Genomic DNA, 54,611 nt, shown 5'->3' with positions numbered 1-54,611 from the left:
ACCCTTTTTATTTTGGGGGAGGGCAAGTACTGGGCATTGAACTCGGGGACAGTCAGCCACTGAGCGCCAACCCCAGCCCTATTTTGTATTTTATTTGGAGACAGGGTCTCACTGAGTTGCTTAGTGCCTCGCTGTTACTGAGGCTGGCTTTAAACTTGTGATCTTCCTGTCTCAGTCTCCCAAGCTGCTGGGATTACAGGCATGCACCACTGTGCCTGGCTATTTTTTATTTTTTCAGATAAGGTCTCAGTAAGTTGCTTATGGCCTAAGTAGCTGAGGCTGGCCTTGAACTTGTGGTCCTCCTGCCTTAGCCTTCAGAGTTGCTGGGATTACAGGCATGCACCACCATACCCAGCCTTCCATTTCCCACCTTTAATAAGTAATGGTTTCTCTGAGATTATGTATATAATTGAATGGATGGTTATTCCCTTCAGATACTTCCAAGAATTAGAATTACTGAGTAAACCATTTACTTTTCAATTAACAGTTTAAGGCTCTTGATTTACGGTTCAAAACTGCTCTCCAGAATATGAACCCACCCATCAGAATGCTGGCTGCTCACATCCTACATGCCACTGACCCACCACCAAAGAAAACACCACCACCACCTTCCACACTGCACAAACACTCTGCCTTTGTGTTTGCGTGAGAAGAACAGCCGCCCAGAAACATTTGAGTAGGAATTTTGTGGCTTCCCCACCTTGTGAGGAAAAGGGCTGGGACAATTGGCTCAAGGTTTTGGGGGTGGAGTTAGCTCCTGGTGAGATATGGTGCTAGAGTCACTCTGACAGCCCTTTTGCACACGCCATCCAACTCTCCCGGTAGATAATCTCGTCTTCTGAGAATAGAGGCAGTTGTGCCTCTTCTTTTCCACTCTGGCTTCCAGTGATTGATTTCCCTCCCCAACGTGGGTTGCATTTCCCCATGTCTTTGTATCCCAGGTAGTGTTTTCTTTCTCTCTTTGTGGTCCTGGAGATGGAACCAGGTGTGTGCACATGGTAGGCCAGCACCCTGCCACTGAGCCACACCCCCAGCCCTTTGCGCCTTACTGTGGCCGAGTCGTCTTTGGCTAGCTCTGGTTGACTGAGGTACCACTTATGTATGTGCTATAAAATTCACCCATTTCCCACACACTGTCCTGTGCTGACAGTTACCACTGTTAGGTGCAGGGCAGGCTGAGCTAAGTTGTCTGCAGGGCAGGTTGAACAAACGTTAGCTGCAGGGTAGCCCGGGCACTCAAACCCCGCTCTGTCTGGTCCTTTATCACCTGTTTGCGTCAAGTCTGAACATTCAACCCCACTCAAGGCTGAACACTCAACCCCACCCGTCTGGTGCAGTGGAAACCCACATCTGACCCCTGCCCCATGTGCCTGAAGGCAGAAGATGACGCTACTGTACGATCCAATCACTGTACGCCAACAAGGCAGCTTGCAGACCCAAAGACCCCGTTAGATTCTGGCTATAAAAACTCCCTCCTGCCGGGCCTCCCCCCGATCTTGCTCTCTTTCTTCTCTTGCACCTCTCTCTCTCTCTCCTTTTTTCTCTTTTGCACTGCTGCAATAAAGATCTCTTGGTCGCTCCGAGTGTCGTGGTCGCTTTCAACCACCACCACAATGTGGTTGGCACTATGGACGGACTACCTGCGTCACTCTGTGGCTTGTATTCCTAAGTCAGGACCCAATGTTCCTCTGTTCCAAACCCTCCAGTGGGCTTCCCTCTCACACTCTGAGTCAAAGGCAAATCCTCGGGCTGGAGGTGTAGCCCAGTGGTAGAACACTTGCCCAGCATGCACGAGGCCCTGGGCTTGACCCCTAGCACCTGCATCAAAGGAGGGAAAACAGCACAGGTCCCTTACAGTGGCCTGCAAGTCCAATATGATCTGGCCTGTGTCTTCTCTGGCCTCCTCCACTCCCACTCTCCTTCTGGCTCGCTCGCGTGCAGCCACCTGGGCCTCTCCGCCTCCACAAAGCACACCAGACAGACCCACTCCTGCCTGGGGGGCCTTTGCCTGTTTGTAGCTGGCTTCCCCAGCATTCTACCTGGCTCACCAAAATGTCATCCTCAATGAGGCTTTCCTGGCCACCCCATTTAACACTGCATCCTCCCTTCTCCCCACCTGCATCACTCTTAACAGGTGTGGGGGCTAAGACATGAAGGCAGGTGCACCTGGATGGGAGTCACAGCTCCAACAGTAAGGAGCTGCCAGGCCTCAAGGAGTCTGGGTGCGGCTGAATCCACTGGAAGGTTTTAAACACGGTGGGAACTTGCCTTACATCTTAACAGCATCCCTCTGCCTCCCACACTAAGGATGAGCCGAAGGGGGGCAGGGATGGAAGCAGGGAGACTGGCATCTGGGCACCTTCCATCTGGGTGGGGACCGTGGAGGCGAGGAAAAAAGAGCAGACTCTGAAGATATCTTGACGCTGGAACCACGGAAATTAGCCAGCGGACGGGCTGTGGCCTTGGACCCCCTCAAATCCTCAGAAACTCTGTGAAGAGTTGCCCTTTCCTCCCATCACGGGAGTCCAGCTCACCCAGACCCCAACGGGTCTACCCGCCCCGCCCAAAGACAAACCCGCACGCTGACCCCATTTCCCCAACATTTAATTAGGAAAGATCACGACTTGAACAAAGAGACTCATGCAACACCAGAGGAGAGATTTGGGGCTCTGGGACCCGAGATGGGGCCAGATTCCTCAGAGGAGGCAGAAGACACCAAGCAGTAAGGCACTGCCACCTCGGCCCCTCGGGGCGAGCGAGCGCACCAGGGGGTTGTGGGCAGGGGGCAGCTGAGGCTGAGGGGCTCTGGGGCAACACTGAGGAAGTCTGGCAGTAGGGCCGGAAGAAGGAGCGTTGTGGAGTCCCCAGGCCCAGCTCAGGCCCAGCTCAGGCCCAGCTCAGGCCCCGGCACAAGCGTTCTCCGGGTGCTCAGGCGGGACAGGGTCCTTTGAGAATGTAGTCTGATTCTACAGGGGGACATTGTGGCCTGGCTTGGCACAGATAGTCTGAAGCAGCTTCAGGTGCACTGGCCCACCCCAAGTCCTGCTGGTACCCTGGCCCTCTTCTTGGGTCAGGTGGGGCAGCCATACCTAAGATGAGGTGCAGAGGCTAGGTCAAGGCTGGCAATGTCACAAAGGAGCCTGGATGGGTGACAGAGCCCAGAACAACTCAAGGAGAGGAAGGTCAGGGAGGTTGGCAACACTCCATGGGGACACATACTTACAGATGGAAATCGATGTGGAATCAAATTTAATAAATAGGTGGTTGGGGTATAAATAGCACAGAGGGCGGGGCTATCCCAACACATGGGCAGGAGGGAGGGGGTATTGCTGCTGGGGGGGATGGTCCCATCATCCCCTCCCCGTGCAGGGCCCAAAGCAAGGCACTAATGAAGGGGGCCCAGGTGTGCTGGGGGCATCTTGGCTCAATGATCTTCCCCACAACACCTGATCTGGGGCTCTGCCCCAGATACTCAGGCTGGAGCCAGCCACACCCCTTGATGGGGGCTGTGGACAGCTTGGCTCAGGACTGAGAAGCCCCCTCCCACCAATTCCACCACCCTCAGCCGTTGCTGGACATGAGGCTGATGATCTGCTCCAGCTTCTGGCGCAACTTGTGCTTCCGACAAGACGCATCCCTGTCCAGGGCAGCGAGAATCTGGAGGAGAAGGGTCCCCTGGATCTGGACTCAAGGGGAAGGCCCAGCTCTCCCTATCAAAGCCCCCCACTTCCCAGCTGGGCTCTTCTGTCCTGCATGACTCAGCCCATCCACTCCCTGCAGCCCCTGTGGGAAGCTCATGGTTCAAATCTCTCACCTCTGAACAAACCCACCAATTCACCTTGACTCCCAGCACCTTCCAATTATGGAGCTTTCTACTCTACGGCCAGCATGCAGCCCCTTCCCAAGTGTAGTCTAGACTCACTGTACGGACTGCCCCCTTCCCATGGCCTTCTAGCCCCAAACCTCCTCCACCCGGACCTCTCTTGTTTAGGTCTCCGTGATCTCATAGCCAGACCCGGGGAGTGTGCTATAGTTCCATCCTCCTTGACCAGCTGTAGCACCCTGCAGAGAAGGCCGCTCTCCTCTGCTTGACCCTGAGGGGGTCCTTCCTCAGGCTGTAGGACTCCTTGAGACACTCTTGGGTTCCCTCCCACCCTGCTGCCAGAGCCTCTTCTCCTCTCCGATCTCTGAGTAGCCCAGGGCTGCACGCTTGGGCCACACACCCCTCTGAACCCACTCTGACTTCCCTCGGTAAGCCCACCCATGGTCAGGGCTTTAAATGCCTTGTACTGGCTCACAAAGGTGCATTTCCAGCCCACACTTTCCCCCAAATTCCAGACCCAATATCCAGATGCCTACTTGGCATGTCAAGTCTCTTAGCCCTCTTGGCTATAGAACAGTACTTGGTTCAGCCTCCCCAGACAATCCAGTCTACCTGGGCACTCTTCCTCCTACCCAACCTGAGAGTGCTCTGAGGTTTCCCCAGGGCTTTCCCACTTTCCACGGAAGGCCGGAGTGGGGCTGAAGAACTCCCGGTCTCTGTCCCTAACCCTATCATAGGACTGTTCCACCCACAGTCTTTCCATCCTGCGTTTATGGCAGTGGAGCCTGTCCTGCCAATTGCTTAGGCAAAACACCCTGCAGTCACCCTTGGCTCCTCTGTTTCTCTCCTGGCCCACATCCAATCCTTCAACCAAGAATAAATCTTGAAGTCCACAGGTTTATGCCCCACCCCTACTAACATCTCCAATTACAAAGCCCACAAGTCCTATAAATGGCTGGCCCCACCCACTTCTATCCCCATCCCACACCCCTAAGACCATCCATTCCAGTGCTCAAACTGCACACCCTCTTTTTGCTGTACTGGGGATTGAATCCAGGCTGTCACACATGTTAGGCAAATGCTGCACCACTGCCCAGCCCTTTTAATTTTGAGACAAGGCCTCATTACATTAGAGGATGGTCTTGAACTCGTGATCCACTTGCCTCAGCCTCCAAATAGCTGGGATTACAGACATGCATCATAGCATCTGGCTCAGCCCCTTAACTTTTGCCTAGTGGGAACCCTGAGCTCTAGCCAATGGCTTCTCTTCTGTGTCCCTCAAATCTCAGCCTCCATGCAGAGTATCATCTGTGCTGACCCCTGGGCCTGGCCAAATGAGGAGGAAACCATAAACAATCTAAAGATGTACTCTGTATCCCCTCTGTCCCATCTACCTCCTTGTAGTACTCCCCAGCCCCCATCAGCCCCCTGCCTTGAGCCTGGCTGAACCTTCAGGGTCAAGTCACTAGGGGTCTAAAGGGTGCACAACACACCTCCTGGCGGTACTTGGTGACATAGAAGTAGAGTTCGCTGAGTGCACTTAGGACATTAAAGTCACTGGCATGGAGGCGGGACTGCTCCACCAGGTAGGCATCCATGTCTTGGTCACTGATGGAAGCCATCTTTGCAATGTCTCGGTAGTACCTGTTGGGACCCTGAGTAGGTTAATCAAGCAGATATCACAAATTCCAAAACCCCTGCCCTTGCTGCCCAGCCAGCCTCAGGGGCTTTTTTCCTCAGCTGGCTCGTCTTATACAGGCTGCCTAGGGTGGGGTAACTCAGTCACCCACAGCAGTCTCCTCTTGGGGCCCACCTCTCCACCCAGCTCTTGTAGTTGGGAATGTCCTTGGCATAGAGTAGCTTGTTGGAAGGTGAGTCCTTGCCCAAGCGGTGCTCTGATGTGGAACAGGAGTCCATGAAGGTCTGGGCCACCACTGACAGGCAAGCATCTGTGATGCTGTTCTTGTGGATGTCAAACACGAATTGAGGGTTCTTGATCACATTCACCCAGAAGCGCAGGGGCAGGCTGAACAGAGGGACACATATCCAAGGCTCCTAGTAGCCCCCATGGACCCACTACCACCACTGCCTCCCTTCACACTTATTCCTGTCTGGCCAGTTCACATCTTGTCCTGAGGTGGCAAGAGACACATATGACATTTGAAGTTTCAGTTGGACTTCAGGCAGTGAGAAATAAGAGGAAATGGCCCCTCTGTCCTCAATAGGTCTCAAGTCCCTCTGCAGCTTTCACTTTTACCACTACCACCACCTATGACAAGCAATCAGCACCTCTACCCTGCACAAGACCCTGGAGGGCAAAGGGCCACATCTCAGAACTGGCCTCACTGCCCACATCCCACTCACCCAAAGCACCTAGCAACATCTACCTACAGACTCACTTGCCTCCAGGCCAAGCCACCATCTTTTCCTGTCCCTGCTGGTCACCTATCCTCCATGGGGCCTAGGTGTTGGCAAAGCCACCAGCCTCTTCCATCCACCCATCCCCAGGAAGCCATCAGCAGCCAGGAATAGGGCAGTACCAGTTGCTCTTCCAGGTGTGGCGCACATCAGGATCACTGATCTGGCGCTGATCAGCCTGCTCATCCAAGAAGTCAAACATGTACTTGATGGCCAGGGGCAGGGCTGAGCCCCGATGGGCAATGCTGAATACTGTTTCAAATAAGTCATCCACAAACTTCTGCAGTGTGCCCTATGGGGAACAGTGAGGACACAAGCTATGAGGGACCTAGGTCAGATTGTTCCTGAAGCCTAGCAAATAGGCAGAAAGTCTTGGCAAACAGACGGGCTTTCCACCTGGCGTGGTGGTGTACAACTGTTATCCCAACAGCTTGGGAAGCTGAGGCAGGAGGATTGCAAGGATCATGAGTTCAAAGCCAGCCTCAGCAATGGCGAGGCACTAAGCAACTCAGTGAGACCCTGTCTCTAAATAAAATACAAAGTAGGGCTGGGGATGTGGCTCAGTGGTTGAATGCCCCCCCATACACAAAAAAGAGAGGCTTTCCTATAAGACCCAACTGAACATTGGGTTTAGAGTTCTTATTCCAAAGCCCTGAGAAAGTGGCTGGGGCTAGAGGGTATTTGTGCAGAGACTGAGATGACATAGGGCAGATGCACACCTTAGTGGCCAAAAGCCGTGTTAGATAGATCTCTGAGACCATCTTGCTGCCACGGTCCCCCTCTCGGTGGTCGGCGTGGTCATGATTCTTTACCAGGTGCCACAGTTTGGTGCCCGTCTCCTGGTCAGGTGTGATCATGGGTGCCCGTGAGCGGAGGCTATCAGGGCTGCTAGCAGTGCGGAGCAAGCTCTCTGGGGCAGAGAACAAGTGTGACCCTTAGATCACTGGAGCCAGTGGCCATTGCCCAACTTCTTGCCCCACTCTTTCCCAGGAGCCCAGCAGATTGTCTGCTCTTGCTGACCCATCCAACTTTGAGGCTGTACAGAATGGGAAGCCTCCCAAGGGCATTTACCTCCCTGGTAAAGCCTCCAGGGCCAACCAAGCTACTTGGGGGCTCCCCAGGATGGCTTATGCAGCCTCAAAGGATAAAGGGCCAGCAGAAGTCACCATGCTAAGGACACTTACCATAGCGGCTGAGGGAGCGGGTGAAGGTGAAGGAGTTGGCCATGTTATAGGCAGATACTTGTTTGGGCACGAGTGCTACTAAGGAACCATCTGTCACCTGAAGGTCCCAGAGACAGAGAAGGGGCAGTATAGGAAGCCAAAGGCCATCACCCTCTGCACCCAGACCCTTTAGTGTACATATGGGTGGTACTCAAGGCAAAAGGGCTGGGAGAAGCCAGGACCACTCCTCCTGTGTCCTGCTGTGATTCAGGGCAATACCCTAGCTCCCATGTGGCCCTGGGGGTGGTCAGGTTCCCAGCCTCTCACCTGGTAGTGGGCCAGGGAGTTGACCCTCTTCCAGTCACACTCAATCTTGGTAGTAACGTCCTCATCCTGGAGGATGATGCGGGCCATGCGGCCCTGGCGCCATTCTGTGGGCCACAGTTAGCCCTTAAAAGCATTCCCCCAAGACTCTGGGTCTATTTCTTTCAGGGAACCAAACTCAAATGGGGAGCATAACAGCCCCCTTGGCATGTATAGGTGGGGGCCAGGAGGAGGGAGAGGGGGCCTCACCCAGATCCATATCCTCAGCTTTGGGGCGCTGGGAGTAGGGGATGCCCTTGTACACAGTGTCCAGCAGCTTGTCTTTGGCCTGAGTTATGCTGTCACAGTTGAGAACCTTCACTGGGACCTGGGTGCTGCCCTCACTCTCTGGGCACACACAGTGCAGTGTCTAAGGGTAAAGGGCACCAGAGGAGCATCAGTCTGGGGCAAGGCCTCTCCCCATCCCCACATCTCGTGCCCACCTGTCCCTGTGCTCCTCACCAGTGTCTTGTAGTCAATCTGTTGTCGGATGAGCTTGTCCTCACTCAGAGAATAGCGTGCCTCGCCCGTTATGGCATCAATGGGACCCTTCTCCATCTGCTGCTTGATGGCACAGTAGAGCAGGAAGAGTGGCTCCCCAGCGCACTCCTGCAGTTGGAGTCAGGTGCACAGCTTGCTGCCTGCCTAACAGCCAGGTGTCCCCCAACAGTCCTTCCCCTGCTGCCCAGCCCACCAAGCACACCTTCAGAAACTTATGCAGCAGAAATGTGAACCAGTTGGTAAGCATCTTCTCAGCCACTGACTCTGTCCTAGGGTAGGAGAAGAGTGCTCAGGCCCTGGCCTCGTAAGGCCAGGGCCCTGACAAAGAGCAGGGCCAAGTGTGTAACCTAGACACGAATGGGGCTAGCCAGGGGTGAGCTGGGGGAAGGGCCAGGCAGGATAGTACAGACCTGCGCAGCAGCAGCTTTGGGTGGTTCTTGCTCTCGAGGTTTTTCTCTATGAGGTCTGCCAGCAGTTGCTTCAGCAGCCCAGTGGCATAGTCCAGCCGGCTCTGCAGGGCCACCATGGTGAGTGAGGCCACAGTGCCACGGTCACGCATGGAAAAGCTGCTCTGGGCCTCCAGCGTGTGGATGAAGGTGAGTACGAAGGCACGGTTGTGCAGCAGCTGCCCAAAGAGGCGCAGAGCCTTCTCGACATTTGGGGGGGTCTGTGCGGAACAGGGAGTCTCAGAGAGTAGGAGTGGCCCTGGGGGAAACAAGGCATGGGCAGGCCAGGGGTGGCTCACATCCAACTCCTTAAGCACTGGGTGGGCCTCAATGCCTGGGAAGAGCACGCGCACTGCATAGGTCCGATAGTCCAGGAAAGGGATCTGCACCCCATCCATGTGATTTGTTAGCTCATTGATGTCTGTCTGTAGTTCTGCGAAAGCTGGAGAAAGGTGTGAGTGAGCTGAGTAGGTAAAGGGTGGGCCCCCAACTCCCACAGCCCGCATCACACTCCCTGCCTCAGGCACCTTCCTTGCACTCCAGGGCCACACGGGACTCCAGGTTGTCCATCTGCAGCTGGAGCCGCTTAAGTGTGCGGTCTGCATCCTGAGTCTTGCGCTTGTAGGCGACCAGCACAGCAGTGATGGCCAGAAGCAGGAGCCCACCCCCCACTGCCAGCCCCACCATGGCTGGCAGGGTCAGTGCCCGCTCAGCTGTGATGTGCAGGGTACCCAGCCAGAACTCCAGGCCACCCACCAGCACCTGTGGGGACAGGTCCAGGGTGAGCCTACCCCCCCCTCCCCTCCAGGCTGCCCGGGTGACCTCCCCATCTCCCACCAACCATGACAGGCTGCCGGCCTGTCTGACTGGGCGAGTCACACAGGAGTTGTGTGTCTGAGACGGTGAGTGCACAAGGCTGGCCTCCGATAAGCACTGTATAGTTGAGGCGGGAACTGCCAGCTGCTGCCGGGATCAGGTTCTTGCCCTGGAGGTGGAGGACTCAGTCAGTCCAGGGTTCTCCAGGTCCCTACTTGTTCCTTTCTCTCCCCACCCCTCCCTGCCCCACCAGCACCTTTAGCACAACATGGGAGCCAGGTTTGACATCCAGGACGCCAGAGGGCCCAAGCGGCTCAAAGCTGGGGTCAGGATAGTAGGTGAAGGAGGAGCGATTGAGAGAGCGGGCTGTCTGCACGTGGTCCAGCAGGAAGCCAAACTCATCAGGGTGCTCGCCTTGGGCCCTGGGCTGAGGCTGCCCAAGGAAGATGCCGGGGGCCTTACACAGCATGGCAGTATCGTTGATCACCTGGCATGTCTGTAGGAACATGGGTGGGCAGCCTGGTGCATGAAGCTATGAGCAATATAGGCACAGCAGGGCAAAGGCAACTGTTACTCACATTGGTAGTCTCAATGCCACGGTACTTGGCCCGGACCCGGGGCTCCTGGACGGTCAGCAGGTGGGTCCCACTCACAGTGATGGCAGTGCTTCCACTGGGACAGGGATAAGGGACCTCAGGGTTCCTCCCCACCCAGCCCTGGAGAGTTATCAAGGCTGCCATGAGAGCCCAGGGCCTCCCTGACCCTGGATCACCCAGCAGGTGCCAGGTACTGTGTCCTCAGTACAACTCTGCCCCCTCCACCAGGGGAGGCTCAGGCTCAAAAGGACACATCACTTGATGGCCAAGGCCCCACTTACCAGGTGAGGCTCTAGGGAAGAAGCTCAGGGATCTAACCCAGTCTCTGACCCCATCCTCCCCAGAGTCTTACTTAATGATGCTCCAGGTAGGCTCAAGACGAGTGACGGTAGGGTCCTGAGTGTAGGTATAGATGACTCCAGGGCTAGAGATGTTGGCTCGGTCAATGGCAAGGGTGATGGGGGCCTGGCTGGGGCCCAGGGTGGAGACAGGCGAGATACATACGATGGCCTCAGCATCTCTTCTACATGAGCAAGCAGGGTGCTTGAGGCAGGTGACTGGGGACCTTCAGATGCCCTGCCCCCACAATTCCCCTCCAATGCTCAGCCCACCTCACAAACTGGCACTCGCCATCTCTCACGGTTACTGTGACCCTGCTGCCGGCATCCAGAGAGCTGCCAGAGATGGTGAGTCGCGTGCCCCCTGAAGCTGGGCCCCGAGTAGGACTTACACGGTCAAATGTCGGGGTCTGGGGAAGAAGCAGCCCTGAGGGGAGGGAGGAGCCAGCCCAGTGCAGGGGCTGTTCTGCATCCCCCTTGGATGGGGAAGGGAAAGAGCTGGGAAGGGGAAGGGGATAATGGGCCACACACCACAAAACTGTAGAGCTGCTCGGACTGTGTCCGGAAGTCGGCAGAACAGTCGCCTACACAGAGCTCAGCAGGCCCTGGCTGCGGGCTGGGCACCAGTGACTCCTCCATCTCACAAACGATCCTAGAGGTTAGGGAAGGTCAGGGCCAGCCATGGCAGACAGGGGCAGGGTACCCACATGGTCACACTCACCTCTCAGCACTGACGTACTCAGTGGGGATGGAGTTGCAACGCACACCAGCCACTCGCAGGACCACCTCCCTGGAGGCAAGGCCCAGGTTCTCACCCACGATGGTGACCCGGGTGCCTCCCTCCTTGGGCCCCATGAGCGGGTAGATCTGCAGTGTGGTATAGGAGGGGAGGGTCAGCAGACTCCTCACAGGTGCCCAGCAGGAGGTATATGACTGATGGAGGAGGCTGACCTGGATGATGCGTGGGTGGCTACACCGGGTCCCCTTCTGGCTTGGGTGCATCCAGTTGGTCTTGGGGGCTGGGCAATGGGCCCGCAGCTGGCACCTGTTTTCTGTGATGCACCAGCCACAGTTGAAGCGGGGGTCAGCCTTGAGGCAGAGGCCGCAGTTGGGCCGCTGAGCCCAGCACTTGTACAGGAGGGCTGTGAACACAGGGGGTACTGCTGACACAGTAGCAATGGCAGAGAAGCAGGGAGCACTAGAGCCCGCAGAACTGCGCCCCGGAGTGCCAACCCTACCCTGGAGGCAGGCAGGCTCTTCAGTCCCATGTCACCCCTCACCTCGGAAGCTGGGAGGCTTGTCAATGGGGAAATCTCCATCCCAGACAACAGAGAAGTCCAGCTCAGTGTCACCATACTCGTCACCATCATAAGAGTACTGGGGAAATCAGACCCATGTGACTCCAGATGACATAAGCAGACCCTCCTCCAAAACTCTTGCCAACTCTCCCTCTCCTCAACTCAGGAACCCCAGCAGGAAACTCAGTAGTTTCCCTGCCAGGGCCACCCGAGGCTTGCAAACCAGCAAGCTGGCCATAGACAGGAACCACCCCTGTCTTCAGCTTGCACTTGGGAGTGGAGGCCCTAGTAGGGTCTTACCGAGGCATTCTGACACTGCACACTGCTGCTATTGAAGCGCACGGCTGGCACTCGCTGCTGCCGCCCCTGTACCCGGACCACACACTCATAGTTCTTCTGGCCTGACTGGGGCTGTGGCAGGTTTTTAGCCCGCAGGGTGAGAGGCTGCATGACACCCACGGGGATCAGGAGGTCCCCACGAGGCAAGATCTCAGGGCAGCCCTGGGGAGAAAGCACCTGTCAGTGGCACCCTGGGCCTCTACTCTTCTCCAGGCCCAAAGAAACTAAAGAGATCAAATGCAGAAAAGCCAGAGGCCACCTGAGAAGCCCAGCCCCTTCACAGAACACATGGCACCCGCCTCACCTCAGGGCTGTGGACCCTGCCCTCCTGGAAGGAGCACTCGTGGGGGTGGCTGGTACACACATGGCGGTACTTACACCAATGGCAGGGATAGGGGCTGCCAACACAGGACATGCACCTGGGGGCAAGGACTAGCTTCAGAAATAGGAGAGAAGGCCATGCCACCCTGCACTGCCTTCTCACAGGACACACTGGGAAATAAAGGAAGAACATAGCCAGGCACCAAAGGCCCATACCTCACATCAGCCGCAAAGAAACATGGGGACAGGGATCAAGAAGGCTTGACAGCTGTAGTCCCTGAGGCCCCCAGAAACAGACCCCTGAAGTTCTTGCCTATTCCAGAGTCCCCTTTAGTCCCCAGGGATAGATGCTAGTCCAGGTACTCACGATTGGAGGACACTGCAGTTGTAGAAGACAAAATCAGCCCCAGCAAACCTCACACCAGTCTCCTTGGAGAGCAGCTGCAGCTGCACAGTGCGGGTGGCCCCTGCAGCAAACCCAGGGGCAACCATCAACTAACAGGGACAACTAGCCACCCCACCCACCCCATTCCAAGCAGCCCCAACCCACTGACCGTGCCCCCTGGTAAGAGCCTGGAGCTCCTGGAGGGAGGGTGAGGGGCAGCGCAGCTCCCCGGAGGGCAACAGGACAGCCTCGCTCTCTGTCACCTCCTCAAAGGCACAGCTCACACCCGCACTGAGGTCTGGCACGTTGCGCATGGCTACAGTCAGCTGGGGGAGGCAGAGGGCTCAGAGCAGGGTGCAGCCTCCCTGTTCAGCACACATGGGTTCAAGCACCCTCCATGCCACTCACCTGCACCCCAGGTGATGTCACTGACACGTTGTTGGGCCTGACTCGCACCTGTACACACCTGCTCAGCTCCTCTGCAAAGCCATGTGGGGCAGAGGCACCGGGACAAGCCCCTTCACGGCAGCACCTACATGGGGACAGGCCAGAACTGGTCCCACCACTGCCCCAAGAGGGCCTTGGTGGGGATGCAGTAAGAAAGTGGGGGAACAGGAAGACTGGCCAGCTCACAGTGCCAGGCAACATCGTGCCTCAGCCTTGTCCCCTGGGATCCAAAGGACGTCACTCAGGGTGGAGGTTGCACTCATTAGCTGGAAAAACTGGAGGAGGGAGGGCAGGGAAGCTGCTGGGCACAAATAGGGAGAAGCCTCCCCCCAGAGGACAGCCCCAGCAAACCCATTGCCCTGCCACCCTGCACCTGCTGCCCTCACCTGTGCTGTAGCACACACCAACCGCAGTGTGGGTCCCCTGAGCCCAAGCAGGCTGCACAGCTCAGGTACTGCTCACATGTCTCCACTGGAAGCTGGCTCACCTGAGGACAGCCATATCAGCACCCAGCCTACCCCTACCCCCCCACCCACCACCACCCACCGTGGGCCCACCTGCTTCTCACTCAGGAGGTAGATGTGCCGGTAATCAGGGCTAAAGAGGAGGTCTCGGAGAATGGGGCTGCCATCCACCACAGGGACTGTCTCATATAGGTAGGCATCCTGGGAGCCATCAACCCGTACCTGAGCCACAAGAACAAGGCACAGGAATGACAGGCCAGCCGGATGCCGCTGCAGTCCCCTGTATCCAGGGCACGCTCTTCTTGAGCCAGGACTTTCTATGTTGTGGCTGAGCTGAAGCCATGGCCTGCTACCACTCAGTGCCTGGCCTGTATGCCTATGGCTCCCAAAGCCACAACCGTAGGACAGGGAAAGCAGGGTAGAAACTGCTCCCAGAGTCAGCCAGAAAATGCTCCCAGGAGACAGAAAGGTCTGGTGGATGGGGGAGTAGGGATGATAGCCAAATGGTATGACATTTTTTAGGGTGATGGAAATGTCCTGGAATGAGACAGTGGTGAAAGCTGCACAACTCTGCAAATATGCTAAAAACCACGGAATTGTATGCTTTAAAGGAGTACATTATATGGCTTGTGAATTATATAGTTCAATAAAGTCATTACAGCAGGGTGTGGTGGTGCACCCTGCAATCCCAGTGACTCAGGAGGCTAAGGCCAGAGAATTGTAAATTGAAGGCCAGCCTGGGCAATACAGAGACCCCATCTCAAAATAATAAATAACAAGGGCTGGGGATGCCAGGCATGGTGGTGCACACCTGTAATACCAGTGATTCAGGAGGCTGAGACAGGAGGATCGCAAGTTTGAGGTCAACCTCAGCAACTTAGCAAGACCCTCAACAACTTAGTGAGACCCTGTCTCAAAATAAAAAATAAAAGGACTGGGGGTGTGGCTCAGTGGTAAAGCACCCCTGGTTCAATCCCCAGTACCATATATATATATATATATATATATATATATATATATATATATATATATATATATATACATAGAGAGAGAGAGAGAGAGAGAGAGAGAGAAGGGAGCTGGGGATGTAGCTCAGTGATAGAGCACCCCTACTCCCAGTACTGCCAAAGAAAAATAAAAAGGGCGGGGGGGTCCAGCAGTTAAGCTGTCCCAGTGTCCATGAGGAAAATAATGTGGGATGGGAATGGGAACCTAGAAAAACCCTTTCCAGGAAGGCAATGTCTCAGGTAAGAACAAAAGGATGAGGCAGTGTTAAACAGGGAAAGAGCAAGAGGACTGCAGGGCAAAGGGCTGCAAAAACGACAACTTAGCCTCAGCCCTGCTCTCCTGGCAGGGAGAGGGAGGCCCCACAATACATGTGATCTCTGTCCTCAGAGCCACAGGAAGCAAGCAATTCAGACCAGAGTGGGTGCTGGCACTAGTGAGGATGGGTGGTTGAGGGATCACCAAAAGAGCAGGGCTAGGCTCCTGGGGCTGGTCACTGTGGTCTATCCAAGGTCTTCCAGGGCTCAACTGTGCATTCCCACCCATACCTCTTGTCCCAGAGCTGAGATACTTCCCCCATCCCCACATGCCAAGGGTTCCAGGGCCCACCTTCTTCAGACTGCCGCTGCGTGTGCCAATGAAGACCACAGAGTGCTGGTGGTAGGTGTAGGCAGCCACACTGGCCATACCATCAGTGCTGTCAGCCAGCAGGGGCAGCCCCTCAATCACATTCAGGCCGCCCAATGGCTGGTTCAACACCAACCCACAAAAGTTTCCATTGATCTGCATGGGCTGGTAAAACAGGAGGGGTGCATGAAAGTCCAACCTGGACAGAGGGCATCAGATCTCATGTCCTGCCAGGACACAGGATCTGGAAGTCAATGCTGTCCAGCCAGGTCCCCATAGGAAACTGGAGACTAAGGAGGGAGAACATGGAGGGGAGAAGCCTGGGCCTGCAACAGAGGGACAGGCAGCTGGTCATGGTAGTACACAACTATAATCTCAGCAACTTGGGAGGCTAAGGGAGGAAGATTATAAGTTTGAGGCTAGCCTCAGGAACTCAGCAAGACGCTGTCTGAAAATAAAATGGACTGGGGATGTAGCTCAGTGGTAGAGGACTCATGGGTTCAATCCCTAATACCTCAGACAGAAAAAGACAGGGTCAGACTGGGAGACTCTTACTGACTTGAGAAGGAGCAAGGGTGAACAAACTAGGAATGGATGGAGGGGCAGGAAGAAAAAGGTGATAGTCTATGAGCAGATGACACCCAGCAAAAGAATGGCAGTAAGAAGGAGTGCAGAAAGAAGAGAGAGGGAAGGGGTCTACAGAAAGAAGAAATGGGTGTCAGGAATGAGGTGGCACTCCCAGGGCCATGCCAAGCCTAAAACTGGATATCCAGCCCAAGAAGTGGGCAGGCCAGCAGAGTTGCCAAGCCCAGCCTGGGAACACTGTGGGGTGGGCAAGGAGCTCACGGTGTTGATGCAGGGCAGCTCCTTGTTCAGCAGCCAGGGCAGGGCCAATGTGCCCTCCCCACGATAGCAGGACTGGATGCGGCGCCTGATGTGGGCATTGATGTTGCTGAGGGTAAAGAGGCAGAGGATGGTCTGCCGAGGTGGGCTGGCCCTGTTCTTCTGGCCCTGAGAGAAGATGGTGAAGAGGACATCCTCGTCAGCTGGCACACCCAGGGCCTGGGCCAGCAGCAAGCCAGGTTTGGCCAGGTGGGCACTCTGCACCAAACGGTACTCCACACCACGCCAGGAACAACCAATGGGGAATTCCACATATGAGTAGAACTCCGAGTCCCCTGCACACATGCGCACAATCTTGGACGTGAAGAATTTCTCGCCTGCTGTGTCCAGCAGAGTCTGCTGGGTGTCTAGCTGCAGTGTCAAGAAGTACACGAAGGAGGCACTAACAAAGCCATATATGTAGTAGATGTCAAAGGCAGGGTACAAGGACAGTGTGTCTGAGGGGATCTTGATCTGAGAGGAGACAAACTCATCCTGGTACACCTGGGGAGCAGGCAAAGTACAAGCATAAGATGAAGCCTAGGCCCCACTACCCACCCCACCTACACCTTCCAGCCCTACTCCAACACCACCACCCACCAGGGGCTTCCATCATGATCCCCCACCTGCCCTGCGTGGACAATCACAGGAACCCAGGGCAGAAAGACCACAGAGGAAAGGATAACTAGTTCCCCCATAGACGGGGTCCCCACGGTAGGCTCAGGCTGTCCTCCCTTCGTCAACAGCTTGTCTGCATCTCTGTGACAGTGAGTGGATAAAAATTCCCCTCCCAGACTAAGGGCTCTCTCAAGAACCAGGACTGAGTAAAGGAAACAGGGGATAGGGACTGGGGTCATAAGAAGCAGGTGAGGAAGACTGAGTGGACAGGCACAGTTCACCTACCAGACTGAACATATCAGCACTGTCCTCGTCGCCAATGAGCTTGCGGGAGCTCAAGGTAGGAAAGTACTCTGACTTGCCATCCACAGCAGTGCCTACAAATAGCTTGCTAGGCCCCTGGCCCTGCTCCACAATGACACCAGCCATGGAGTCAGGTTCCTGGGCCCCTGACAGGTAGTGCTCTTTGCGGTGATGAGGCTCACCCAGCTTGAAGAGGTCATCCAGGCGAAGGAACTGGCAGATGCCCTGCCAGATGCTGCCACAGGCCACTAGGCGACGGGCTGCATAGTCTATGAGCAGCAACTTATTCACGTTGTCCACGGGCACCAGGCGGTGGGCACACACTCGCATGCTGGGGGGTGGGTAGCAGCGAGCATTGTCCTCAACAGGCCCAGTGACGTGGGCCCGCAATTCAGTCAGGTTGGGGGCCAGCTTGAAGACCCGGTTCACTGCACCCACAAAAACCTCCCCAGTCACTCGGTGAACAGCCAGGTGGGTGAGTGTGGTGTCTGTCACCACAAAGGCACGGAAGGGCCTGCTGCTACCCAGACCTTCCTCCATGGTGAGGAAGAGCAGCAGCAGGAGGCAAACAGTGGGCATGGCCAGCAGCTGTGCCGGGTATGGGCCTGAGGAGAGATGGCAAATGGGAGTCAGAGGCCCACGCTGCCTGCCTTCCTCCTGGCCTGCCTGGCCCAGGGCCACAGGGGACCAGAGCTGCTCACCCACCACCATGCCAGAATCCCAGATGGTGACCACGGCTGGGAAAGAGGAGAGGCCTCAAGCAGGGCACATGAGTGAGCAGCATCACAGGCAGGCTTGGGGGCAATCAATCATTCCCCACCCCCTACCCCACTCCCACTCTGGAAAGGAGCCAGGAGGCCTTGCCTCAGCTGGGCCACACCCAAGGGGGCAGCACAGTCAGATGCTTGGGAAGACAGGGTGGAAGGCCCTCCTGGAACTGAGACCACATCCCAGAGCTGACAGCAGCCAGCCCCACGGGAAGGCAACTGTGCGGAAGCCCCAGGCCCCAGATAACCCACGCCTGAGCTGGGAAAAGGGAAACACAAGGAGAGAACAATCACAAGCCTGGGGAAGGGGGAGGGATGCTACCCCAGAATGGCATTGCTACCAGGAGCCTCTGGGTAATCAACACCTGAGGCTGGCTTCCGAGCTACCACATCCCCTGCTCCTGGTCCCAGCTGCCTCCTTCACCCACCCCAGGGCCTCAGCTGGCTGTCCAGAAGCCTGCTGTCTGGCCTCCTCGCTGCAACACAAAGCAAGTCTCATTTGTCCCCATAGCCACAAACCGAGACAGACATTAAGTCAAGCTTTGCTCAGGCACAGCCAGACTGATGCCCAGGCAGCCCTGCATGGCTCTCCCTGCAGATCCAGAGTTTAGCTGGGAAAGGAGAGGTACAGGGGGCTCAAACCCACCCTTGACAGTCCTAGGAGACTTTTAGTTGGGAAGCAACATCCCCAAATGCAGTTGAGGCCTTGGAGAGATGGGGCAGGGGCCATAGGGCCAGTGCCAGGACTGGCACTTCGCCCCCAGGCCACACCCAGCCAGCCCCAGTCTGAAAAGACAGCAAGGCAGTGTAGTGGTTGCCAGTGGGGCAGAGTGCAGTGCTTCTCTCCCAGGACCCAATCCCCAAGGGAAACAGGGGGTACCCAGCATGTAGGGTGCAGGAAGCCAAACCAAGGAGACACCAAAGAGAGAAAGGGAAAACTGCATTTGCTACAACAAGGAGCAGGCCCAGCTTGAAATGGCAAAGTTTCAGATCCCATTGATCATCTCTCTGGGGTTCTTTTGTCAGGTTTGCATCCTGGACCCCTAATGCAACAGCCTGAGAAGAATGGAAGGCAAAGAAGAGAGACCGCATCCTGCCCCCACCTCCTATACACCTTGCAGGAAGACAAGTCTAGGAACAGGCCTCAGACAGGTGGGGAAGTAGTCCTAGAGAGGCAGGATTTGTAGCCCAAGACCCCGCCCCAGCCCCCATCTGTAAGGTGGCAACCTTGGGCATCACAGGTACCCAGCCCCTCAGCTGTAGCCCTGCCAGCTGAGAGCCAGATGATGGGGACAGCCACACGCAGAGACGTGGGTCCAGCGCCCTGTCCCCAGTGCCCCACAACCGTGTTATCCCAGCTAGCCCAGCCCTCTCCAGGAGCACCCCTCAGGAGACCCTCGAAGACCTCAGTCGGTGGAGGTGCCGCAGCAATGTTCTCAAGGGCCGCCACTCGGCTACAAAGACTCTATCAGGCAAGGGGGTTGGGTTCAGGTTGGCCGTCCCTACCCGCTCCAAAGGCAGGGGCAGTGCCTGACCCCCGAAGGGCCGAGCATGACCCCCAGGCTGCCCGAATCCCTGGCCACCGAGAAAACTGTCCCTGCACGGGCGACGGGGATGGCGACCACCTACCTATCCCTCCGCCGTCGCTGGCTCCGGGTGGCCGCCCGCCAGCCACGTGGACGCGCCCCGTTTGCCACAGCAGCCCCGTCCGCGCGCCCCCGCTGCCTCTCCCGTGCCCCGAGCGCACCGCCGCCGCCGCCCACACACTGGGCCAGCCCGCGGCCGCTGGGCCTTTTAAATCCGGACTGTACCACCGCGCCGGGCGGGGGCGACCAGGGAGGGCCGGCCAAGGGAGCTAGAGCAGAGGGGCGCGCAGGAAGCGGGCCGCTTCTCCCTGGAGCTGGGAGCTTCGAAGCGCAGCGCCGGCCCCCCATCACCCGCCGGAGACCTGGCCCTGAAAGCCAACCCCCTTCGTTCAATGGCCGCGTCCGCGGCGCGCGCCACCCAGCACCACCCCCCTCCGCCTCCTGCTTCGGGCAACCTGGAACTCGCGCGTGCCCGTGCCACACCCCCCTGGGCTCTGGGGCGCGCCCGCCCCACCCGGCCGCCGGGGGCCCGCGCCCCGGGCCACCTGCTGCGGGTGCGAAGTCTCCCTTGTCCTGGCCAGTCAGGTGCACACCAGGGGTGGACTCGCGGTCCTAGCACAGGACTCCCCTGACGGTCACAACCCAAAGGGCCTGTGGCTAATAACACGCAAATGACCAGCACGAGGACTCTAGGCTTACAGCCTCTTACACCTGGCTCCTTCAGCAGTCTACCACGACCTTGAATGGGACTGAGGATATTGCCTTGCTTTCCTTTCCCTTTTCTCTTTAAGCAGCTTTATTAAGACAGGATTCACCTATCATATGTCACTCATTAATTGTATACAATTCAGTGGCTTTCAGTATATTCACAGAGTTGTGCAACTATCACCACTAATTCCAGAACATTTTTATCACCCCCAAAAGAAATCCCATACCCTAAAAAAGTCACTCTCCCTTCCCATTCAGTAAGCCTGGCAAAACTAGTCTACTTTCAGACTATGGACTTGCCTCTTCTGCACATCTCAGATAAACGAAATTATAAAATATGAATATGTCTGAGTTCTTAAAGTTTCCAAGGTTTACCCATATTATAATATGGTTTAGGACTTCATTTCTTTTTAGTGCCAAATAATATTCCATTGCATGGATATTTACATTCTATTAATCTATTCATCAATCATTAAAGATTTTAATTGTTTCCACCTTTTGCCTGTTCTACATATTTTTTCTACAAACACCTGCGTACAACATTTTGCATGAAGACATATTCATTTGTTTGGAGTATATACCTAGGAGCGGAATTGCTGGGTCACATACTTAGATTTTTGACATTTGCAGTAAGTTTTGAAACTCAAATTATGAGTTCTCTAAATCTGATGTTTTTCAAGAATGTTGTGGGTATTCAGGGTCACTTATATTTCCATATGAATTTTAGGATAAACATGAAAGTTTCTGCAGAAAACCCAGCTGGGACTTTGGTGGGGGTTGACTTGAATCTGTGCACCACATTCAAGAATACTGCCATCTTTTTTTTTTAATATTTATTTTTTAGTTTTCGGCGGACACAACATCTTTGTTTGTATGTGGTGCTGAGGATCGAACCCGGGTCACACGCATGCCAGACGAGCATGCTACCGCTTGAGCCACATCTCCAGCCCCAATACTGCCATCTTAACAAAAGTAAGTCTTCCAATCCATGAATACAGGCTGTTGTCATAGTTAATTATGTCACTTTGTCCAGGCTATAATCCCTGAGTATTTAATCATATCCTCATCTAGATGTTGCTGTGAAGGTATTTTGACACAGGAGATGGAACTCCAGGGGTGCTTTGACACTAAGCAATATCCCCCACCTTTCTTTCTTTTTTTTTAAAGATGGACACAATATCTTTATTTATTTTATTTATTTCTCTTTTATGTGATGCTGAGGATCGAACCCAATACCTCACAAGTGGGAGGCAAGTGCTCTACTGCTGAGCTATAACCCCAGCCCCTCTCCCCCTTTCTAATTTATTTATTTATTTTACTAGGGATTAAACTCAGGGGCACTCAACCACTGAGCCCCATCTCCAGCCCTATTTTATATTTTATTTACAGACAGGGTCTCACTAAATTTCTTAGGGCCTTGGTCAATTGCTCACACTGGCTTTCAACTTGTGATTGTCCTGCTTCAGCCTCCTGAGCCACTGGGATTACAGGCATGTGCCACCACACCCAGCAATTTTTTAATTGTTTATTTTGAGGCAGAGTCTTGATAAGTTGCTCAGGCTGGCCTTCAACTTGTGATCCTCCTGGTTCATCTTCCCAAGTTGCTGGAACTAACAGATCAGCCTGTGAAAGTATTTTGTACCTGTGGTCAACATCTGTAGTCTGGTTATTCTCTACTTTGAGACATCTCACTCTCTCTGGAGAGTGTTCTTTGTTTGAGTCTTTTTTTTTAAGAGAGAGAGAGAATTTTTTAATATTTATTTTTTAGTTTTTGGCGGACATAACATCTTTGTTTGTATGTGGTGCTGAGGATGGAACCCGGGCCGCACGCATGCCAGGCGAGCGTGCTACCACTTGAGCCACATCCCCAGCCCCTCTTTGAGTCTTACTATACTTTCACACATAATAAAATTCTCTTGTAGCCAGGCTGGGCATGGTGGTGCATACCTGTAATCCCAGTGACTTGGGAAGCTGAGGAAGAAGGATAGCAAGTTTGAGGCCAGGCTCAGTGACCTAGTGAGGCCCTAAGTAACTTAGTGAGACCTTATCTCAAAATAAAAAATAAAAAGGGGTGGGGATATGGCTCAGTGGTAAAGTGCCCCTGGTTCAATCATCAGTACCAAAAATAAATAAATAAATAGACTCCTGCTTGGGGAAAAACATCGGTCAATCAGTTGACTTTATTTTTTTATTTAGTACTGAAGATTGAACCCAGAGATGCTCTACCACTGAGCTATAACCCCAGCCCTTTTTAGTTTTTATTTTGAGACAGAGTCTCACTAAGTTTCCCATGCTAGCCTCAAACATGCCATCCTCCTGCCTGTGTGGCCAGAAGAGCTTGGCCATAAAGGTTATTTTGAGACAGAGTTGCCCTAAGGCTGACTTTGAACTTGCAATCCTCCTGCCTCAATCTCCGGAATTGCTGAGATTATAAACTTGCACCTGGCAAATTCTCTCTTCTTAATATCAGCACAATGGCAATTAAATTTCAACATGAATTTTGAAGGGGACATTCACACAATAGCAGTCTTCTTTAATTTCTTTCAACAATGTTTTATAGTTGTCAGTGTACAAGTCCTGCAGGTTTATATATATATATATATATATATATATATATATATATATATATATATATATATATTTGTTGTTGTTTGTTTGTTTTGTGGAATTGATTCCTAAGCATTTTGTTCTTTTTGACACTCTTGTAATGGAATTGTTATCTTAATTTCATTTTGGATGGTTTATTACTAGTGTATAAAACATAAATTATTTTTAAAACTTTTATTTTACTTGCATATGTATTTATTTTTGGTACTGGGTGTTGAACCCAGGGACACTTTACCACTAAGCTATATATCCCCAGTCCTTTTATTTATTTATTTATTCATTCATTCATCATTCATTCATTCATTTATTTAGAGACAGGATCTCATTAAGTTGCTGAGGATGGCTTCAGACTTGTAATCCTCTGGCCTCAGCCTCCATAGTCACTGGGATTACAAGCATGTGCCACTACATTGGGCTGACATAATTTTTATATGATGATCTTTTATCCTGAAACCTTGCTGAACTTGCTTATTTGCTTTAAGTCTTTTATAGGGCTCCTTAAAGTTTCTATACACAAGATCATGTCATCTGAGAATAGAGATAGTTTGATTTCATCCTTTCTGAACTGTATGCCTTTTATTTTCTTTGTTGTCTAATTGCTCTGGCTAGGTCCAATGTTGGATAGAAGTGATTGCTTTTCTTCTTTTTTTACTTGCATATTTTGAAATTATTTCTGTTTCACTTGACTAATTTTTATCCTGGTTGCGGGTATATTTCCCTGTTTCTTTGCATGTGTGGTGATTTTTCTTACATGCTATCAGTATGATTGTTATATAGTTCAGAATTTGGATTCAGTTGTCTTTCTTGAAAAGAGTATTGGATTCTGGCAGGCAGTTAAGGTACTTGTGAATCAGCCTGATCCTCTCAAGACTGATTTTTAGGCTTTGTTAGGACAGGTCTAGGGAACCCTTTGTTCTAGGGTTACTATAACCGATTCCTAAGGTGTGACCCTTCTGGATTTCCATTGACTGGTTTCCTGAATTTTCATCCTATGCATATGCAACTTAGTATTCAGCCTGAAATCCAAGGGGGCACCTATGCAGAGGTTTATATCAAATGTGCAGGAGTTATTCTGAGGTAATTACACAGGAGTAGAATTGCTTGGTAATGAACCCTGTGATCACTCAGCATTCTCATGTAACTATCACAAGGGCAAAATACTACCACCCACCCTGTCACATCCTGTTTCTCAGTCTTGTCTTTTACATCTCATCCATTTGCTCAAGAAGCCTAACTGTTACCTTTTGATCGCTTGGTGATCTCATTCTGTTCCAGAGCCTCAAATAAGGTCAATCTTGACAACTCTTAAATTTCTTTCTCCAGCTTCTCAAGTTCTCCTGGTTCATAGATATGAGTTTTTGCCTGGCAACCCCACTGGGCTAGCTAATAGGAATGTCAACATAATATGTCCACCAGTAGTTAATTGTTCATTCTAAACTTGCTTCTTGTTACAGGGGCCCCATCTTAGTAGATTCCTCCTCTTGCTCAGGCCAAAACCTTGGAATTTTCCTTCACTCCTCTTTTCTCTCAACACCATATTCTATCTGTCAGCAAATCTTCTGGGTTTCCCCCAAAATCTACCCAGAATGTGACCTTTTCTCCAGCCTGTCTAAGCCACCAGCTTCTCACATCATTATTTCTTTTGCAACATTGAACTGCAGAAGACTTTCCTAATTATGACCTAAAACCCAGAAGCAAGTGACAGAAATAGACAATTGGTAGATGAAGTCTATATTTTAAACATGTGAAGAGAAATACAAATTAAAAGCACAAACCATGTACATAGATGTACATAGCAACATTGTGTACAATAGCCAAAAGGTGGAAATACTCAAAATGCCCAGCAACAGAGGACTGGATAAGCAAAATATGATCTTTACATACAATGGAACATTGTTCAGTTATAAAAAGAAAGGTGACTGGGGGTGTAGCTCAGAGATAGGGCTCTTGCCTAGTATGCACAATGCCCTGGGTTCAATACCCAGTACCACACATACATACAAACAAAAGAAATGAAATTCTGATTCATGCTACAATATGAATAAACCTCCAAAACATTATGCTTAGTGAAATAAGCCAGACATACAAGATCACAATTGTATGATTCTGTTTATGTGAACGTTCCAGAATAGTCAAATCCATAAAAACAGGTTAGTAGCTGCCAGGGGTTGTAGTGAGGAAGAAGGGTAGAGACAGCTTAATGGATACAGGATCTCCTTTGGAGGTAACAAAAATGTTCTGGGAGCAGATAGATAGGATAGTTGCACAACATGATGAATATTTGAAATTCCATTGAATTATACATTTTTAAATGGCTAACTTTATACTATGTGAATTTTTCCTTGGTTGAAAAAGTTGAAAATAAAGATTAAAAGTAAACCAGGCATGAGGAGGCTGAGGCAGGAGGATTGTGAGTTCAAAGCCAGCCTCAATAACCTTGCAAGGCCCTAAATAACTCTGCAAGACCATCTCTAAATAAAATACAGAGGGCTGGGGATATAGCTCAGTTGGTAGAGTGCTTGCCTTGCATGCACAAGACCCTGAGTTCAATCCCCAGAATTACTACAAAAAAATAAAAATACAAGAAAGGGCTTAGGATGTGGCTCAGTTAAGCACCCCTGGGTTCAATAATCCCTGATACTATGAAATAAAAAAAAAAAGTAAACCAGGCATGCTGGTACACACCTGTAATGCCAGCTATGCAGGAGGCTGAGGGAGGAGGACCCCAAGTTTGAGACCAGCCTGGGCAACTTAGCAAGACCCTGTTTCAAAATAAAAATATAAAAGGTTGAAGATTTGGCTCAGTGGCAGATCTCTTGCCTATTGTAAAGAAAGCCCTGGGATCAATACTCAGCAAAGGAGGAGAGGACAAGAATGATGAGGCTCTCCATGATATGGAAATAGGTGTAGGCTATCCACCTATGTTGTAAGTGACACTCTAGTAGCCAGGTACAAGCAAGATAAAAGCAGGCCACATTTTGTATAGAAAGGTAAGAGACAGATTATATATTTATATGAGTTTGTCTTTGCATAGAGAAACAAGGAGAACCAGGAGGTGATAAAAAGCATCTCTCTGGGTTGGGGGAGGGTGAGAACTGGGTTGGGCCAGAGCCCAGCCTGAAGTGAAGCACCTTGCTTCCTGCTCTTTCATGATGATGTGTGAACCATGTGAATACATGGCTTCTGCTGGACAGTTCAAGGTAAAAGAGAGAAAAGAGCACTGTGCACCAAGTCCCTTTTACTCCCCCCTTTCTTTCCCTCCCTCCATTCCAACCATTCAACTTCAATCTTTCCCAATAGGGTATCCATAGTTGCTGTTTCCTCTGAAATGCTCTCTCCTGTTCCGGAATGGCTAGCTTCTTGTCATTTAAGTGTCAGGTTAAATTTCCCTATAGCAGAAAAGGCTCCTTATCTTTTTTTTTCTCTTTGTTGTGCGCACACACAGAGGAATGAAGCCTGAGTGAGGAAGGGACCAACAGCTTCCTCTCTAGCTGTATCCTCTGCATATGCTGGTCTTTGGTGACCCCATTTAGTTCCAAAGCATCAAATAGCATCTGCCTTGACAGTTCCTCAACTTCTCTCTGCAGCCTCCTGAACTCTCTTCTGAACTCAAACCTTCAAATGCATCCAACATCCCAAGGGTCTCCCCAAGCCTGGGCAATATCTAGACAGTCCTCCTTCCTCAGCAGGAATTTTGGCCAGCACCAGCCTCCAGAAGTGAGGTCAGACTCCTAAGACCACTGAGGCCCAGTGGCAGAGTGGGATATCTAAAAGAAGCTTTCCTGTAGTCTTTTAGACTACCACCTCAGTCCTGCACTTTGGATAAGGGGATCCTCTGCTGGGCCCCCTACCATGACATATTTTTTCTGTCCTTTTGCTGGTCAAAAAGATGTGGCTCTCCTTCTCTAACAGTCCCCCTGTATCCTTGATATTGACCCCAGAGGGCTTCCTAGTCCCCCTGCCAGGGACTTAGGGCTGTTTCCAGAAAGCAGATTCTCTCCTGAAAGAATCAGGACTGGTCTTCAAAGAGCTTGTTTTCCAGAACCTGCAGGGCTGGAGATAGCTCCTGTCTAGGTGTGACCCAGGCTCACAGTCCCTTGGCATCTTGGATCTATATGAATGCAGAATTCAGGAGAGCTTGGGGACTGTAGAGAAAAGTTGAGATGATGTCAAGTTATATGGCATTGGGTGAAAATAGCTTCCTTTCCCTGGGAAGCCTGCTCTTCTTGGAGGTTTCTCAAAGGGTAGGAAGGTATTGGCACAGAAAACCTGAAGATTCGCTCCAGGCCTCCTTGTAGCCCAAGAACAGGCTACATTGAGCTCCTCAGACTTGTCTCTCACATCTGGAATATAGGATCAGTCTTGGCCACCCCCTCCCTGCTGTGCCCCAAGGTACCCTGACCTACTCCTACTTTCTTTCTCCTCCAAGTGACCCCAGATGGTTCTACCCGAGACACAGGGCCAGAAATGCAAGTGAGAACTCCTAGCTGGCTCATGGTCCTACCTCATCCCTTTTCCCTGCACTTTGGATAAGGGATCAATCCTTATATGAAATGTTGGGAATAGTCCAATCCATAGATAGAGAGAGTAAATTAGGGGTTGCCAGGAGCTGGCAAGACAGAATGAGTGTCTACTAAATAAATGGCCATATGGTCTTTTGGGGTGATGAAAATGTTCTGGAAGTACATGGTGATGGTTGCATAACACTGAGAGTCAACTAAATGCCACTGAATTAAAATGATCAAGCTGGGCATGGGGGCACATACCTGTCATCCCTGTGACTCAGGTATCTGAGTTAGGAGGATGGCAAGTTTGAGGCCAGCCTGAGCAATGCAGCAAGACCCTGTCTCAAAATAAAATAAAAAACGGCTGGGTATGTATCTCAATGGTAAAGTGCCCCTGGGTTCAATCCCCAGTAAATAAGGTCAAATGGCCACAGTGAGAAATTCCATGTTATGTGAATTTTATGGCAATAAAAAATATTTTTAAACAGAACACACTTTCTCACAATGCAGGTACTCCAGCTCTAACATGTGCACTTATTTATTGTAGAAGAAAAAAGCAATAATGACAGTGCCAGGGGATGAGTGGCTACTGTCCTCCTAGCACACAACAGCACAGTCGCAGGGGAGTCAGACACTTGAGTTCTGGAGACATGGGGGTCACCAGGGACGGCCGAGGCCAAGCCACTTTCTACATGTTCACCGGATCTGGTGTGAGAACAGAGGGACAGGGGACAAGGAAGGGAAAACAGAGATGAGAGTACTGGCTGGCATATCCCTTTGGTTCTCTAGCAAGACACTGAGAGCCCACTTAGTCAGGCTGCCCACCCCCACCCTGGAAGGCCTCCTGGTGACCAGCCTCTCCAGCTTCCCTGCCTCCTCACCGTATACTTGTCCCACTTCTTTTCAGGGTCATAGGGTTCCCAGCGGCTGGCAGGGAAGATGTGCTTGTTCTTCTCATACCAGCTCCTCAGCACCACCTTTCCTGCATGAGACTAAGGAAAAGCCAACCTTCCTGAACTCTACTTTCCTTAACTTCTCCACAGCCCAGGGACACCACCCTGTGGACCCAGGACCTCTCCCCACCCAGTGCCCTGGCACCATCCTACTTCATCCTTCTCCACAGTGGCATCGCTGAGTAGCCGCACATCATCATGAACATCAAAGTTAAAGAGTGGCCCTTTGGGGGAGAAATAGCCATCCCAAGGTTACAGTGATATATGTATATGTGTGTGTGTGTGTATATGTATGTATGTATGTGTGTGTGTGTGTGTGGGTATATATATATATATATGTGTGTGTATATATATATATATATATATATATATATATATATATGTCAAATTGTGAGAGGGACTAGGCTAGGCTCACTCACCACTCTTCCCACGTGCCTTGGTAACGATGAAGTCATAGAAACTGTGATGCTAGAAGGCAAGGATAAGTTAGGTCAGCTTGATGGTCCATCTTGACCTCTCTTATCCATACGCCACTTCCCACCCATAGGCAGACGAAAGCATGAAAGAGTGCAGAGCTGTGTGGGAACGCTACTGCAGAGGCCTAGGGGCACAGGACCCACTGCATGAGCTGGAAGTTAAGGGACTCACATGGGGAATGATTAAGTCCTCCTTGATGTACATGAGCTGCTCCACCCCTGCTGACCTGAGGAAGAAAGATGGGGGGGGGGGGGATACAGATGGAAAGAGCACATTCTCCTCCCATGGAGGGAGGAAGCAGACAGTTAAAGAACTGGTTGGAATGCTTTAAGGGAAGCCCTCTGGTTTAGTGAGCCTGGGAGAGGCATTCCACTGTCCTCTACCTTTGGGCCAAGGCAGGATAGCTCCCACCTAAGCTCTTTATGGCAGGATGGAAAGAAAAAGGGGCCCGAGTCTCCCTTCTGCAGAGTGCAATGCCCAGCATGCCATCTTCCTAGCCAGGGAGTGGTGATCCTGGGTTTCTGGGATACTGGCTGAGATCACAGGATCTATACATACACACACAGGCGTGTACACACTGCTCACCTGAGCTCACTGAAGTCTTTACGCAGGATCTCAAGTGCCTTCTGGAGGAACTGCTGCATTGTATTGCCCTTTTTCATCTACAGGGGTGGCCCAAGAGCCAACATCCAGGAAACCAAGGAGTTAGGAAGAGAAGACAGAAGACTGGAGAAGTGCTTTTCAATAGGCAGAAGCTTGTAGGCCCTCATTCTCCCTACAGCTTTTAGGATCCCGGGGGACTTCTAAAGTCAGGCCTGTCAGTTCCTTCCCACCAAACCCAAGGGTGGCCCCCCACTGCCTACTTTGACTGTCCGCCGGTGTCCAGAGCCATCCCAGTAACTGAAGGTGATTTCAATCTCTTCACCTACAAATCAGAATTGCCTCTTGGTCTCCAGACCCAGGAACTCTGCTATAGAGCTTTCTCAGGGCACAGTGCACAGTCCAGGAGACTATGTTCAGGGGCCCAGCCCTGTTCTCTCACTGCCCCAGAACCCCAGGGCCAGACCCTCTGTGCCCAATTCCACAAGCACTCACTCTTAATCTTCTCCTGCTTGGCTTCCCACTCCTGCCGCAGCTCTTCCCGGAGACGATTTTCCTCCTCCTAGGAGAGGAAATGGGTGAAGGAGTGAGGACCAGGGCTGCTCAAAGGGTATAGCGACCCACTCCCTGAGCCAGAGTCTCTGCCAGGGCTGAGGTCAGGTCAGAATCAATGTCAGAGCCAGAGCCAGGCAGCCTTTACCTCCCTATCTCGGTCAGGCAAGAAGCTGGTGTCCACATCTGGGTTCTTCCCCAATTTCCTTTTCTTTGTGGTGATCTCTGGAGCAAAAGGAGGTGAAGTATGTCTTAGCATTATTCTGAAAATGGTTTTGATCTCATAGACCCCCAAATGGATCTCTCAGACCCCCAGGGTCCCTGAAGTACACTATGAGAACCACTGACCTAGAAGACAGACATAAACCAAAAAAAAAAAAAAAAAAAAAAAAAAAAAACCCAACAAGATATCAGGATCCCACTGCTACGTCTCTTAAAATGAAGCCTTTAGAAGGAGGGAAAAGCCTACACCAAACAGTGTTTTTGTAAAAGCCCTAGTGATACAGACAGGTTAATAACCTCCCCCCACTTAGGCCTGCTCAGACCAAAACAGTAGCTCCTGCCACACACAACACTGAGCTTGTGGCAGTTGACATGTAGCTAGCTGGACTAGCCTAGATGGAAATATTTTGGACACAGTTATGTTAAATACAATGTATTACTAGCCGACCGCAAGCCTGTATCCCAGCAGCTAGGGAGGCTGAGACAAGAGGATTGGGAGTTCAAAGCCAGCCCCAGCAACCGCAAGGCACTAAGTAACTCAGTGAGACCCTGTCTCTAAATAAAATACAAAATAGGGCTGGGATGTGGCTCAGTGGTTGAGCACCCCTGAGTTCAATCCCTGGTACCCCACCCCCCAAAAAACCCCAATGTATTACTAAAATAACAATTTCTAAAATATTCCAGGTCTGTCACCTTGCCTTCGTCTGAGGCTTGGGACATAACTTGTTCAGAGTTCTCAAATATGTCCACTCTTTCCTGATACTTCAGTGCAGCTGTATCTTTTCACCTTTCCTGTCTCTGGAACTAATGAAATTCCCCTCATGCTTAAGGCCCAACTACCAACTATCCTCCTTGTGACACATTCTTTGACCTTGGGCTACTCCCCAGGCCACAGGTGGGGCAGCAATTCATCCAGAATACATGCTGATTTGTATGCCTTCCACTAGGAGAGGACAATGCCCTGTATGCTCCTGATCAGGTACAGAGCATGTGTGTAGCACACAGGAGAACCAGGCTGGCTTTGGCTTCACTTACCAGCCTTCCCCAAAAGTTCCTGATGTCCCCTAGTTCTCACATCTGAGGTCTGTAGTGTCCACCTAATAGCCACTAAATTTCTTTGGCTGTGTAAATTTTACAATAGAACTAATTCAACAATTAACTCTTTAGTGCTCAGTGGCTACCATATTGGGAAGCACAGACATGAATATTTTCATCACTGCAGAAACTTAAAGCACCCAAGCATGGTCCAGAATATCTTCTCTCCTCAATCTATCCTATTATGGCACCTTCAGGGGGTAGCTTCTGGAACCTTCTGGACCAGTTACCAACCTCATTCCGACAGTCCTTGTACTGGTGGCTCCTGTCCAGGGGACACTGGCTGGGATTTGACTCAATTTGCCACTGACAGTGAGCCCCTACTTGGCTTTAAAAACCAATGCAGCTGGGGCTGGGGTTGTGGCTCAGTGGTAGAGCATTTGCCTAGCATGTGTGAGGCACTGGGTTTGATTCTCAGCACCACATAGAAATAAATAAATAAAATAAAGGTCCATCAACAATATATAAAATTTTTTTTAAACCTGATGCAGCTGGGCATGGTGGTGTACACCTGTAATCCCAGCTACTCATAAGGCTGAGGAAGGAGGATCAAAAGTTCAAGGACAGCCTCAGCAACTTAGCAAGACCCGGTCTCAAAAAATTTTAAAAGGATTTGGGAATGTAGCTCAGTGGTAAAGTGTCCCTGGGTTCTATGACCAGTACCTAATTTACTAATCAATTAGTTATTTAAAAATAAAAAGGGATCACGATGTAGCTCAGTGGTTGGTCACTTGCCTAGCATGCACAAGGTCCTGGGATCAACACTAAGTACTGCAAAAATAAAAATAAAAAAATATAAAAGTAGTGCAGTCCTGGCTCCTTGCTTTCCTTTCCTGCCCCATGTGAACTCTGGGACCATAAGCATAGTGAGCAACTGAGGCTGGGCAGTAGATGTTCTTTTTCCTTCTACAGCCCAAAATCCCGGATTGAGTTCTGGCAGGCAGGGCCCTCACCTTCCCTTTCCAGCTCCTCCTCATACATGGCCACCTCCTCCTCCTCTTCGCCTCCCTCCTCTTCTTCCTCCAAGGTGAAGGACAGGCTAGAGATCTTCCGCTTGGCCTCCTTCTTGCGCTCTTTTTCTCGCAGCTTCTCCAGCTTTCTACCAAGGCATGGGTGGCCATCATGCCCCATGTTCCTGCCTCTAGGTCCTTTCCCTGACCCAGAGACACTTGTGTGCTCAGTATGGGGCTCACCAAGTGCAGGTTGGATCTCCCTAGCACCCCAGAGGGATCCTCCTGCCCTGAGTCACTTCATAGCTCATGGGCAGAGAGCTCTGATTATGACACAGCAGGCATATAGAGATATGGTTAAGATAGAGAAGGGGGACAATGCAAGCTCTTAATACACCCACTGAAAGAAGAGGGCACAGAAAGGACTACCTTTATAGTACAGAGGAACAGAAAGGGGAAAGACAAACTAGGAAGGTAAGAAGACTTTAGTGTGGGCCCAAACTAGATGCTATACCCATTTCCAAAACAGGAAATGGGTTCCCCTCATGAAAAAGGAATAGCCTGACCCTTTCCCGGGAGCCCCCGAGTGCTAGCTGCATCTTAAGAGGAAAGCTGCTGGCCAAGGGACCAAGGAGGGAACCCACAGCTGCAGTTCTTTTGACTGCTCCTTCTTGGCCAGCTGCTTCTCCCGCTCCTTCACCAGTGCTTCCTGTTTGGCTTTCATGTCATTCAGGGTCACAAGACCTGTAAGGCAAGGAGACATGGGGGAAAGGCTGGTCATCCAGGGTTGGCAAAGAAACAGCCTCCCTAGGCCTGGGAGAGTAGCATGTGCACCCTGCTCACCCACGGTGCTGGACTTGAGCTCTGCCTCCACAGCATCGTAGTGTGCAGAGAACTTCTTGTCAATGTTGGATTTCATTATGTTCTCCTACAAAGGAGGGAACACAGCAGTGAGGACGACCCATCACTACACTGTAGAAACAACATGCTGGATGTTGGGGACCTGGGTTCTAGTCCGAGATATGTCCCTGGAAAAGACAGACCCTCCTATCCTTTATAGGTAGAGGATCCACAAAGCTAGGGGATGGTCTGCCAGCGCTATGAGAGTCAAATGGGTTGTTTCCCACCAACTCTTGCACTGCTCTGGCCCCTTTCATGTCTCCTGCTGAGGGCTAGAGCTTCTTTGGTGGCCTGCAGCCATTGGCCCTACTCATTTTTGGCCTTTTTCATATCCAGCCTATAAGATGATGCTCCTGAGACCGGACCCAAGGAGAAGACAAAGGAACAGAGTGGTTGAAGGGCTGAGCCCTATCCTGAGTGATCTTCCTCCCTCCTCCCAACCTCAGGTGTTGCCAAAGCTTCCCAGAGGCCTCCTCTCTCCACCCAGCCCCATTCCAAGAGTGCCACGTAGATCCATCTCTGACCAGGGCCTTCAAAAGAAGTGGTCAGCAGAGCTTGCCAGGAAGTTCCCACTGAGACAGCAGGGCTAGGTCCAGACAGTTTTGTGTCAAACATAAAGCATGTAGTGAGGCTGAGTGAAGTCTCTGCCTGAAATCTTGTTCCTGCTCTCCCCTGGAATCTGAAGTCCTTACTCTTCTGATGAATCTCCTCCAAAGGCACAAGTTGAGGGTTCATGATTCCTCTCTCCCTGAGCCCACCATCACTGGCCACTTATTGAAGCACTGGGGGAGCTGCTAGAACCCCAGAATGTGACGCGTGCCTGCCTTCATCATGAGTGCAAAGGGTTCCAGAATGAGTCTCAGTGGCCTGCCCTTCCCGGTATGCACTGGATCCTGGTAGAGGCCTGGTTCTGAGGGCTGGGGAGCCTGAACCAAGGAGTTCTGTGCTCAGAAGGAGCGTTTGGGAAGGCCTCCCAACCCCAGTGCTACCAACAGAAATATTGACTGGCTCCCTTCTGATGAAGGCTTGTCACAAGCTGTCTCTACCTCTGACATGGCCTGACTCTGGCCCATTTTACAGATGAGACTGCCGCTGGCTCACTTCTGCCATCTGCCAGAGGCGGCAAGCAAGAGTCCCGCTCGCGATTCGGGGACCGCCCCCTAGTGCTCCCAGCCCGCTGCCCAGGGTCTCCCAGGGCCTGAGGGTGGAGCTGGGCCGCCAGGGGGCCCGCGCGGTGCGCATGCTCCACGGCGCCCGGGCCCAGCCCGCACCTCTGCGATCCGCTGCTTCATCTGCTCCATCTGCTCCCGCTGCTTTTCCCGTTTCTTCATCAGATGCATGGCGCGGCCTGCCTCGCTCGCGGCGCCCTTGTACTGAGCCATGGCGGCGGCAGCGGTGACGGTGGCGGCAACAACTGTGACAGCGGCCCGGCTAAATCCAGGCAACGGCGGCGGCCGCGGTTCAGTCAGCTGACGCGTGACGTCGACCACTAGCGAAGGTGCGCCAGCGCCCGCCCCGCCCCGCCCCGCCCCGCCATCACTGCACGTGATCGCGCCCTGCCCCGCCCCGCCAGCCGCGGGAGGCTGGACCCCCACCTCCACAAGTAGGCTCTCGCCAGAGACCTCCCGGGCTTCTCCTCCCATTTATTCAGTGACACTAAGCTTGAATATGCCAACCTCTTGTCCTTCCTTGTAGTTAACCCCGACCCGAAGCCGGGTCTCCAGTCCGTCTATTTCTTCCTATCGACCCCAGAGCTGGGCCCGCCCCCTCCATTTCTTCGGGTATTGATCTTTCGGGTATTGATCTTTCACTGCTCAAAGCCGGCCCCCACAGGGTCCCTGCTTCCTCACTGCCTGAGCCCAGGTCTGGCATAGGCCCACAGACTTGTTCGCATACAGGTTGCTTGACTCCTACCCAAAGCTAGACCTAGTGTTCCCTTCGCCAGGCCCAAGGCTGGTCCCTGATTTCTGTCTTATTTTGACCCAGACGTTAGTTCTGTACCTTGATCTCCAACCGAGGCCAGATGCTAGCTTTCCTGCTTCCCCTGCACTGACCTTTGAGAGATGCATTCCCAGTGCCAGTTGCTATGCCTGGGCTCTAACCCAGACAGCCAAGGCCCTGTCAAGCACCCAGCTTTTGGGAATTCAACCTAAAGATCCAGGTTCAGGTTTCAACACAGTTTTATTGGGAGGTTTTGTTTTCTGTGAAATACACTAGAGGCTAGGGCAAGGGACACATTCACTTTGCAAGATAAGGGTTTCCCACCACTAAAGGAAAGGCATGGGGCAGGGCACACTGGGGTTTGGATCCATTTTCCCACCTCCTTCTGCTTTGCTCTTTTCTCTCAGCAAGTACCAAAGAACACAAAGACAAGGAATAAAAACAGCAAGATCAACCCTCCATTGGGGCCACACCTAAACCTTCTCCCCTTCCCTAGGCTTTGCCAGGGAAAGGAGAGGCTGAAGAAGCTTACTCTACAGCCCCCAGGCTGCATCAGAGGGCTTCAGGCTCAGATGGAAGGGGGGCAGAAGTTAATAAATTAGAATAAATTATGGGGGAGGGGAGGAATGCAATTTTGTGCTGGGAGGGCCCCTTCTTTCCAACACACTAGAGTTGGTGGGGGGAGGCAGGGGGCATCTCCAAAGGCCACTACAATGGGGGTTAAGAGCAGTGAGGGTAGAAGTCAGGTTTTCCTCCATGTCCTTCACGAACAGAGCAGAAGAATGGGGGGGGGACACACAAGGAGAAGAACCCTCTTTTCCTAGAATAAGGAGGGGACAAGAAAGAGGATGCTATCCAACCCCCATCTCCCAAACCATCACTAAGGTTAAAGATTTGGTCAGTGAATCAATGAGGTGGGTGATGGGAATGTGGTGGGGGAAGCAGAGGATGCTGGAAACAGGGTTGCCCAGCCATACTGTCTCCCCAGCCCTCGAGGAGAACAGAGATGGGGGAGGGGGCAGCAGGGGCTAGGGGAGGGGGGTTCGGCAATCACTGGTCAGCTTCTCCAAAGACGTCATTCTGTTTGCGCTTCATGTTCTCAAAGTCAAATGCAGAGCCAGCCATGCGTTTGTAGATGTCTTTGATGTCATTACAGGTTGTCTCAAAGTGTGTGGTAGCATCATAGGAGCAGGAACAGAACACCTGCAAACAGCCAGAGCCCATGGCCAGGGTGAGTTAGGTAGGGGCACTGGGTGGGCAGCTAAGAGCCAGGGCTGAGACAGGCTGCTTACCTGGCTCTCAGAACCATCATCAATGGGCTCATACAAGTCACTGATAGCCACAAACCTGGGGGGCAGATGGAGGAGGGAGGACAAGTCTCACAATGGGCCTTGCCCTTCTTGGTTTCTACTATCAGCTCCCTCCCTCTCATCCTCCCCATCAGGCTCAGCCCAGCCCCTCACTTCTGATCAATGGGCTCCAGCAGCTCCAATGCTGGCTCAATCTCCTTTTCAGGCTCTGCAGTCTCCACTGTGGTGCTGGCAATGGCGATGTATTTGCCCTGTGCGGCCACATTGTGTGCGTAGGAGATCATGCACACGTAGATGTCTGCCCATAGGAAACACTCCATTAACAGGGCCAAAGGAAACAGCCACACATGGAAAAGGCTCCTTAGGGGCCTTCTGGCCTGCCTGCCCCTTCCTACCCCGGCACAGCAGGCAGCAACCAAGGGGTCACCATCACGGAGGGAAAAGAGTCCAAGCCATCCAATCCTTAGGGTCCCCAAGTTGTGGTGACTACAATGAGGGTCCCATTTGTTCCATGATGGGATCATGTGGGGAGCCCCAAGGCTGGGGTGAGGGGAGGCACAGCAACCCCAAGGAGAGTGAACAGGAAATACTCAGTCATGGCCTAGCCTACCTGACTTCCTGTTGACCTGGTTCTGGGGGATGATGATTTGGCAGGAATTGGCATCATTGGTGTTCTTGATGGGGTGGCTAAGGATACAGATGATGCGGATAACCTGGCCAGCCTTCCGCACACGGTCCGGTATGTAGCTGGGGTCACAGATCAGCTGCTTGCAGCGGGCCACCTGTGAAGGCACCACAAGTCCTTGCCCATCAGACCATCCCATGCCCTGGGTGGTCACAGTCTGTATCCACAGTGAGGGCAGACAGCTCTGGCAGGAAGTGCTCCTCTGAGCTGTCACTACTGCTCCTCCTATAGTACAAGTAGGTGCCTAACTCAGAGAAGGGCAACCCTGCTGCTGAGAGACACTGTGATCAGGAATATTTTCTGGATCAAAGACATAGCATATGGTCTTTGAGGGATACCTCTTGCCAATAGAAATGGCTATGAAGACTTCTTTTGGGGTGACTCCCCAGTTCCCAGCTCTTAGGGCCTTGAGGTTGAGGAGCAGCAGACCCATCAGCAGTCAGGCTCCTTAGGAACTGAGCCCCTAAGGTGGCAATCAAACCCTGCCCTAGCCACAATGACCCCATCGCATGGGGAAGGCTTACCTCTCCCTCAGATTTTACGCCCACCACTTTGCCATTCTCCATGATGATGTCATCTACAGGTTTGTTCAGCATATATGTTCCCCCATAAATGGCACTCAATCTGTGGCGAAGACAGTGATGGTGAAGTTTCCCTTCAGGATAAATGGGGATCAATTCCACTACACTCTCCCCACTCCACCACCAAGGTACAGAAAAGATTGCCCAGGCAGGCCAAAGTCAGGAGATCCAGCAGTTCGTCCCAGCTCTATCACTGCCACAAACTCAGGACTGATCTTGGCATGCTCCTTCCTCTCTGAAGCTTCTTCCCAGAATATTCTGTGATGGGCTATATTCTGTGATGGGCTAATATGAGGATGGCAGAAGAAAGCAGTTCCACATAGAAATGAACCAGAGGACCAGAATAAAGGGACTCACTGGAGAAGGGCCAGCTATCAGCTAAGCCTCAACTCCAGGTTCTGGGACCCGGTGTCCAATCCTGGTGTTGCCAGAACTGAGAAAGCCACTTCCACAGAGGCCTGGTTCTTTTCCTGTATACCTCAATGTACTAGGGCTATGCTATCACCCAGAGATGGAACAAAGTAAATGAAGATCACAGATGGGAAGGTATGAAATGCTCTAAAAATGCTCAAGGGGGTCATTTCCATTCTTGGCCTTGGTACTAGTAATGCCAACTGAAAAAAAATGCCATTTCCTCACCTTGCAAAGCCCTGAGGCAGCTCACCCAGGCCATAGAGTGGGTATAAATATGGGCTCTTGCCATACCGGGCCAGGGACTCGCTGTACAACTTAATGCGGTTGATGGTCTCAAGACAGGGCTGGTCCAGGTAGCTGGGGGACAGGAATCCGGGAAGATGCTCTGATAGCAGCACCCCTGCTCATCCCCACCCAGGCACCAGGCCAGCCTTCCCACCTCCCTGTATGGCCTGGTAAAGATATGGGTAAAATGCAGGGGAGAGAGGGAGTGAAAGGTAACAGACGGGTAAATACAAGGGACATGCAGGGTGGGCAGAAGGAGCAGGAGGAAGGTGTGAGGAGGGTAGGGTGTAGGCTTGGCAAGGGGCCTCCCACCACACCAGCCTCCCTCACTCATCAGTGCGATAGAGCGCCAGGGCATGGCCAGTGAAGTCAATGACATCCTGGCCCAGGTCAAACTTCCGGTAGACATCACGCATGCTGGTAGTCTGGGGGTCAACACCCTCAAAGGTCTTGGGGTCATTCTCATCAAAGTTTGCCACAAACACCAGGAACTTGCGAAAACGCCGTTTCTCAAACATGCCCATCAGATCTGAGAAAGGGAGCATGAAGAAACTTTCTGTATCACTGGAACACTAAACCCCCCTTCCCAGCTGGGCAGGCCAAGAAAGTAGATGCCCTAGCTCCAGCTGAGCTTCTTCATGTGTCCTGATGTTTACCCTCCTACCCTTTTTGGCCTTAGTTTCCCCACTTGTATGAATAGGGGGTTGAGTTGGACTTGGCCTTCCCATCTCCACCACTTTGGGATATTTCAGGGGTTAAGTGGAGGCCCTGCCAAAGTCTAAAAAGAATCCCCCTCCATCTTTTTTCTACATGTGTTTCCCTCCTGGCAACCTGCAATGGAGAATACAAAGCAAGGAGCCTCTCGTACTGCCTGGTGAATGCTACCTGGTGCAAAGGGAACCCTTCTCTGGATGGCTACCTTGCCACCAGCCCTGAGGACAGTCTGCCTCCCCCACCCAGTCCATTATTCTCTGGATCAGGGGACCCACACTCACTGGAAGCCAAGGCCTCAGTCTCAGTGGATGGCACTTTGTAGATCTTGCCCCCCTTGTACACAAAGCTTCCCTCCACCACCTTGAAGTCCAAGTAGCGAGTTACTTCTGTATACAGTAGCATCTTTACCAGCTGCCCTGTTGGGAGGGAGAGGCAACATTAGCTCAGCTCCCTCCAGAAGCTCTTGTATGGTCTGGCTGCTCCTGCTCTAATGTCTGACCCTCCATTGGTCTTCCCAGTTGCCCACCCCTCAACAATATCTTCTTCATCTCCCTCACCATTGGCCATGAGGAATTTGGGGATCAGGTCAACGTTCCAGTCTCGGCCCCGGCCCATCGACTCAGGGGGCCCCTCCAACAACTGAAAGCGCTTGTACAGCTGTAAACAGGAGGGAGAGAAAGAGAAAAACCTCAAGGTCTACCCCTATGTCCCCTACTGTCCTAGAGAGCCTGGGGACATTCTTCCACCCTATGCCTCAATGTGAGAGGGTTAATGAAGGATGGATCTGGGCCTGGGTCCAGGTTTAGGCAGCCTTACCTCCTCCAAGGGAGTGATAGAAGAGCTCTCGCCCCCATAGTAGGGGTTTCGGTCCATGTGCAGCACCTTCTTTCCATTCACAGACATGATACCTGACAGGATGCATTCCTGCGGAAGGGGTGACATTTGCTGCTGCACTCCCACCTGCCTGCATTCCCAATGGCAGCCCTGATTTGTTCCCAAACCTGCCACAATGGACAGCTCCTTCCACCCCTAGCTTGTTGCGTTGCCTAAAATTGAGGGTGACAGCTTTATCTGACCAGTGTCTTCCATAATCTTGCTGGGAAAGATATGAAGAAGGATAAAAATAATGGAGACTTTGAGGGGAACAGAGTGTGCATCAGACACAGGGACAGTCTTCCAATACGAACATGCCAAGAAAGTCATCTATCTATGTAGAGCACATGGAAGGACAGATAAAACATGATGAATCATAGAGAAGACCCATTTCAACCTCAAAGGACACCTGAAAGGGAAGCCAAGATTATCACAGTCTTTGAAATTGCAGGCCCCACCCTCCACTGCTCTTTTTTCAAAGGACAAGAGCCCCTGACCCTGAGCCTTCTTGACCATGATCATGGAAGGAGGGTGTATGGGCCCAGATTGAGGGAGATGAGTCTCAGGTAAGCAGACCAATAGGGTCTGGAGGAAGGGAAAAGATAAACACCCTCAGCAGTTACTAGCCCAAGGACAAAGGCTGCAGACACCATTCAGTCTGAGGTCTCCATGGGAAACTGGGGTGAGGTAACAGGAATGTGGTCACTGCCCCCGCTGCTGCTGCTTCTGGAACATTCCCTGGGTTCCCTGACCCCCGAAAAAGCCAGGAAGGTGGGATGAGAGTCCACCCTGGCAAGGCCACCTGACCCCATGGCCTCATGCTGCATCCCCACTGCGATTAGCACAGGATAGGAGGGGATACTGGGAAGGGATGCTGGGCGGGTGATGGGTGCCGCAGATGGATAAGGGGGGCAGGGTGGGCGGGGTCGGGGGGCATCAGGTCGAGTGGGGGTGAATTTTCCAGCCAAGCAGGCCAAGGGAGGGAGCACACCAGGGGGCCAGGGGTTGCAACCTGGGGAGTCGTGAGGTCGTGGAGGATTCCTTCAGGGCGACCAAGGCATAACAGTCGAATACAATCGACATTGTGTGGCAGGGTAGTGAGGTGGGCATAGGGCTGGCTTTTGGGGAACCTGAGCGGAGAATGCAATGATGGGACGATGGAACGATGGGGCTGGTGACCAGGGGCTGCATCATCGCGGACGGTGGGGAAGGCATGATGTAGGGCCAAGGGCGCGCGAGGGTGCACTTACAGTGAGGCCGGTCCCCAGCACGATCACATCGTATTCCTCATCCATGGTCAGGCCTTGGTGCCAGCGACCGCTCGGCTCCTCCTCCTCCTTCACCACAGCAGCCGCCGCCGACGCCGCCGACGCCGCACTGGACCAAAGATGGCGGCTCTACGGCCGCCGCCCGACCCCTCCGCCGCGTCAAAGAGTCCCGCCCCCTCCCTGCGCGCCCTCCACGCCCACAGGGCCACTGCCTCCGCAGATAGCCTCCCAGAAGGGCTTCCGGCGCGCGGGTCCCAGCACCAGCCCCACTCCACGAGCGAGTCTGCTCGCGGAGGGTCTAGAGAAGAGCGGGGAGGGGCGGGGCGGCGGCTGGTGCTGCGGTTCGTAACGGATCCTTGCGCGGGAGCCGCACGCGCCCCGCCCCGCCCCGCCCCGCCCCCCGGGAGGCTCAGCGCGGCCCCGCGGGTCTGTCGCGCGCCGCTGCAGCAGCTTGGGGGGGGGGGGGGGCGGCTGTCGCGTTGCTTTTTCTGAGTGCTGCCATTGTCACGAGTACCTCCCAAGGCTGGAAGCACATCCAGACTTTGCCCTAAATGCCCGTTCGTACTCTAACCAGTTAGAGGCTCGACTTGTGAAAGATCCTCCCGGCCACCCAGGTTCTAAATGTTCTCGCCTCCCGCCTGTCCTGGCTCGGCTACATCCGGGTGCCTCCTCCTGCATCCCTCAGCCAAAGCCAAGTGCATACCTAATCCAAGCGCAGAAAACAGTGACAAGAGGTCCAATACAGTCTTTATTTTATTAGGAAGGAAACAAGAGAGCACCCCAGGCTCCTGCCAGGCACTCCTGGTGGGAACATGACAGAAACCCAGTGATTGCATCCAGGCCACCTGTAGTGGACGTCCCTTCCTTCTCAGGCCACAGAAATAAACCCCAGTGTACTGCTTATTGTTAGCACATCACCAAAAAATAATAATAATAATAATAACAGCAAAGCTAGACGGTTAGTTAAGCAGTACTTCCAAATACCTCCACACTCAGGAAACCTCAAGCTCATGGCTGCTACTAGAAGCCCCATAAAGCTTGGGGAGAGAGCATTTGTTACACAAAAGCACTATAAACAGCAAGGGGGTAATGGTGAAAAGATAATAATAAATAAGGAGAAAGGGACCCTAGAACTACTGTCCCCTCCCTTCACAATGACTGAGCCTGGGAAATTTGTCTAATATCTATGCAGAATATATACACCTTATTGGTAGAGATGGGGGGACAGCCCCAGGGAAGCCCCTCAGTGGGTAGAAGAGGGGAAGCCCTTCAGAGTCCAGTGTGCCACAAGATGGGAAAGTGACAACCTGAACACCATCACACCCTCAACCTCCCATTAGCATGGGTCACACAATCTGAGTCAGAGAGATAGTGGGGCCCTTGTGGTCATCAAAGCGGTCCATGGTCTTGAGGCTGAGGATCATGTGTAGGCCATAGGTGAAGATGAAGAGCATGAAGAGGGAGGTGAGCAGTCCCATCCATATACCCGGGGAGAAGAAGCCGGCACAGTCACTGGCGTAGGAGAACTGCTCACCTGTCACATTGAAAGCCTGAATCTGGGGAAACACACAGATGTGAGTCAGAAGAGACCATGTGGCTCCACATAAATGGGAGGTCCAGAGTCAGGGACAGTCCATATTCCTGATAGGCAGCACAAGACAGGACTGTCAACCACAAGCCCAAGCTACATTGAGACTCTTCAGATCCTTCCTCCCCCTCCCCTAGTACTCTGCTACTATCAGCCTGCATTCCCACCTGAAGGGGAACATGACAGAAACCCAGTGATCACATCCAGGCCACCTGTAGTAGATGTCCCTTCCTTCTCAAACCACAGAAATAAACCCCAGTGTACTGCTTATTGTTAGCACATCACCAAAAAACACAATAATAGCCAAGCTACATGGTTAGTTAAGCAGTACTTCCAAATACCTCTATACTTGGAAAACCTCAAGCTCATGGCTTCTACTGGAAGCCCCATAAAGCTTGGGGAGAGAGCATCCCCTCCCTATTCCATACCTGGAAGTCCTGAAGAGTCATCTGCCACAGGGAAGGCTGTGTGCGGGCTTCAAGGAGACTGCCCTTCTTGCTAAGACTGCTGACATACTCGCAGTGAAAGGAGTAGATGCTAGGCCCTGTGATCTGGGAAGCATTGAAGTAGGTGACAGAGCCATTGCTGTGGATTTCGAGGCGATCCATGGTAAACCAGTGCCGGGCAGATACTGGGTAGAAGCGGTTAGCCAGAATGAATCTGGAGGAGGTGTTAGGGGTGTCAGGTAAGCAGGGGAGACTGAAATGACAGTAGCCCCCACCTATATCTTAACTATTTCAGGACTCACTTGTGTTTTATTTATTTGTCTTTTTTTTGCAGTGCTGGGGATTGAACCTAGGGCCCTCCACATGCTAGGCAAGCACTCTACCACTGAGCTACATCCATCCCACTTGAATGACTCACTTGAACGTCACTGTGGTATCAAAGAGCCGTTCATAGGTCAGCGAGAGCCTGCAAGGTGAGATAGAGATGTGCTATCAGTCTCCAGGAGGGCCTTGGGTGGCTTAGAGGAGCAAGCTCCTCAGTCTGCTCCTGCCTAAGCTGCCCCAGTTCCTCATAGTCACCTGAAGATGCAGTGTTCCCACTTGATAGATGGGGAAACTAAGGCTCCAGTCGTAACCAAGTTAAGAACAGAGCGAGGAGGTAGAAGCCAACACCCAGGTGCTGTGCCTCTAGCTTAGGGCTCCTTTCTCTGGTCCCCCTGAGTCTACTTCCCCTCCTTTTAGCTCCCTGTTAGAGTCACTGAATTGCCTAGTTTGGGCTTTGGGGTAAGGGGAAATGGGAGGGTATGGGGGCCCTAGAACTGATTGTTGTAGCTGGTCTGGTATCTGACCACACACAGGCCTAAGGTTTCCTTCAAGGGGGAAGCACCAGGTTCCCGGGTCCCAACCAAGGCCTAGGGAGCACAGGGAGGCAAAACTGTGAGTACCTCCCCCTCTAGTAGCTCCACCCTGAGATACCACCTATCCCTGGTGAATAGAGCCCACCAAGACCACCCTCACCCACAACACACATACCTGCCCCTGGATCCCTGCCCCTGTCCCACACTGGCAGGAAGGCCATGTGTGGTGGCTCATTCCTCCCCAGCCTAGTGCCCTTACGTGGCAATGGAGTCATTCCAGGAGGAGCCAGTCAAGTTGAGCCCTTGCACCCCAAAGGTGAGGGAAGTCAGATCTTCCCACTGCTCCCTGTATGCCACAGAGAAGTTCTGGGCCCAGAACAGGATCCGCGGGGCAGTGTCATTATAACTCACAGGAGGATGGATCACAGCTGGTGCCACTTGTTCTTGGAGTAGCTGGCGACCTAGTCCCCCAGCCACCATGGCTACATCACGAGCCACCTGCAGAAACACCCAATAAGCCTTCTTTCAACAGCCTTGGGAGCAAGTCCTGACCCACTGTCCTGCTCTCCCATCTCTCCCTATTGGGCACCCTGTCCACCACCTAAAAGTCCTAGAAGTCTGAGAAGGCAGTTTTCTCCAGGAAGCTTTTCCATGGGCCCCTAGCCCTGATGATATTTTCCCTCCCTCAAACTTAGGATCTCGTGGACTATGTTCAAGAATGCAGCCCATAAGGCTCACAAAGAAAGATGGAAGGCTGCCCTAGATGGAGGAGGCAGAACTTGACTGCTCCTCCTAATCCTCCCAGAGCTGCCCCACTGGGGTAATCCTCCAACTGCTTCCATGAGCCCTGGGGCTTCTAGGAGGCCTTGCATATACTTCACCTCTAGGCAGACTCCTAGCACATGCTCCACCTTTAGGCAGACTCACCACACTGCCTCTCCCCACATGCCTCAGAACCCTTGCTGGTAATGCACATACCCTGGAGGGGCGGACTGCTGTGAGAGCTGCTGTATAAGGGACATCTTCAGACTTGAGTGTGCTTAGCACCTGCCCAATGACTTCATCTGAGGGGAGAGCAGAGAACAAGGTCACCAGGCAGCCCACTTAAAGAAACGCTGCCTGGGGCTGAGGTTGTGGCTCAGTGGCAGAGCACTTACCTAGCATGTGTGAGGCACTGGGTTTGATTCTCAGCACCACATATAAATAAATGAATAAAATAAAGGTCCATGGATAACTAAATAAATACATATATACATATATATATATATAAAAACACCGCCTACCGTCTGCTTTAGAATCCTGGATCATGTGAAAGTCATGCTTTTAGTTTCCACTGAAGATCCCTAAAAACTGCTATTTGTCTTCGCACCCCTCTGCAAGCCTCCCCAGGGAAAACTGTGGCCTGTCAACAACACCCTAATGCCAAGCCCAACCTAAGCAAAAGGAAAAATACATATAGAAAACTCTATATCCACCCAACTACCATTCCATGGGGAATGAAAAGCTGTCATTTATAGCAAAAAAAAAAAGTCCTCCTAATTGTTTATTGCAGTGTGAAACTCTGGTATTCACACAGCCCGAGCACCAACTGGATCCACAGGTTCCTGCACAATAAGTCACAAGGCATTTGGACACTCTGCAAGGTGAGACTAGTTGCAAAGAGCTGTGACAGGAGAGCTGGCATTTCTCTGCTCAGCTCTCAGCTGTTCCAAGAAGCAGGGAGCCATCCTGGGGGTGAGAAAGGGCTGAAGAAAGATGTAGGCTAGCCTTCTGTGGTCCTTGCCTGAGGAGGAAGTGAGAACATGCATCCTCCCTGACCCCACTCACCGTTGCCTGTGAGGACTTCCCTGGGCGCCATCAGACCGGAGCTATGGACAAGACACAGCATGAGACCTCCACAGGTAGCTCTGCCTGGCCTGCAGCCTGCTACCCTTCCCTCAGCTCCTCTAGCTTCTCCTCCCTCTCTACTAGCCACTCACCAAACCTGCACATTCCAGCCAGCACTCTGAAACCTGTGCAGGGACCAGGCTCACCAACTCCCTCCATTTTGCTTACTTCAGCACCTCTGCCTGGAATCATGTTCCCCTTCCCCCACAGGCTTCACAGTCACCACCATGTCCTTGACATCTGCTCTATGAATAGGGCCTAGATAGGTGAGGAAATTCCCCACAAGCAGGTCCCCTGTCTGCCTCATCTCTGGAGGCCCAACAGACCTAGCACACTGTTGGGTACTGACTCTTAAGTCAAACCTGGCAGAAGGCTCTTCCCATCTCTTCCTGGCAAAGAGGGAACCTTCTTCTGGAAGGGTTTTAAGGTGATACATAGCAGGGGGAGTACTATCATCTTTGGCCAAATTGTGCCACCAAAGCCCAGAGCCTTGCCTTTCTCTGGGCCCCAAGGCTAGATGCTGGAGACTAGGCTACCTGGGCCATACCTGGCTGTATAGGGCAGACGGATGAGCAGAAGTGCAGGGAGGCTGGCATTGAGCTTCAGCTCCCGAAGGGTAGCAAGGTCCACATGCAGGGGACTGGCCCCAAGCTTCTCCTGCAGGTAGGTGGTCAGAGTGCTGACTGCATACCAGTCAACAGCAGGAAGCACCAGCGAGGAGGGGGCCAGGTCCAGGGCATTCTGGGAGTTGGGAAGAGGTGGAAGGCTAAGTGAACCAGAGACCAGTAGACCCAGGCTATCCCCCCAAACTTCCCTGGCAAGATAGAACCACAAAGGGGTCTCACTTTAGGTCAGAAAGAAAATGGCCCCCTTAGGCCTGAAACTTAGACCCCAGGCCTTTCTACCCTCAAAGCCAACATCTCTTGTCCCAAATCATACACTTCTCAACTTTTTTTCAGTGCTCTACCACTGAGATTTCATTTTATTTGGAGACAAGTCTCTCGAACTTGCCTAGGCTGGCCTTGAACTTATTATGATCCTCCTACCTCCGCCTCCCAAGTAGCTGGGATTATAGGCATGTGACACCACACCTGGTTAAGTACAGTTCTTATTGTGCTGGAAAGGAAGGCACAGGATGGCCTGTCCACATGACCCAGGGCTGGGAGAGGACTCTTACTTACCTCCAGGTTAGAAAAGGCGCTGTCCTGCTTGTTTCCAAATACACCGCCATATGCTGTGAAATCCTCAATGCTTAGCTAATAAGAAAGCAGAAGAACCATCTCAGGAGGTTGGGCAACAAATAGGGGCCAGAGGACCTATGTATTCTCAGAGCCAGTAAAAATCTCATTTAGAGTCAGATTTGGCATGATAGGCCACAAACTGTGGGTAAGTAGGGTGAGGGTTGGGTAGAAGGCTCACTCTTCCCTGTAACACTGTCAGGATAGGGTGACAAGACACAGAAGATATGGTCACGGGGTTGAGAGATCTGCAGGTGGCTGGCTTGTGGTAACCTCGGGAGTAGGAGTCAGCCAGCAAGAGGAACTGGAGAGGAAAGAGGGAAGCTAGAGGAAGGGAGGGTTGCAAGCAAAACATTCACAGCGTGGCTACCAAAACGGAAGTCAAAGTCAGAGCAAAGGAGGGCCAGCTATATCCAGTCCAGACAGGATCTTCTTTAAGGAGGATGAGAAGTACCCCCCCACCACCATTTTTTGGTGGGAGGGCAACAAAGTATAGATCTTAGAACACGTGTAGTGGAGGAAGCAGCAAAGTCTTTGGAGCTCTCAGGACCACAGCAACCCCAGTGCCTTCCCTTTCCCTCTACAATATATACATGGCCTTTAACTCCTGCCCTCTACCCTACCCCCCAGTTTCTTCTGGCTTCTGTCAGGTCCAGAGATGATCTTAATCAGCTTCCTTAACCTCACTATGTTTAGTATACACACTTGCTCAGCTGTCCCACCTTTCAGGGAAGGAAATTCAACCATGTTTGGCTGCTTGTGCTGTCCAGTGGGCTTTCTTTCTTTCTTTCTTTTTTAATCTTTATTTTATTTATTTATTTATTTATTTATTTATTTGTATGTGGTGCTGAGGATTGAACCCAGGGCCTCGCACATGCTAGGCGAACGCTCTACCGCTGAGCCACAACCCCAGCCCCAGTGGGCTTTCTTTAATCAAGAGATCACATCACTCCCTGTTCCAAGGCTTTCTGTCATATTGAGAACTGCAACCAACCTTCCTCCTCATAGCCTAGACAGCCCTCCCTCATCTCCTGGCTACCTGGAAAACCATCTCCTAATCCTTTCTCTTACTCACAAGGCTCCAGCCACACTAAGCGCCTCCTTGAACTTACCAAGAGCACTCCTTACACATGGCCCTTGCATCTGCTGTTCCACTACCAGGGATGTCCTCCCAAAGCTAGATAGCTCTCTCCCTCTTCAAGATATCACCTACTCAGTGAGCAATTACCTGATCATCCTCATCTAAAAACAGCATCCTAAATTACTCTGTCCTCTTAGCCTCCTTCCTTTGCTAGACTATAGTACTGATGTCATATACCAACTTAGTATTTACTGGTTGCCCCCCAAGAACATTGGCTTTCTGAAGAGACGAGGCTTGGTTGATTCTGCTCACTACAATATTCCTAACACTTAACAATACCTGATATATATGAAGCATGTCATCTTTGGTAAATGCATTAATGTCCCAAGACTGGGGGTACCCCAAACATGTTTTATGTAGATAAAGAATTACTTCTCACAGCCCTGATGTAGGTGGTGTCTTCATTTCAAATTTGCAGAAACTATCATTTACAGGGATTATTCATGGGCTCAAAGGCTGATAAGTGGTAGAACTAGGAGTCCATTATTTTTTAAAAAATATTTATTTTTTAGTTGTACACAATACCTTTATTTTGTTTTTATGTGGTGCTGAGAATTGAACCCAGGGACTTGCACATGCTAGGCGAGCGCTCTACTGCTGAGCCACAACCCCAGCCCCCATTATTTTTTTATATTTATTTTTTAGTTGTAATGGGACACAATATCTTTTATTTATTTATTTTAATGTGGTGCTAAGGATTGAACCCAGGGCCTCGCATGTGCTAGGCAAGAACTCTACTGCTGAGCCACAATCTGAGCCCAAGAGTCCATTAATTTATACCACCTCCCGGAAATACTACAGGCCAGCATGACCACTACCACCTGCTGACACAGCAATGGAGGAAGGCAAAAAAAAAAAAAAATGAGCCAGAAAGCCCACTAACAAGGAAGGGACAAGTAGAGGCTTTATAGCCTCCCAAACACCAATCATAGGTTTCCCTAGAATCCTCTCGCGTACTACACATTTGCTTTGGGGACCGAGGCCTAGAGAGGAGGGAAAGCAGCATGCTGATTATGAACACAAACTGGGGAATAGGTCTGACAGATTCAAGCTGGAACCAGTGTGCTGTCTAAATTGTGGAACTTGTACAAATAATTACACCTCTAAAAACCTTAGTTTCTTTAGCAAGATAACAACATCAGCTTAGTACAGCACATATGAAGCAATAAATATGGAATCATTTTTGGATTATTCCTATCTCTATTATAATCACTACAGTTTGAGTTACAACTCTGCCAACCATTAGCTGTGTGACCTTGGGCAAGTCACTTATCCTCCTCCAGCCATCAGACTTCTCATGTGTAAATGGTTATGATAATTCAAACCACACTAAAGTAGGTCATAGAATGTCTAAAGTGCTTGGTCCTTAGTAGGTATCTGGTCTCTGACCCGTTGTTTCCTCCAATCTCTGACCATTTCCACTGAAGCTTTTCCTACAGGCCTTACCAAGAGTAGAACCACACCTTGGGACAAGGTCATGGAAGCTTCCCTTTAGTAATGGACTGTGGGGGCAAGCAACCTGCCCGCCTCCCAAATACCAGGACTGAGTAGACTGGGTGGGCGCACCTTGTCCTGTAGGAAGAGCAGCACATTCCGGGGGCCCAGTTCCAGGGCGGGGTCTAGGTAGGTAGAAAGCTGCATGTCGCTGGTGATGTGGCCCTCGTGCGTGTCGACCACAGGAGCCCACAAGTCCCTGACAAGGGGCAGAAGAGGTGCTGTCATGAGGGGGCGCATGGTTTGAGATCTGAAGCCCATGGGCGCCCAGCTTGATGCGTGGGGCTCATAGCTCTCTCTGATACCCGCTGACTTGAAGCGAGCCCCAGAGCAAGGGACAGTCCCCCTCTTGGCCCCGCAGCCCCTCACGGAGGGCGTCCCAACCGCCGCGGCGCGCTGCGCAGCCCGCCCCAACCCGGCCCGGCCGCTCACCGGTCACTCGACCACAACACCAGCGGCACCTGCTGCTCCGCCACCACCGCCGCCGCCGAAACCAGCAACAGCGGCAGCCATGGCATTTGCCAGAGCGCCGGGGCCCACCGCGACCCTGTCCGCACCCGAGCCACCAATCCCGCCGCCATCATAGCCTCAGTCTCCACTGTCAGGGACGCCACGGCCGCCGCAGATCAGGTGACCACGGCCCCCTCCCGAACCCCGCCCCACCCCACCATTGGTCCAGGAGTAGGCTTTCTCATCAGAGTCTCCCATGATTGGGCCAAGTGCATGGCACTCTCAACTACTCCTTTTCACTGGTTGGCTGTACGTGTCTTCAGGCACGCATGCTCTGCGTGAGGAAGGGGGCGGGGCCGAGCCCTACCTGCTCAGACCCGACCTATCCTGGCGGCGCGCTGTGGGGTTAGGTGCCGTTCGGCGCAGCCCCATAGGGTGGTTCCAGAGCGCTGCAAACTGAAACATGTCGCCCTTCCCTGTTTTAGTCATTTTGCTTAAAATTGCAAAAGTGGTACGTTTTTCCTGCAGATAGACTCTCCCTGGTACAGATGAAAGGAGAATGCAATCCCTTAGCGTGAGGAGAGATGAGGACCCAGGAAGGAATCGAGAACACCAGCACTTACAAAGGGCAGGGAGGAGGAGGGTCCAGAAAAGACCTAAGGAAGCAGCATCCGAAGACGAGGGGGAAACCGCAGAAGGAAGCGGGGGTTTCACGGACACCATGATTAACAATGTTACTTGTCCATTGCCGCTAAATGGTAAGATAAGGACAGAAAACTGTAACTTGAACTTAGTCCCGATTTGCTCTTAAGGAAGGAAAAAGAGTGACAGGTAAAGTCAGGAAATGGAAGACAACCTCAAACGAATTGTGAGATTTTTTTTTTTAATATTTATTTTTTAGTTTTCGGCGGACACAACATCTTTGTATGTGGTGCTGAGGATCGAACCTGGGCCGCACGCATGCCAGGTGAGCGCGCTACCACTTGAGCCACATCCCCTAGCCCTACGAATTGTGAGATTTTTAAAAAATCTTTTTCTGTGCCCGTTTTTTTTGTTGTTGTTTGTTTCTCAGACTTGTGATTGTTGCAAACAAAATAATAAACACAACCAAATATTGAATTCTCCATACGGTATTATCCTGATTAATTTAGGAGGAAGCGAACAGATGTCTTCAACTTACTTTGAAATGCACCAAAAATAAAATGGAAACAGGGTAGATAGAGATAGGTATGTGACAAAGCAAGGATGCTAACGTTAATGGCGAAATCTAGGAGGTGGGCATACATGTGCTGGATTAAATTTGTGTCTACCCAGAATTTGAAAGTGCAACGTTATTTGGAAATAAGGTCTTTGCAGATGGAATCAAGTTACAATAAAGTCATATTGGAGTAGGATGGGCCATAATGCAATGGCTGGTGTCCTTATAATAAGAGAGAAATTTGGACATAGATACACAAGGAAGAAGGCCAGATGACAATGAAGACAGACTGGAGTGATGCAACCACATGTCAAGGAACATCAATGATTGTTGGCCTCAATAGAAGCTAAGAAAAAGGCCTGAAACAGATTCTTCCCTAGAACCTTCAGAGGGAGCTCAGTTCTACCAACACCTTGGACTTCTAGTCTCTGGAACTATAAGAGAAGAAATTTATGCTGTTTTAAGCCTCGCAGTTTGTAGTAACTTGCTACAACAACCCTAGAAAATTAACACACTGTCTTTAACATTTTTATATTAAAAATATAGTATGTCAGCCAGGATGTTAGGAAGTAGTATCTGTTGTATACAATGGTAAGAACAATTGATACAGCCTTTTCAACTTTTTAAATTTTATTTTATTATTTATTTATTTTGGTACCAGGGATTTAACCCAGGGATGCTTAGCCACTGAGCCATATCCCAAGTCCCTTTTATATTTTATTTTGAGACAGGGTCTTACCAAGTTACTTATGCTTCACTAAGTTGCTGAGGCTGGTCTTGAACTTGTGATCCTTCTGCTTCAGCTTTCCGAGTCACTGGGATTACAGGCATACTAGCCTTTTTGATTTGACAGTATCTATCAAATGATAAAATATGTCTGACTTTTAACCAAGCAGTTTCATTTTTAGGAATACATGCAACAGAAATATTCAGCTGAGCACAAGATACATATACAATGATGTCTTGTACCCTGTCACTGCTGTTACCATACCTGTCCTTCAAACACCAGGATGTTTGTAACTTGAATGAGAAGGTTGCTGAAGAAAACCAACATCAGGGATGTGCTTCTCACTAGCAGAATTCAATCTCCATCCTGAGCCCTGAGTATGAGAGAACCAGGGGAGCCAGAGAATTATCATTTTCCTGCCATGAAGTGCAGGAAGACATACCAGAAGCAGGTGGCAGTAGGTGCTAGGAGCCACCACCCCTTATACATAATGACTCTTGTCCCAGCCCTATTGTCTGAACACAGCCTCATGTAGCTAACAGACTATTTATCACCTCCACCTGTCAGAGAAACTGGTTATAAGATTAGTCATGGTTATCATGTGTGGTTTGGACTGGAACAATGGCAATTGAGCTGGAGAGAGGAAGTGAGCCTGATAGGACATTGTACAAAGTGACAATTGCTCTTACGTCTCTCTGAGTTGGAAACTGGGATATTAAATCAATAGGGGACATGTTAAGTTTGGGGTGCTTGTGGGAACCCCCCCCCAAGAGACAATGTCCAGGCCTGAGCTGCTTGTGGTGAGAGGTTTTCACTGGAACTTTGTCTCCAGAAACTGTCAAGCAAGGAGTTTTAAGCCCTAGTGACATGAGTGACAAATGGCCAATGGCCACAGATAAATACTGTGGAAGAATAGAGCAAACTTAAAACTTGTCTCATGTTTACCAACACAAAGGCTACCATTTAAACAGTTTCAAGGCCAATACTTTCTTGGGCTGAGGGTAGAGCTTAGTGTAGAGCCCATGCTTAATATGCACAAGACCCTGGGTTCAATCCCCAGTACACACACAAAAAGACTTTCTCCTAACTATGACCTTGCTAGCTGAGCTGCTTCTATCTGTGGGAGAGAAACTTGCCTGTACTGCTTGTATTCTTCCCTGAGTTACCAGCAGTCCCTAGAGTGGTGACCCTCAAGGCTTCCTTGAAGACAAGTCTAAGGAAGACATAGGACAGCAGATCATGATCCAGATGACAAATGACCAAAAGAAGGAGACATAGGGCTGGAAGGGAGGTATAGAGAGCACACACATGAGGCCTCTTTGACCATGAGATAACTTCTAAGCTGAGTCTATCACCAAATTTTTTAAAAATATTTATTTATTTATTTATTTTAGTTTTTGGTGGACACAACATCTTTGTATGTGGTGCTGAGGATCGAACCCGGGCCGCACGCTTGCCAGGCGAGCACGCTACTGCTTGAGCCACATCCCCAGCCCCTATCACCAAATTTTGACAGCACTAATGAGCACCTCTGTCCTGGATCTTCATCTTTAGGGTAAAACCATTTTTATTAAAAGCCATAATCACTCCATGTATTAGTCAATTTTTTTGTCACTGTGACCAAAATACCTGACAAAAATAAGTTAGAGGAGAAAAGTTTATTTGGGTCTCCCAGTTTCAGAGGTCTCCAGTCTATGGTTGGCTGGCTCCATTCCTCTGGACTAGATGATGTTCTGATGCAGAACATAATGGCATAAGGGCACAACAGAGGAAAGCTCATGGTAGCCAGAAAGCAGAATGCACCTGTACAAGTAGCTGGGAACACAGTACAATCCCCAAGAGCACAGCCCCAGTGACCTACTTTTTCCATCTTTGCCCACCTGCCTACAGTTTCCACCCACTATAGTAGTTCTTTCAAATTATTAATCCATCAACTAGATCAATCTACTGTTAGGTTACAGCTCTCATGATTTAATCATTTTATCTCTGAACATTCCTTCATTGCTTAACCCATGAACTTTTCTGGGGACATCTCATATTCAAATCATCACACACCATGGCTTCTTAAATTACCTTATTGTACTATTGGACACATAATAAAGTGTATAATATTATACATACTTGCATATATGTTCCATATGCATGTGTGTGACCTGTAGATGTGGTATTAAAAGGAACCTCACAGACCATACTCTGGACTTCACAGAGCACTGGTGATTCCTTGGTAGAAAACTGTGAAGGAAATCCCATCTTCCTTCCTCCCCTTCATCAGAAGTAATTGCAGGGCTGGGGTTATACCTCAGTGGTAGAGCACTTGTCTAGCATGTGTGAGCACTGGGTTCAATTCTCAGCACCACATATAAATAAATAAAAGGCTCATTAACAACTAAAAAAATAATAACAAAGGAAGTAACTGCAATCCTGAATTTATTGTTATCA

General features: G+C 51.3%; 4 protein-coding genes and 1 long non-coding RNA gene across 6 annotated transcripts; 1 reads left to right on the top strand and 4 right to left on the bottom strand.

Annotated features, from left to right (window-relative positions):
• Positions 1-3,232: 3,232 nt before the first annotated feature.
• Positions 3,233-19,606, bottom strand: Plxna3 (plexin A3). The gene is made up of 33 exons (XM_071606206.1): positions 19,550-19,606; positions 17,136-17,758; positions 16,197-16,736; positions 15,333-15,515; positions 13,812-13,940; positions 13,641-13,741; positions 13,216-13,339; positions 12,977-13,133; positions 12,790-12,889; positions 12,406-12,520; positions 12,063-12,263; positions 11,745-11,841; positions 11,416-11,606; positions 11,186-11,331; positions 10,996-11,116; positions 10,738-10,874; positions 10,479-10,649; positions 10,109-10,202; positions 9,787-10,026; positions 9,556-9,699; positions 9,242-9,476; positions 9,014-9,156; positions 8,679-8,935; positions 8,471-8,537; positions 8,230-8,376; positions 7,978-8,137; positions 7,732-7,835; positions 7,426-7,522; positions 6,961-7,151; positions 6,364-6,533; positions 5,637-5,849; positions 5,317-5,467; positions 3,233-3,657 (listed from the first exon to the last, which is right to left on the bottom strand). The coding sequence occupies exons 2-33, from the start codon at positions 17,730-17,732 to the stop codon at positions 3,562-3,564; spliced, it is 5,619 nt and encodes a 1,872-aa protein (XP_071462307.1). The 5' UTR covers positions 17,733-17,758; positions 19,550-19,606; the 3' UTR covers positions 3,233-3,561.
• An 8,234-nt stretch (positions 19,607-27,840) lies between these two features.
• Positions 27,841-34,548, bottom strand: Fam50a (family with sequence similarity 50 member A). The gene is made up of 13 exons (XM_027921757.2): positions 34,347-34,548; positions 33,019-33,103; positions 32,820-32,919; positions 32,179-32,324; positions 30,057-30,133; positions 29,852-29,918; positions 29,620-29,681; positions 29,342-29,418; positions 28,928-28,982; positions 28,699-28,747; positions 28,433-28,503; positions 28,208-28,318; positions 27,841-28,031 (listed from the first exon to the last, which is right to left on the bottom strand). Exons 1-13 carry the CDS (start codon positions 34,455-34,457, stop codon positions 28,023-28,025), a joined length of 1,020 nt encoding a protein of 339 aa, XP_027777558.1. The 5' UTR covers positions 34,458-34,548; the 3' UTR covers positions 27,841-28,022.
• Positions 34,549-35,237: 689 nt separating this feature from the next.
• Gdi1 (GDP dissociation inhibitor 1) lies at positions 35,238-41,294 on the bottom strand. The gene is made up of 11 exons (XM_027921715.2): positions 41,129-41,294; positions 39,822-39,929; positions 39,563-39,662; positions 39,287-39,421; positions 38,622-38,820; positions 38,232-38,363; positions 37,536-37,635; positions 36,937-37,108; positions 36,480-36,624; positions 36,309-36,363; positions 35,238-36,219 (listed from the first exon to the last, which is right to left on the bottom strand). Exons 1-11 carry the CDS (start codon positions 41,171-41,173, stop codon positions 36,067-36,069), a joined length of 1,344 nt encoding a protein of 447 aa, XP_027777516.1. The 5' UTR covers positions 41,174-41,294; the 3' UTR covers positions 35,238-36,066.
• Positions 41,295-41,881: 587 nt separating this feature from the next.
• On the bottom strand, positions 41,882-50,419 carry Atp6ap1 (ATPase H+ transporting accessory protein 1). Its single transcript, XM_027921709.2, has 10 exons — positions 50,230-50,419; positions 49,870-49,996; positions 47,106-47,180; positions 46,472-46,665; positions 45,865-45,905; positions 45,016-45,101; positions 44,297-44,535; positions 43,599-43,646; positions 43,163-43,394; positions 41,882-42,702 (listed from the first exon to the last, which is right to left on the bottom strand). Exons 1-10 carry the CDS (start codon positions 50,379-50,381, stop codon positions 42,493-42,495), a joined length of 1,404 nt encoding a protein of 467 aa, XP_027777510.2. The 5' UTR covers positions 50,382-50,419; the 3' UTR covers positions 41,882-42,492.
• A 220-nt stretch (positions 50,420-50,639) lies between these two features.
• LOC139703082 (uncharacterized) lies at positions 50,640-53,745 on the top strand. Of its 2 annotated transcripts, XR_011705574.1 has the most exons (3): positions 50,640-50,758; positions 51,149-51,214; positions 53,567-53,745. It is a non-coding gene; the product is annotated as an uncharacterized lncRNA (long non-coding RNA). The 2 variants fall into 2 exon arrangements; XR_011705575.1 differs by lacking the exon at positions 53,567-53,745 and having other exon boundaries at positions 51,149-51,373.
• The last annotated feature ends 866 nt before the right edge of the window (positions 53,746-54,611 follow it).

The sequence above is a fragment of the Marmota flaviventris genome, chromosome X (assembly GCF_047511675.1).
Source record: "Marmota flaviventris isolate mMarFla1 chromosome X, mMarFla1.hap1, whole genome shotgun sequence".
Lineage (NCBI taxonomy): Eukaryota > Metazoa > Chordata > Mammalia > Rodentia > Sciuridae > Marmota > Marmota flaviventris.
The sequence above is the reverse complement of the archived record's forward strand: the minus strand, read 5'-3'. Positions and strand labels throughout refer to the sequence as shown.

What these genes read in the sequence shown, in the direction of transcription:
- Plxna3 (XM_071606206.1), bottom strand. Translation starts at nt 17,732, where the DNA reads ATGCCCACTGTTTGCCTCCTGCTGCTGCTCTTCCTCACCATGGAGGAA. An exon ending in TGGTGTGTGCTACAGCACAG is followed by an intron (nt 13,340 to 13,640) that starts GTGAGGGCAGCA and finishes GTCCCCATGTAG; the next exon opens with GTGCTGCCGTGAAGGGGCTT. An exon ending in CCAAAGCTGCTGCTGCGCAG is followed by an intron (nt 8,538 to 8,678) that starts GTCTGTACTATC and finishes CTCCTACCCTAG; the next exon opens with GACAGAGTCAGTGGCTGAGA.
- Fam50a (XM_027921757.2), bottom strand. Translation starts at nt 34,457, where the DNA reads ATGGCTCAGTACAAGGGCGCCGCGAGCGAGGCAGGCCGCGCCATGCAT. An exon ending in TGCCTGACCGAGATAGGGAG is followed by an intron (nt 29,919 to 30,056) that starts GTAAAGGCTGCC and finishes TTCCTCTCCTAG; the next exon opens with GAGGAGGAAAATCGTCTCCG. An exon ending in CCACTGTGGAGAAGGATGAA is followed by an intron (nt 28,319 to 28,432) that starts GTAGGATGGTGC and finishes GCTTTTCCTTAG; the next exon opens with TCTCATGCAGGAAAGGTGGT.
- Gdi1 (XM_027921715.2), bottom strand. Translation starts at nt 41,173, where the DNA reads ATGGATGAGGAATACGATGTGATCGTGCTGGGGACCGGCCTCACT. An exon ending in GCGCTCTATCGCACTGATGA is followed by an intron (nt 38,364 to 38,621) that starts GTGAGGGAGGCT and finishes CCTGTCCCCCAG; the next exon opens with CTACCTGGACCAGCCCTGTC. An exon ending in CTGCCTCAGGGCTTTGCAAG is followed by an intron (nt 37,636 to 38,231) that starts GTGAGGAAATGG and finishes TCTTCGCCACAG; the next exon opens with ATTGAGTGCCATTTATGGGG.
- Atp6ap1 (XM_027921709.2), bottom strand. Translation starts at nt 50,381, where the DNA reads ATGATGGCGGCGGGATTGGTGGCTCGGGTGCGGACAGGGTCGCGGTGG. An exon ending in TGGAATGACTCCATTGCCAC is followed by an intron (nt 43,647 to 44,296) that starts GTAAGGGCACTA and finishes CTCACCTTGCAG; the next exon opens with GCTCTCGCTGACCTATGAAC. An exon ending in TGACTCTTCAGGACTTCCAG is followed by an intron (nt 42,703 to 43,162) that starts GTATGGAATAGG and finishes GTGTTTCCCCAG; the next exon opens with ATTCAGGCTTTCAATGTGAC.